General features: G+C 47.9%; 3 long non-coding RNA genes across 4 annotated transcripts; 1 reads left to right on the top strand and 2 right to left on the bottom strand.

Moving 5' to 3' along the window:
* Nucleotides 1-7,700: 7,700 nt before the first annotated feature.
* Nucleotides 7,701-13,541, bottom strand: LOC142922766 (uncharacterized). 2 transcript variants are annotated; one of them, XR_012940274.1, is made up of 3 exons: nucleotides 12,652-13,049; nucleotides 9,141-9,205; nucleotides 7,701-8,923 (listed from the first exon to the last, which is right to left on the bottom strand). It is a non-coding gene; the product is annotated as an uncharacterized LOC142922766 (long non-coding RNA). The 2 variants fall into 2 exon arrangements; XR_012940275.1 differs by lacking the exon at nucleotides 9,141-9,205 and having other exon boundaries at nucleotides 12,652-13,541.
* A 9,977-nt stretch (nucleotides 13,542-23,518) lies between these two features.
* Nucleotides 23,519-28,013, bottom strand: LOC142922763 (uncharacterized). The gene is made up of 3 exons (XR_012940273.1): nucleotides 27,935-28,013; nucleotides 25,488-25,580; nucleotides 23,519-24,574 (listed from the first exon to the last, which is right to left on the bottom strand). It is a non-coding gene; the product is annotated as an uncharacterized LOC142922763 (long non-coding RNA).
* Nucleotides 28,014-44,319: 16,306 nt separating this feature from the next.
* Nucleotides 44,320-51,247, top strand: LOC142922762 (uncharacterized). Its single transcript, XR_012940272.1, has 3 exons — nucleotides 44,320-44,404; nucleotides 47,044-47,138; nucleotides 49,200-51,247. It is a non-coding gene; the product is annotated as an uncharacterized LOC142922762 (long non-coding RNA).
* Nucleotides 51,248-68,290: the final 17,043 nt, after the last annotated feature.

The raw sequence follows: 68,290 nt of genomic DNA, 5'->3' as shown, positions 1-68,290 counted from the left end.
TGAGATCTCAATTTGGAGACCTGACATAAACACACTAATACACTCAGTAAATGTTAAAACGAGAATAATTGTATTATACCGATCGATAATACGAAGTTAAACAAGGAAGCCGAGCTGACTCTGGCATGCTCACAGCACCTGTATAACTTCATACGAAGAATTGTATTATTCCGATTGATAATCCGACCCTCGTCAGCGAGGCGGGGCCTAATCATAATAACGGATTGCAATAGCATAATCACACACACGAGCATTAATGAATATGATTATATCTCGAATTAGCATAATTTATGCGCATAATTGCATCACCTAACATAATTGCGGATAATTACGCAAATTCCATATTTAATTTAATTTTTATTATTTTCATCAAAATTTTCACAACCAACATATACAACAGTGACCTACACCACCCCGACCGCCTTTGTATCCTTAGTGGCAATGTTTACACACCGCACCAGGTCCTCATTTGAGGCTGAGTCGACGTAGAGGGAGGCCCAGGTCCGGTTCAGATAATCGTCACCGGTGTTGGTCGTGAGCGGGAATCGAACCCGGGACGCCGGGTTCATAGCGTAGCGTAGCGCTAATCACGACACTACTACTCCTCGTCTACACACCTACATACACACACAGTAACGAAAGTAAATAACGCACATACATGCGTATATTCACTAATTTGTCCATGGCGCACTCATATCACTGGATGAATTGCGCCTCATGAATGTGAATCCTTATTATATGAAGATTCCTTGCATTCATTTTCATGTAAAAAAATACTGTCACATTAAAACTGCAGACTCAAACAGGGGTGTGTAAAGTGTGTACAGCAGAGGTCTCACTCCGAATCAGTCGAGCGGAAATATCTTTTCATCGGTTGCGTAACGCTGTGTGGAAGCTACCTGGTCTGTCGCTCCGCACTAAGCTTCAGGTCTTCTCGGCCACGGTCATTCCCTCCCTTCTCTACGCTTGCGAAACGTGGACCCCCCTAATGGAACATCTTCGCCGGTTAGAAACATTTAGGCTGGCCTGCCTACGATCCATCCTGGGTTTAACCAGACTGGATTGTGTGAGGAGCTCACAAATCCTTGAAAGATCTGGGCAGGGTCCCATCGGTGAGCTCCTCCGGCAGGCAAGGCTGCGATGGCTGGGTCATGTAGCCCGCATGCCCAGCCAACGCATGCCGAAACAGCTTTTGTTTGGCCGGATTGAGGGGGCTAAGCGGGCGCGGCACGGGCTAGAGAAGAGATGGAGTGATGTGGTACAGGAGGACGTGGAGCTGAGTGGACTTGCCGATGACTGGTACCAGCGGTGTCAAGATCGGCCTCTGTGGAGGAGGCTCGTGAAGGATGCTACTGGGCAGTTGGAGGCAGTCGCCCTCCAACAACAACGGAGGGCGGAGGAGCGACGCTCACAACAGCGAGCGGAGCGCCGGGTGGCTAAAGCACAGCAGGTTGGCACAGTAGGGGGCACAGGTGGTGCATCAGCCAGTTATCTCAGTCAGTCGACCCGTGGCACCTGGGTCTGCCCCGTGACCACCTGCCAGTGGGCGTTCGACACTTCACGTGGCCTCAGGGTGCACATAGCCTGGCACAAGCGTCGTGGTGACGTCACCGCCACTTAGTGGCGAATGGCGGTTGTTGTTGTTGTTGTATATTCATATATGAGAGTGTGTATATTAGTGTACATGTGTAGTGGAGTAGGAAGGTGCATAGTGGAAACAGCGTGATTACATAACACAGACAGTACGGGTTATGTTGGGTCAGCCTGTAGCGAAGGCAAATACAGTGCAGGTTATATTAGGGCAATTAAGCTGGGTGAGCCAAGGACGGCTGTGATTGGCTGGAGCTGTTGCCAAGTCTAGAGTCGCGCCTAAAGGTCTGGAGGAGAAGCAGGTGCGAACGCCGAGGAGCGTGGTTGGGACGCGGACTAATTAATTGGGGAGTAATGAGAGCGGGGATAAATTGGGGGGTCGGCAATTGGAGCGAGGTTGTTGAAGTTGGAGAGCTTGGAGTGAACAGCGGGGAATTGAAGTTGGAGTCAACAGCAGGGAATTGAAGTGTGGAGAGCTTGGAGACAGAGAGTGGAGAGACAGAGTTTGAGAGACAGAGTTGGAGATGGAGCATGGAAACAGCATAGCGATAGCAGAGCTGAAGAAGAGAAGCAGCCAGCAGTGGAGAGAGCGTAGCGATGGCGGAGCTGAAGAAGAGAAGCAGCCAGCAGTGGAGAGAGCATAGCGATAGCGAAGCTGAACAGAGACGAAGCAGTTAGCAGTGGAGAGAGCATAGTGATGGTGATAGCGGTGAACAGAGACAAAGCAATTAGCAGTGGAGTGAGCATAGCGACGGTGATAGCGGAGAGCGGAGACAAAGAAGTTAGCGACGGAGTAAGCGAAGTAATCATGGGGAGTGGAGAGACAAAGGTGGCGAGCGAGTCGAGTGAAGCACGGTGAGCGAGCCGTGACGACATGGATACTGTAAAATATTGAGGACATGCTGAAAGTTGTAAATAAAGCGGTGTTCGAAGAAAGACAAAAGTTGTCCGAGTGAAATCGAACACTACATTTCGTGTCAGAGTGACTACGAACCATGCCGAGATGTCAAGGAAGGCGGCCAAGAAGAAGAACGTGCCGGTGGACTCATCCGACGACAGCAACGACGAGGACGTGCTTGCCCGTGTCCTGCCAAGTGGCCGATACTCCTCCGGAGGGCCTGGTTGAACGAGAGTCTAGAGAATGAGACAGCGGTTCGAGCGAGGCCGAGACCCCCGCACCATCGAGTGATTGGAGAGTCCTCATGGCCCAGTGGGAGGCCAGGATGGCGACATTGACGGAGGCGTTTAACCGCTTTGTGACATCGGACCAGATGCAACCGACGGTGTCAAGTCGACCAGCAGATGTTGCCGCGGGGTCGGAGCGATTGGAGAAATCCGACGACGATGAAGCACCACCATCGGGAACAGCACGGCGGTTCGAGGCCAAAGTTGGGGATTGGACGGCATTTACAAGACGGTTCCGAGCAGCTTATCAATCTCTGGAGTGGACTGAGGGTGCCGCTCTGCGGGCACTGCCGACGGCCCTCGATGATGATACCTTGGCGATATTTAATGGATTCCCTGCCACCGTCAGGTCAACACTGGATGGGGCATTCGCGGCAATGAGCAAGGTGTACGAGCCGCGGTCGGTCGCCAAACGTAGATTCCAGCAAAGGAAGCGGGAGGACACGGAATCCCCTCTTGCATTCCGCAGCGCGCTGTTGGCCCTCGCTCAAGTAGCATACCTGGCGATGGACCAGGAGGCCCTGGATTCCTTGCTGCAGGAGAAGCTTTTGCAGTTGGCCAAGGAGCTACGAGTCGTCCTTTCGCTTCCTGACAGCAACAACGACGATGACATGTCTCTACAGATCGCCAGGAACATCAAAGTCAACCTGGACCTCCGCGATGAGCCAGCGGTGGTGGGTGCGCAGCTGCTGTTCCTGAGCGCTGCCGCGTCCGAGAGCGCGGTGGCGGTGGGCGAGGCACCGCCGATTGCAGCGGCGGCCGGGGTGCCACCCGCGGGCATGCTGCGTCGCCCCGCGGTGTATGGATGTACTACGAGTGCGGACGGAGAGGACATGTTGCCCGCGACTGCTGGTGGCGCAGGGGCGGCCTTCCAAGGGCGCCGACCAGCTACAACCGAGGATTCTCCCAGGACCGAGGATTCCGGGTGAGTCGCGATACATTCAATACACGGCCGCTCTTTCCACATCACCAATCTGCGTCATCTCACCCATTCACATCTCATTCGTATGTTGCGCACGGTCAGGACGTGTGGGGCGCGTTGGTGCATCGTGTTTTGGGAGCTGCGCCGGGGTCGTCGGATGTGATGGCACTTATTCAAGGGGTGATGGTCAGAGTTATTGTTGACACGGGGGCTTCTGCGACCCTTATCTCGTTACAAACTTTTTGCTTATTGCCAACTTTGCCCCAGGCCCTAGAACCGGTTGATGGGCCGTGCATAGTAGCAAATGGTGGCAGTCTCGGTATTATGGGTTGTATGGTCGCGACGAATCAAATTGGCGAAGTGAGCGTTACGGGGAATATTTTGGTTTCCAAGGCCTTGGCGGTACCGTGTTTGTTGGGAACGGATTATTTGCAAAGGATGCCACTTAGAATTTCTATAGAGAAAGGGGTGTTTGGAATTGCCATCGGGAAAATGTCTAAAATTTTTGGGAACGTTTTTTAAGCTTGCGGTTGCGAATGCCGTGGTGCAGGCCGTGGTGAGCCGCACCGTTCGCGTTCCGCCTGGCACGCAGATGCTTGTGCCGCTGCGCTTTAAAAAACAGTTGCCTTTCGGCGAGCAACAGGAGGGTATATTGCTGACGCCCTCAAATGCTGTATCACGGATGCCCACTTTGGTAGGGGCTTTGACTATTGTACCGGCAAATTGTGACCCTTTAATACAAATTGTAAACGTGGGACACGAATCGGTCGTCATTCTGGAGGGTACAACGTTGGCGCATGCAACGGCAGCGCCGGGTCCGGAAGGGGAGGCGTGTTTGGCAACGGGACAGAGTGAGATGTTGCCGGGTGATGGAGATGATCCGGACTGGTTGCGAGATCTATATATGCAAAACCCTGAACTAACGCCTGTGCAGCGGTCGCGTCTCCATGGGTTTCCCTTTGAATTCAAAGATGTGTTCAGCGTGATTACATGATAACACAGACACTACGGGTTATGTTGGGTCAGCCTGTAGCGAAGGCAAATACAGTGCAGGTTATATTAGGGCAATTAAGCTGGGTGAACCAAGGACGGCTGTGATTGGCTGGAGCTGTTGCCAAGGCTAGAGTGGCACCTAAAGGTCTGGAGGAGAAACAGGTTCGAACGATGCGGAGCGTCGTTGGGACACGGACTAATTAATTGGGGAGTAATGAGAGCGGGGATAAATTGGGGGGTCGGCAATTGGAGCAAGGTTGTTGAAGTTGGAGAGCTTGGAGTGAACAGTGGGGAATTGAAGTGTGGAGAGCTTGGAGACAGAGAGTTGGAGAGACAGAGTTTGGGAGACAGAGTTGGAGACAGAGCTTGGAAACAGCGTAGCGATAGCGGAGCTGAAGAAGAGAAGCAGCCAGCAGTGGAGAGAGCGTAGCGATAGCAGAGCTGAAGAAGAGAAGCAGCCAGCAGTGGAGAGAGCGTAGCGATAGCGAAGCTGAACAGAGACGAAGCAGTTAGCAGTGGAGAGAGCATAGTGACGGTGATATAGGAGAGCAGAGATGAAGAAGTTAGCGGCTGAGTAAGCGAAGTAATCGTGGGGGAGTGGAGAGACAAAGGTGGCGAGCGAGTCGAGTGAAGCACAACGAGCGAGCCGTGGCGACATGGATACTGTAAAATATTGAGGACATGCTGAGAGTTGTAAATAAAACGGTGTTCAAAGAAAGACAAAAGTTGTCCGAGTGAAATCGAACACTACACATGTAAGGTCTAATAAATCTGAAAATCTAAATAGGCTCGAGGCTGGATGGTGCTTCTACCCAAGACTAACATGTATAACAACAGTTGTTGTAGCCTGCGGAGCTGCGTTATGGCAATGGAACAACATTCATCTCTATGCTCTACACCAACCCACACTGACAAGATTGGTGATGTCTGGTCAAATAACCCCCAAGACCTGCATGGTGTGGGAGTGCCTTATCCAGCAGTAGACTGACCAAAGGCTGTACTTGTACATGTGTAGGAGTGTGTGAGTTTATATGTACACTATGTGTACGTTTGTGTGTGTACATGTCTGTGTGTATATACGAGTGTCTTTGATTGTGTATTTATATGCGTTTAGGGGAATGGTGGGAAAGTCGTTGGCACATTACATTACAAACGAAGTGACCTGGGTTCAATATCCGTAAACAGCATCAGTGGTGAGTGATGAAAAAAATTCTGGTCCTGGAACTCCCGTAGGGTGACTCTGCCTTAAATGAGTACCTGGTGGTGTGTCAACATCAGCAATGGGGAGAGAAAGACAGCCAAGGACGGTGCTGGTCAGGGAAGTGCGATCAGCACTTGCCTCAAAAGTGTATGCAGGCTCCACGGGGAGATTGTCTTTGTGCTCTAAAGTGCAGTGTAATAGTGTGTGCTTGTTCCCTGTCACTGGCTTCACTTTCCCCACCAGTTTATATGGGCTACTTGGGGGATCATTGTCTCTTTAATGCTTTACAACTAAGATTAACACCCATTACCAATTAGCTGTCTCTGTAGTGGTGAGCACAATCACTGACCATGATCCACTGTGAACCAGGGGCTTGAATCGGACACGTGGATCAAACCGTTACCCTCACTCTCCACCGCAGTCGCAATCAGGGCTACATTTTCTCAGTATGGCCTAAGGTCACCTCACTCCCTGCATATAGTGTGAGGGCTATCATTATCGCTAATTAAATGTTGCTGAAGATGATGGAAAACTTTACAGCATCCATGAATATGCATAACTTTTTTTTCCTTTTGTACTTTAACGTACAGTGAGTGCAGCATTCACTGTGGACCCACCTACTCACTGTACATTTACTTACCCACTCACACTAATTCACTCATTCACCAACCCACTCACACACTAATTCACTCATTCACCAACCCACTTACACGCCACTCACATCCTCACTTAACTCCACATATTCACTCATCGATCCACCCACCAAGTCACCCACCAACTCAAGCAGGCACGCACTCACTCACCGAACCTCATCCCTCAGTGGATGAGTGGGAGTGGGTATGCGGCTGGAGAGTGAAGGTATGGGCAAGGGTGGGGGATGGGTTATGGAAAAAGTGAAGGCAGGTGCAGATTGGGGGTTAATGGGAGGTATCAAGGGAGGGGTGAGCGTGGCGTGCGGGGAGAGGAGTGAAGTGAGTGAGGACAATGATGGCAGTGGCAAGGGGAAGAATTTGTCAAAATTTGTGTTCATGCTTGGGCTACGCAAGACCGAGTGTTTACGTGAGAATGGAGTTACATTGTACTGTATGCACAGTTAATAAGTGAGGATTCTTATAGACAAAGATCTGCCGTATAGCCTTAACAGACTGCTGGGGAAAGTGCCGTTAGGGAGCACCTATGAAAGCCGGCATGGCATATGATGGAGTGGGTGGCCAGTATCACGCCCGGCTGCTTTTGTCTCCCGAGTAGCGATGTTTTACACACTGCACCTGGTGCTCAATTGAAACTGAGTTGATATCACGCACAATTATGCACACACAATTTGTGAAGTAGTGAATGCAAGGTGTGCCAGTCTTACACTAGATGTTTACATCTGTGCAGTCCACGCTGAAGCCTCTTCATTTCCTCGGTGCCGATGCCACAGCCGAACAGGTTGAGTGTCTCCACAGGTTCTTCTCGCTGCAGCAGGATCCAGGAGATGGCAGCGCAGTCTGGCAGGGACAGCCTTGTGAATGACAGGTCTATCTCAGTCATGGACCGAGTGACATCACTCAGGGACTTGCGGTCGTGCAGCTCGTGCACGCAGTGCAGGAGACTGTTGAGCCTGTGTTTGTCAACCATCCGATTCTTCATGCTGCGATTGAGCCACTCGATTATTTCCTTTTGATAATCTGCAGATGGAGGATCCAAGATACCCTCAAAGAACTTCCATGGAGTGCTTGATGCCAGTCCACAAAAAAACCTCTGAAACACATCAAACCTCCCATCTTTGCTGTCCTTAATAGCCTTGATGACGTCATTCACTGGCCATGTTGAATGTGACAGATGCAGAGCTATCGCTGCAAAGAATTCCTGCATTGTCAAGTGTGAAAATGAATAACAACTCCCTTGTTTAATGCCCTCACATGTGAACACTTTGTTGATGAATGTACTTCCTAGTTCAGAAGAACTAACAACAAACTCTTCTAGATCTTTTTGGCTGAACATCTGGATGATTTGCTGAACCCCCTTCAGAGCCATATTGCCAAGAGACGATACAATTTCCTTGGCACAGCAGCTGCCACGTCCATGGTGTACTATGAGCCCAAACACGTATTGTGTGAAGAGGTCGGTCATTGATTTGAGGATAATCTCAGAATGTTCAGACTTTTGTAAATGTTCCTTCAGTGTAATGGCTGCTATATGGCAGAATGAAGGGTTCTGGGACAATGTATTCACTGTTTCATTTTCCTGCAGGAGCTTGAGTGCCCTTTCTGCTAGACTCCTATCTTGGTAAAATTTGTTAAAAAATGCTATTTTATCTTTGTTGGAAAACCCAGTGATTTCAACAGCTCGATCAACATTCACTTGACTCAGTTGTTCCATGGCAATGGGTCTGGTCGTTATCAAGACCGAGGCCTTGGGCAAGAGATTTCCATTCACTAGGGCAGCAATGATGGCTTCTACTGTTGCCGTCTTACGTGGATCGGTGCACGCATTGGCATAGTCAAGGCGCTTTCCAAACTCGTCCAACCCCTCCATAACAAAATGGGTTCTCTCTTGGTTTGCGAAAACCTCATCCGCTTTGTTTCCCAAACATGAGTGCAGCTTAGAAAACAGCTCTGCCAGTGACACCTCTCCAATATCATTTATCTCCCTGAACCTTATGAGCACGATGTGCTCAAAGCGTCGTGCAAATACTTTCTCACCTGACAGCAAGCTGTGCACAATGAATTTGCTCAACATGGTTTTACCGCTGCCTGGAGTCCCCACTACAATAACCAGTCGGGGGTGTGTTTTTTTTCCAATGTGATCAAAGAGCTTCTTGTAAGTAATCCCTTCTCTCTGTGCTCTCTTCATCAGCTCCTCGTGCTGCTTGCCTCTCGCTAGTAACTCGTGCTCCTTGGTTTCTTGATGGCGGTAGTAGGGAACCAGAATTGGCTTCACCATCCTCTCCAGCAAAAACACTGCAGGTTCTCCAGGTCGTGCGTCGTAGTTTCGTGTTAATGATGTCAGCTTCAGCAATAATTCTCTGAAATCATCACCAGGCTTATCTAAATGACACAAATAATTTAACGAGCAGATCAGTTTCACTTACAATAAAAAACATATTCCTACAGCAGACAAATATGTTTAAAATAAACTATGTAAAAAAAGCGTAGCGAATTCATTCACCATGGATAATGCAGCAACATCATGTACATCATGAATTATTGTGTGGAAGTTTTCACGATGTGTATTCTCCAAATGCAATTTTTATAAACACTGTACCTTTTGTAAAAAAATATGTTTTATCATAACAAAAATGCTACCACCATGTGTCTTGTTTGTTTTGCCTGTGAAAAAGATAGTACCACATTTAGCATTACCGTGTACATCAGCATCATCACAACCTAATTTTATCAATCTGTGTGTAAAATGCACTGCTTGCCTTATCCTACAATTATCGATTTTTTTTTTGTCTAGGATGTTGATTTTTTTTTTTATATTTCACTGGTATTGGGGCTGTGTTTCCTCTCCCATCTCAAGCTGGCCTACATCACGTAGCACGGGGGCTACACTGGTGGAGTGCAGTACACCAGCCACGGTCCTAGCAGCAGAGAAGATGAAGTGCTGTCACTTCCACAAGAACAGACACATGAATCACAACACTCGTAGCATCCCACGTGATACATCGTAGGTTCACTTGAACTTCAACTAATCTGGCTACTGCATCATCAGCAAACACTGTGGCAGCCACTACATTGTGGAGAGTGTCGATTTCCAATGACAAATTTGCTCAACAACTTCCATCAGCTTTCCAAGGAAACATTGAACCCAGTCTCTCACCACTTGGGCAATGGTGACCATGAGTAGCCTGATCCCTCTGTATCTGATCTTATTTTAATTTCTCGGGAATCATATATTCGGAGTCATTATCTCCCGTGGACTTTTTTACAAATGACGAGGTCTACAAATTTGACGTTGAATCTGGAGTGAAGTATAACCAATCCAGTTTCAGTTTCATTTATTTTGTATAGCCCTGTGAGCCATTCGGCTCTTGAATCGGGTGCAACTGCAACAAACAAAACCAGGAACAAGAAACATCTTAAAGTGACTACGCGCAAACAGAAAAATCCAGGAAAAAACAGCAAAGTGTTCCGGAAAAAGCACCGTATATCAATGCTGTGTGCAAACATCCCAGTGGGATGCAAGCCAAACAATTACAACCATAAGACAATTTAGATTAAAGTTATCAGTCTAACTCTGTACTACAACAAATAAATATGGCTAAACCAAAACGTTTTAGAAATCACTAAAATAAAGCTATAAAAGCAATGTAACAGTGATCATAGGAACTAATTTAAATTTTACAATAAAAGATACACATAACATGTACTACCAAACTTTGCAGCCATAGCTTGCTGCATGAGTCACTCCATAACAGCAGGAGTATCAGTAGGAGTATCAACATTTTTCAAGAGTTAAGAGGAGAGAGTAGGTTCCGTTTCATGAGTCAATGGCATTAAAAGGCGGGGTGTCATTAGAAATAGCAGTCATTTCTAGATTTAAAGCTTTCGTGACTGCAAGGATCCATATTCTGGTTCTATTCGGTAAAGTCACGTTAGTAAAAAATAAAACAACAAAAATCACGACGTTTCGGCCACAACACAAGCGGCCTTCATCAGGTGAAGGGACCAGGCTGTCTCGAGGACAGCGCTGGAGTGAAACACAGCCACGCTCAGACCGCGACCTTTAAGCTGTGTGCAAGGGAACAAGGTGCCTTGACAAAGGAATTAGCATAAAAATTAGCATTTGATTGGCCGACTTAGCATGATGAACGGTGTAGAGGTGGTTTACATGCGGGTGCACATTCCGGTTGGTGTGGGGGGGGAGGGGGAGTTTACCTATTGATGGTGTGAAAAAGGAATTTTTAAGAGCTGCGAAAGTTTGGGGTACCACTACTTGAAAAATATACTGTACCATTGAAAATTAGTTTAATGTTTGGTTCGATTTGCAACATCTTTCCAATGGTTGCTTAATTTGAAACCATCTTCTCGGTTGAAATTGTGTCTGTGTTTGTAGATCTGAATTGCCTCGTAAACAAATTTCTGATAAAAACCCGTGGGTTTGCAAAGAACCTTGGTATCGGAGAAAATTATATCGTGATCACCCACAGCGTTGTAACAGTGATCAGCTACGGCAGAATAATTCGTTCTGCCGTGTTTCAAATCTGATTTGTGCTCGCGAATTCGGTCAGAGACATGTCGCTTTGTCTCCCCGATATAGCAAGCACCGCAGGTAAAACTCAATTTGTAAACCCCGGGGTACTGTAAGTCAGGAATGACATCCTTCACGGATGGGATCAGATCACGAATTTTGTGTACTGTATTGAACCGGACCTGGATCTTGTGTTTGTTTAGAATTTTGGAAATCTTTTTAGTAACGCCTGCTATATATGGTAGTGTGATGGTTTTCACCGGAGTATCAAGTGGTTGTTTCTGTATGGAGGGAGAAACAGCTTGGCGGATGGTACGGTCAGAGTATCCATTCCTTTTGAGGGCCAGGTGTACATGTTTTAATTCACGGGTCAGGTGGTGTTGGTCCGAAATGCAATGAGCTCTTAAAAATTCCCTTTTCACACCATCAATAGGTAAACTCCCCCTCCGCGCCAACCGGCATGTGCACCCGCATGTACACCACCTCTACGCCGTTCATCATGCTAAGTCGGCCAATCAAATGCAAATTTTTATGCTAATTCCTTTGTCAAGGCACCTTGTTTCCTCGCACACAGCTTAAAGGTCGCGGTCTGAGCGTGGCTGTGTTTCACTCCAGCGCTGTCCTCGAGACAGCCTGGTCCCTTCACCTGATGAAGGCCACTTGTGTTGTGGCCGAAACGTCGTGATTTTTGTTGTTTTATTTTTTACCTACGTGACTTTACTGAATAGAACCAAAGAGAATAGCAGTCATAGCTAGTCAATATAAAAAAATTAGGAGTAAACAATGTCCACAAAGGAGGAGACATTATACTGAGAAGAGCAGATAGCCAAGGACCGAGCCACGTGGAACACCATATAATTGGGACTTCTGAACAGAAGGCAGTCCTTGCTTGCAAAAATAGGGCTCACTTTTAGAGGGGAAGCAGAAGCAATGGGGAAGTGTGAGAGATGCCTGCGTAGCCATGCCGATTCAATAGGATGGAGTGGTGTGTGGTATCCAAAGCAGCCCAAAAGTCAAGAACTAGAAGCAGCTTCCATAATTTAAGAGAGGTGGTCATTCACCCTCAATAGGGAAACAGTTTCAACGAAATGGCCTTGGTGGAATCCAGATTGTACCAAGTCATGGAGACCAAGGCAGCTGATGGGTTTGCTGCCATGGCCAAACATATTGGGCTTGACACTTGAAAGAGAGCTTCATAGCTCATTATATTCTTCCAGCTCAAATAAAATGCCTGTGTCTGAAGAGGTGAGAGAAAATCACCATGTTTAAGTCATTTGCAAGGAAAGGGAGGTGTAGGATAGGACAGAAATTCAGGAATGTTGGGGTACAGTGTGGATGCAATGTTTTGATACTGACACACATTTCCATTATCCATCCATCCTTTCCTCCAAATTTCTGATCCCTTGTACATACCCTGCTATGGAATGGAATATGAATGTCCTCCTCCTGAGAGGGATGTTGTTATGCAAGAGTGGTGCAGTTTGCGAATATCAAATGACAGTTCATATCAGTTCAAAGCAATTCCTTCGCTTAAACTTGCCAGAGACATGCGAATGGTTACGTGAAGTTTAGCATCACTCACGAGAAGCTGCTCCAGGGATGGCTTTACCCGCAGTTGTGCTCAGATCGACACCCATCACGTTGAGCTGCTGCTCATGCTGTGATATCCACTGACCCAAGAGAGGGATCTCGGATCTCAGTGGCACCAGCACATCTTTAAGGAATCTCATGCACACTTCTTCTCCATTGTTGAGCACCAGGTCAACCAGGTCCCGTGTTCGTGCCATGGGGTTATTCTCGCTTTTGAGGGACGCATATACACTGTCCAGGACTATCCCTGTTTGATAGGAATAGTCAAGCACTTCTGAAGACTTCGCCTGGAGGTATTTCTGCAGATTCACTTTGTTGGTTTTAATGCTCTCACATGCAGAAACTTTTGATGCCATCACGATAAATGCATCGAGTCACCTGAAGAAAATGAAAACAAACCATGTGTCACCTGTAAGCATAGTCGTGTAATTTTAGACAGGTACGGGAAAGAATAATAATTATAAAAATAAAATGTTGCTACTAAAATCTGAGAGGTCTCGGTTAGGTACAATTGTGACTTTAGGTATTTGATTGTGAATACATTGAGTTATTTAAATTGTAATGAAAGCTTAAAAATTGTCATTGGAATATATAGAAATACATACAATTGCATCGAAACACTTTAGGCATCTCAAAACACTCTTCAGTGCAAGCATTTGAACATTCACATGAACACAACACTACGATAAAGAAAAGTAAAATGTAAACCTAATTCAAAACACCACACAGGTTTAGCAGATTAAGCAGCTGCGTGACACCACGTGCTCACTGCCTCGACCATCGTGATGCCACGCAGACGGCAAATTGCGTTGTAATGTGCAATGATCGGGATAGCGTCACCTCTAGTTGAGTGACGATTAGAGGGTGGGAGCCAGGTTTGATCTTGGGTAGTCCCTATGTAGTGGGCACTCCCTTGCTCTCAATGTATGGGTAGAGGGTGCTCTGAGGTTGTCTAGCAGTGGTATGACGTCACATACCGCGCTCCCAGCAGCGGCTGGCGGGGCCATTTGTGAGGGGGCCGGGGGAGCCGACGGAGGGAGCCGATGGAGCCAGGAGGCCGACGGGGCGGGGGAGCCGGGGGGGGGGGCGACGGAGCCGGGGGGAGGGGGGGGCGACAGCGCGGGCAGAGGGAGCCGACACTGACTTTCTCATACATCATACACTGACTCATTCACACCATGCACTGACTCACTCACACATCATGCACTGACTCACTCACACATCATGCACTGACTCGCTCACACATCATGCACTGACTCGCTCATCATGCGCTTACTCACTCACACATCATACACTCGAACAACCACTGACCCATTCACTCATCATACACAGGTTCACTCATCGTGTGCTGGCTCACTCGCACATCATACACTCACTCTGCCGCTGACTCGCTCACACATCATACACTGACTCACTCATCATGCGCTGGCTCACACATCATGTACTCACTCAACCTAATACTGACTCGATCATCATACGCTGACTCGCACATCATACGTTGACTCGCACATCATACACTCACTCACGCTGCTGCTGACTCACTCACACATCATACACTGGGAGTGTCGTGCTGCCAGCTATGGCTGCAGGTTTTGTCGTACATGTTATGTTTATCGTTTGTTAATTTTAAAATCACAGTTCCTATGATTACTGCTGTTACATTGTTTTTGTAGCTTTATTTTGGTCTGGTTGTGGTTCAATAGTTTTCTGCAATGTAGATTCATATTTTGTTTGTTGCGTTTGCACCCGACTTAAGAGCCGCATGGCTCACAGGGCTATACCTAATAAATTAAACTTGAATACGCTTCACAGAAATGAGTAAACATGACCTTTTGTGGAGGTAGTGTGTTTGTGTGGGGAAGCCAAAACTTAAAGTACACACATGAGGCAACGTCAATGTTACTGTAATGTTCATTATGTTAAATAAATCACTTATACAGGACAGCAGTGGTCCAGGTGTCTGTGCAACCACCTTCCTATGCCTTTGAATCTCCACTTGCACTGTCTCTTAGGAATTCTTCAAAATTAGCGGCACGTTACATCATCATCAGCAGCCATTGTCTCTCTACCGCTGGATGAACGCCTCCCTATATTTGTTTAACGTGAGAAATTGATGAAGAAAATTCTTAATTTAACATTTTTTATTAGTATCAATAATAACGAAGCATCTGGTCAGTGAGTATGCACCACGTGCATTTACAACAGCATGCAGAGCATGAGACTATAACGAGTTTTGTACATCATGTTTGTAAACCCAAGTAATCCATTCTTTAGTATGAGATATTTATACATTTAACTCTTTGTGTATTGAGCTGTGTGTATTGCATTGCTGCAAACTAAATATCTATACTGTACATATACAGGCCGGTCTGACTTAACCAGCATTCTTTCTACAAGAAGGTGCTATAACAAGCAATATTAATTTATCCCTGGGGTGTCACTATATACGTATGATTTTATGAGTAGTCAAATAGTACGAGGAGATAATGCAATAGGGAGAAGGGGGTGAGGGCGTGGGCTTAGTCGCTTTTTCTCTCATACAGCACACATCTCCACAGGAAATGAAAAAAATAACACCTGGCAAATGGACATACATTGATGTTTACGCCCAAGGCGCAACAACTCTATTGGTTTCACTATCGTGCAGCTCCACGCTACACACAGCAGACGCGTGCTCCCTACAGAGGATAAACTGTCGAGCGTCTTCTACGCCGACAGAACGAGCTTCAACACAAACATCCCCCATGTAGCTCCACAGACTGGTGGGTCAAGTGCTGTTAGTGAGCCCCTTTGAAGACCTGCACGCAAAGTGGGGTAGAAATGGCCAGCACCACACCTGGCCACGTTTGTCTCATAGGTTATACTGATTACCCATTGTACCAGGCACTCATTTAATGCAGACACAACCTAGAGGACCCAAAACCAGTGTAGATATCACGTGCTATTGATAACTGTGGCTGAGTTTGTTGTGCAGCATGGCTCGCCACAAACACACATAGGCGATGTACACAAACATACAAGATACAAATGAGAAAAATCTCCCATATCGTTTTTTACATTATTGGGATTAGTTCTGCTAGCGAGCACCTAAGAAGGCCAGTACGACACATGAAGGGGTGGATACATAAACACAATAACAATAAAAGCCATTCGCCACTCAAAATTGGTGACGTCAAAAAAGTGTTTGTGCCAGGCTAAGTGCACATTGAGGTCATGTGGACTGTCGAAGGCTCATGGGCAGTAGGTTACAGGATAGATAAAGGTGTCATGGGTTGAGTGACAGGGATGACTGGCAGATCTACCACCTGTGCTCCCTACTGTTCCACCTTGCTGCATTTTACTCATTCTGCACTCCGCTCGTTGTTGTGAGCATCACTCCTCCGCCCTCCGTTATTGCTGGAGGCGGACATCCTTCACAAAACTCCTCCAGAGACGCTGATCTTGAAACCACTGGTCGAGCTGTTGGCAAGCCCAAACAGCTCCACCATCCTTCTGTTACACTGCAGTCAAACTCTTGCCTATAGCGATAAGCCCCTTATATCTGGACAAACAGAAGCTGTTTGGGTACACAGTGACTGGGCATTTGGGCTACATGACCCAGCCAATGCTGCCTCACCTGCCTTAGTATCTCACTGATGGGCATTTGTCCAGATCATTCAAGGATCTAAGCTGCTCACATAATCTAGTTTGTTAAGCCCACGGTGGATCGTAGACAACTTGAATATGCAAAACCAGTGTGGATGTTCCTTTAAAAGGGATCCAAATTTCTCAAATGTAGAGAAGGGAGGGGATATCTGGCTGAGAAGACCCAGAGCTTTACATGGAGCGACAGGCAATGTAGCATTCACAGTGTGTTACGCAGCTGAGATAATTATGTTCAACCGATTCGGAGCATGACCTCTGCTGCCAAACTGGAGCTAGTCACATGCACCCTTTCCAGGTATGGAAAATTGTTCTGCTCTGTCCAAAACTGCCCCACTGCTCATGGGGAGTGGAGGGATGGGAGAATACGATGACAGAATACCCAGGCAGGTGCTTTGTTTTATGTGGGGATGAACGTAAACCCCATTTCTTAGCAGTACTCTCGAAGTTCAACAAAAGCTTCTCCAGCTCATACTGGATATAATTCTTATGGTGGGGATGGTTGTAATGTGGAGGTGGGCAGTGGTAATGCACGCTCCTGTCTAATGAGGAACCAACAGTTTGGGACAATTTCAAGATTATGTAAACAACGCCGCCAAGACCAGCCCAACAACCTGTTGCAATATTGGAAATGAATGGATTAGTGATTAAACGTGGTGTTTAATTGAAAAACGAACGTAAAAACTGCTACAAGGGCCTAAGAAGGCAATGCAAAACTCAGATCTGGCATGAACAGAGGGGGCCTGATGGAAAAGCTGCAGCAGTTGAATAATAACTCTCAGTCAAATAAAGGATGACTTTGCAAACTTCAGTCAGCTCAGGGGAGCCTACTTTAATATTTCCTGCGCAATTACAAATGCCAGTGGCAAGCTCCTCAGCAGTTGAAGGCGGAAACTAGCATGCTAGAAGTAATTATGCTCCCAAATGCAGAATCGCTCTTCGTCATATCCCTTTGAAGAGCTCATGCAAGCCACAGCAACCAAAGACCCTACACCTTCTGCATTGAGCCATTTGAGTATAAAGTGAGAGGTACCCTAAGAAAAATGAAAGAAATCACTAGTATCCAACACTTGCAATATCAGAGCAGAAATGCTGACACCCAGAGGCTCAACTATCATCACATGGGTGAGTAAGATCTTTTAACACACGTGGAGGGCAGGCTTGAAACCAGCTTTCAATGATGCAGCCTTTTTGGTTGGACTGCAGGCAGTCTTACTCGTGCCGTGTCAGTCATAGAAGTTGTTGGACCATACTTATATTTGCCTCAAGCAAGTCTTGACGAACAAAGTGGGGTATAATCTGCTGAGTAGTGTAGTGGAGGCTGTGAAATGAGAAATAATCAATTAGAGTGCCTTTAAAAAGAGCCTCTGTCAAGGTGATGTGCACATCAGTGAGATACAATCATCATTGGGAACAAGGAGGTGTACATTCAGCCTACATTTCTAAAGAGAGAACATAAAGTGATGATCACAGGAGAAATCTGTGGATGGTAAGTGACAGGCCCAAATAATTGCATCAAAAAAAAAGGGAATGAGTGACCTCCGAATGAGTAAAGGTTGATTAGAAGTTCCAACAGGAAGCCTTGGTTGCTGGGCGGAGAATGAGTGAAGGGGAGTAAAGCGAGATGGTAGGGACGATATAGGAGAACATTGGGAGGGGAATAAGATGATGGGAGAGGCAAGCAGGAGCGTGTCCATGGTGGAACTTGAAGACAGCAAAGGGGATATTGTGCTTGATGCAGAAATTAATCGGATACCAGTGGAGGGATCAAACACGATCACAGCTTTACCAATTAAAAACCAGGCAACAGAAACAAACATGAGTACAGTATTACCAAAGACAAGACTGTCACACTATATAAAGTCCCACTAATTTCATGGATCGTTATTAAACAAAGGTGTCGCTTTAATCGACATTGTGAACTCGGGATGTTACGGGACAATGAGTCCCATAGGCAACGCCACGGGCTGAAGGGCACAGTGAGGGCTATCACTCCCTCGACTGACTGTGCGCGAGTAACAGACTTCAGCCTCTATTGACGATCTCTGTGAACAGGGAGGTGGAAGCCAATAGAGTTCATGTCAACAACAAAAACCGTGACCTTTAAAGAGACAATGCTCCTGTTAAAGTACGATTGACAGTACATTACCATTTTTACATGCTTCAGAGTACTATACCCATTTTAGAAGCAGCGTTGCTTTGTAGATTGATTTTGTTACTGATGGAGATAGTAAAAAAAGCATGTGGCAAGATGAGACGTTCATTCGAATCCGTGTTCTCAATGTCCTAGCCCCTTGGCATAGCCCCTAGGCTCAAGCACAAGACACTGATACTATTTTACTCAACACCCACCTCTATAACCCCCCTAATCGCTCCCCCTCAATCCCGCTATCTCCCCCTCCCCCCATCGCGATGTTATTTATCTTCCAAAAAAACTTCTTCGATAACACCGCTTTGAAATGAAATGTTTATAGTAAGAGACGATTCAGGCAATGGCCCTTTTGTCACAGCACTTCAGTCTCCTCGACTTGTGACATCGGCACCACCCATGAGGAGGCCGCATTTGTTGCACTCCAAGATGGCTTGGTGAACGCCCCTCCCCTCCACTACCCCGACTTTTCCTTGCCGTTTGTCCTTGATACAGATGCTAGTAACACTGGCATTGGAGCTGTTCTGTCTCTAGTTGTCAATGGCATCGAGAGTGTTATCGCATAAGGAAGCAGAGTGCTGTCTCCGGCTGAACAGCGGTACTGTGTCACACGCTGATAACTGTTAGCTATCGTGTTTTTCTTGCAACAGTATCTTCCATATTTGTATGGGAGAGACTTTGAGGTGCGCTCGGACCACGCGGCGCTGCAGTACGCGCTGCAGGTTGACCAGCCATCTGGCGAACTTTCACGCTGGTTGGAGGTCCTCCGTGACTACTCTTTTCAGGTTACCTATCGCAAAGGCTCCCATCACACGAACGCGGACGCCCTCTCGCGATTACCCACGAACGAGAGTTGCGCAAGTTTTTCGGGCTCCGGTCGCTGTAAGCTGCGCAACGAACACTCGCCCCCTACCCTTACGGCATCGGCCGAGGTTGTAACATCTGAGGGAGCTGGGGATCCAGTGGCGCGTGATGCTGTCATTGGATTGGACCACGAATAATGGGGGCGCCTCCAGGTTGAGGACGCTTCCCTGCTTAAATTGCGATGCGGAGTCAGAGAGACTGATGGGGGCGAGGATCGATGGGGTGTCGCCTCTTTCATTCTCAGAGGTGGATTGCTCATGCATTGGGACGGAGAGATGCGATGTTCCAACATTGTTGTGCCCACCGCCCTGCGGGGTAAGGTCATTTGGGTGGTGCACGAGCGTCTGTTGCACTTGGGTGTGCATAAACTAGCATTGGCCACACGTAAGTCGGATTTCTTCTGGCCTGGCATGGCTGAGGATGCTGCTAATTTGTTGAAGGTGTGTGTGCAGTACACGCGGTAGAAGCCGCTCGTGGGAATAAATATTTTCTGGTGGGAGTCGAGTATTTCTCATGATGGCCTGTGGCCTGGCCGCTTCCCAAACAGTTGGCGGCAAAGATCACTGAGGCATTCCTCAATGGCTATGTAATTGTAGTGGCATGGTTGAACATGATCGCCACTAATCATAGCCGGCAGTACTAGCTTGTGTCAGTAGGGAGCAGAGGGGAGGCTGAACCTGCTGGATTAATGATGACGGGCCGTTGGCCAAGGCAATCCCTGGGGGAGCATCGTGACCAACGGTCGGGACCCCAGATCCCGGGAAGGGGGCTGGGGAGATGATGTCATTCTCCAGACCCTCGGAGACGGTCCTAGAAGGAAGGCGTGGCCAGGGGCGGAGTGAGCCAGGAGCCTATATATAAGTCAGGTCCCTGAGCGGTCCCAGCAGTTGTTGTCCGGCCGAAGACTGAAGAGCATCCTGGAGCCCTGAAGAGTAGAGCCCAATGGGCAGAGCCGAACCCCTGGCTAGGGTCGGCTCGAGCTTGTACCAGTGAAAGCTCCAGCTGATAACCAGTGAAGACTCAAGCGAAGACTCAAGCCCCAGCAGTATAGATGTCGTGATAGCCAGTGAGAGGCAAGCTAGTCTGGAGGGACTACCTCCATAGAGTATCGGGTGAAAGGGGCCATTACCCCATTGTGTAATAACCTGTTAATGTTATAATAAATGTGTTGCCTCAGAGTAAGCTTCCTCCAGTTTATTACCCACTACATAATGGACAAGAGTGCTCCCGAACGTCTTCTGAACAATCAGGGCAAAACATTTTCTTCAAAATTATTGCAAGAGGTGTGCGTTAGTTGTGAACCAAGAAAGTACGCATGTCACCGCACAATCCGCAGATGGATGGTATGGTTGAGGTGGCTGCACAGAACTCTGACCTCCATGTTGAGTCATCAGGTCAGCGAGAACACGACCCCCTGATTCATGTTCAGTTACAAGCCGCACCCAACAAGGCTAAATCTTAAATCTCTGACTCCGTGTGCTGTACCCTTCAAAAGCTTTCAGAAGTGCGGGAGACTTCCAGGGTAAATTCTGATTCGTGCCGATTGGCCAATGAATGGCTGAGGGGCTTCCGTACTTCAAAAACATGAATGGGCACCTGGGGACAGAGCTTGGTTGCACTGTCCACAGGTACCGGTGGGTACATCGCCCAAATTGCTCAAACCCTGGAGAGGGCTGGTTGATGTGATTCGGGTCATTCGACCGCAGTGTGTCCAGATCCTCTTGGGGCGGCGGAGTTGATTTGTACACTCCTCTTGCCCTAAGCCCTTTATTGCTCCCTGTGAGTTTGTTCCATCTCCACACTGTGGGCACCGAGGGACAGATGTGTCCGGCGAGCTGGCATGTGTGCACGTTGAGGTTGGTCCTCAGCGGAGTCGTGTGCTTCCTCCCTCAGGTGCCGCACGCCTGATGTCCCCCGAGCCGCCGCCTGCGCTGTCTTCACTTGATTCGAGAGAGGAGAACCCGTCGACCCGGCCTACTGCTCTTCGTGAGGAGCCGGATTCGACTGGACAGTTGCATATTCCCCCTGGGACCTCCAGGGAGAGTGAGCCCACCTCCACTGGAGGCCCAGCCACGAGGACTCGCTCAAAAACTCTTCGGATTTTGTGACACCCATGCACACACACTCCCACACCATCAGTTGCTTGTCACACTCAGTAGGCCATATCGGTTATTGGCTGAACCTAGCCTTTGTTGTGCTTATGGGTATTGTTACACGGTGAGGATGGGAGTTGTTGGTGATGGAGGGGATTCCGTGCATTCACGTTTTATATTTTCTCGTGTTGTTCTGTACATTTGCAGCTAGTGTATATATTGTATAGGTGGGCTTGGTTATTTATATGCTATTTGTTATTGTTATTGAGGCACACATAGCGTTTAGTCACTTTTACTCGCTTTTTTCACCTTATTCACTTAAGCAACCATTGGAAAGATGTTCTAAATCATACCAAACATTAAACTAATTTTCAATGGTATTTATCCAAATAGTGATATACCAAACTTTCATAGAAGCTTATTTCACTTCACACCTACATTTGTAAACTCCCCCCCCGCCCCGTGCCGGTCCTCTACGTTCCAATTCACACCCCCTCCCCCCCTCCGTGCCGGTCCTCTTGTGCGTTACGGTCATTTTATGCTAATTCCTTTGTCATAGCATTTTGTTTCCTCCCACACAGCTTAAAAGGACGCGACCTGGGATGGACTGTCTTCACTCCAACGCTGTCCTCATGACAGTACGGTCCCCTTCACCTGATGAAGGCCACTTGTGTTGTGGAAGAAACGTCATGATTTTTTTGTTTTATTTTTTACCTACGTGACTTTACCGAATAGAACCAAAGAGTATGGATCCTTGCAGTCACGAAAGCTTCAAATCTAGAACTTATTCACTTGGTTAGTTTTAAGGGGGAGTTGACAGCCAGGACGGCTGAATGCTACGAATGGGCGGGGGGGGGGGTAATGTAGTGACATCGGGAATGCCACTGTGTAGTGCCGGCCTGAGAGGCACGGCGTGCGATGTAATTACATCACCGACACCCCATATATGTGGGTGTAGTACCAGCCCTAGTGGGGCTTGGTGAGCGCTGAGTCATGGCGCTGAGTGGCACCACGTGTGGCGTGCAGTGCTGTTCTCTATAGGAGGGGTGTGAAAGTGTCAACCATGAATGAGGTTAATGTGGGCCATTGCACTCTGGTTGACCCTGGAAGGTACATGACGGGTAAAGTCTACACAGGGGCCCCAAGTTGGGGCTAGTGGGTAGTCACGTATCAGGGCGAGATCTTGCAATAGGAATCGAGAAGGTAGTCGTGGCCAAGGGCAGAGCCGGCCACGACTGGTGAGCATATAAACCGGGTCCCCAGAGGGACCGGGGTTCAGCTTTGCTGTTGTCTTCTGAAAGATCTACATTCAACGTCCGTGAAGAGTCACCAACACATGGGCAGGACTCAAGCTGGAGTCCTGCTCATTGTAGCTATCCCAGAGTGTTAGCGCAGATAGCCTGGTGGTCCACCACCATAGGTTGTTATCTGGTAAAAGGGAAGTTACCCCTTCGTGTTGGTATAAATAAATTTGTTGCCTCCAAAGAGTATGTTTGCGACTCAATTGAACCGACTACACAATGGTGCAAAGGTCAGTAAAGTGACCGAGGCCACCAGGGGCTGTACCAGTATACCACATCAGATTAACAAGGGGCTCAGTGGTGGCAACAAGTTATCCCCTTCGCCTGGAATGCAGGAGGTCGTGGGTTCGATTCCAACCCCGACGCCTGGATATTTGGAGTTTGCATATTCTCCCCGTGGTGGCGTGGGTTTTTCTCTGGATCCTCGAGTTTTTTTCCCTCCACATTTAGAAATATGCGTTTACAGTATTTGGCTGCTACAAATTTCCACGTGATAAGCCACTTCGTTGAGCTACGATTTGTGGCCAGGTTGCTTTTGAAAAACAGCTATATAGCTCAGTGGACCTTACTTGGTACAATAAAATAAAAATCTGCCGATTCCTGGAGTTATACTATAGGAAGGCCTGGGTACCCAAGGGACCAGGTTACAGCATCTGTCAGTTCAATGAAAAATCTAATAGCTTAGTGAACTTTGCCTGGTTCATAAAATATTTTGTTAGTGTTTAACCTCACGTGACAAACAATAAATCCAACAAACACACCCAGTGCTGAAATGCACTGAAAAACAGTAAATGTACCAGAATGAAGCAGTACACATCTTGTCAAGTTGTATTTATGCAACAAAGAAAACTAAAGAAAAATAACCAAATCCACATTAGATGTGGATGTGATCATAAAGTAAAGCACTTCTGGATAATGGGCACCCTATGCCCTGTCGGTCGTGTTGATTTTTTACCATATTTCACCATGCTGACTAGTGCGGGTTGGTGAAGCGAGGGGGGCAGAACTGATTCATTTGTCACTCGCCTCTGGATTTAGTCCATGGGTGTGTAGTGATGTGCGCTAAACACTGTGCAATTGGACGACCCCACATGCCCTGGGCACCCTTTCGCATGAGATATTCAAACTCAATCTATTTTGCAGGTGAAATATTTCTGAAATAAAAATGCAATTAAGGAAAACAGAGAAACTGCCATGACACGGTGCACAGGTGTGAATTAATATATTATAATAATCAGTCACACGACTGACCATACAAGGCAAGCACACCATGGTGGTGTTTCCCAGCGCCTATCTCGTGACTCGGTATGGGAATCGCTGCGGCGGTGTCCGCTTGTGCAGCTCCATGCGACCCACAGCAGACGCGCGCTCCCTACAGAGGATCCACGGTCGTGCGTCGTCTACACCTACAGCACGAGCTCCAACACAAACATCCCCCATGGAGCTCCACAGACTGGTGGGGCAAGTGCTGTTATTGAGCTCCTATGAAGGCTGGCATAGTACACGAAATGGTAAGTGGTCAGAACCACGCCGGACCGCCTTTGTCTCCCCAATGTGTGATGTTTACACACCGCCCCAGATACTAATTTGCGTTACACACACATTTACCTCCCTATCCCCCACTGCACACACACTCACACACTACACCGTTTTCCACACACACACATTTAAGCACCAATCAAAAATCCCCCGTGTATCCTACACAGGTGGTTTATATTCTGGACCACACCACCCACCGTCCCCCATGCACCACGAACTCCCCACACTCACCCACGCTGTGAAGTGTTGAGTCGCCCCGCGTCTCTCGCCCCTGACGCGGCCCAGTTCCCCGTGTAGCCTCCTCTCCCGTGCTCTCAGCCTCTGGCCCTGACGCAGCAGAAAGGAGAGGGGTGGAGGGGTGACGGGAGGAGTGAAAGGAGCGTTGAGGGGAGGGTTGGGGGGAGGATCGGTGGGAGGGGTGGGAGGGGTGGGGTGGGTGGGGTGGGGTGGGTGGGTGGGGTGGGGTGGGTGGGTGAGGTGATGGGTGGGGATGGGTGGGGATGGGTGGGGATGGGTGGGTGGGGTGGGTGGGGTGGGTGGGGTGCCCCTTGCTTTCTTCCGCCCCTCCCCCCACCTCTACTACTTATTTTAAGCCTCTGTCTGTTCATCCCTCCGGCCCCTTTTTTCTTGCTTCTCTGTCCGTCTTTCCTCTTCTTACCTCGTGTCCCTGTATATGTATTTCTGCTATCTTATACCTCGTATTTGTTCACTCTGTCTATGCTGGTATGTTCAACCCAGAGGATGAACACGAAATTTAGCACTCTTCTGAAATTCGTGGTCTGCCAGGCAGGTGTCTAACTGTGTCGTTGGCCGACTGGTTTTGCATCACGTAAATTTTTCTTAGGTTTTTTGAATTCTCGTCTCTCATCTTCTTGTTGTATTTACCTCCGTGCAGTTTAACGCTCTCTATGTGTTGCGCTGATGTCACCCTATGTGCTATTTGTTTTTACACCTGATGAAGATCGCTTGTGTTGCGGTCGAAACGTCGTGATTGATTTATTTTAATATAATTTTATGGTATTTCTACATACGTGACTTTACCGAAAAAACCAATGAGTTAATCAATGGTTCTCTGTGTGAGTGAGTCTATGTGTCTCCATGTGAGTGAGCCTATGGCTCTGTGTCAGTGAGACTTTGGCTCTCTGTGTGAGTGTACTCTGTGAGTGAGTCTATGGCTCTCTGTGGGAGTAAGTGGGTCTCTAAGGCCACAACCATCTTGCCCCCTGCCCAGTGCGTCCACCTGGTTGAGCTGCAGGAGTCTATTGTCCACCGCTCCAGACCGCACAGATATCCGACGTCCACCTCCAGCACAGACACCAGCAGATTCTTAAACCTGGTTGTGGAAGTAAGGACACGAGAGGGGTAATAGTCAACCACCATTACCACCATCAATACCACCATTACAACCACCAAAATCACCGCTATCGTTAACACCACCATCAATATCACCACCTCCACCACAACGATCACTATCAAAATCACAATACTCTTTGGTTCTTTAGGTAAAGTCACGTAGGTAGAAAAAAATAATAGATCACGACGTTTCGATCGCAACACAAGCAACCATCATCAGGTGAAAAAATATAGCGAGAAAGCTGCTGAAACACAAAGTTATATTGGCTTGAGATAAGCTCAGCCCAAGGGTAAGTGGGCGGGGCTAGAGGTAGAATTTGCATGTAAATACAACACCACATCGTGGAAAAGGAAAGAGAGACACAGACACCGAGAGACATCCACACACAGAGAGAGGCACACACAAAGAGACACACGAGAGACGCATATAGAGAAAAACACACCGGCAGAGAGAGACACCCACACAGACAGATGCAGAGAGAGATAGACACAGAGGGAATTACATAATTGCCCATGAATTACTATGGTGTGACAATGCCAATTACCAATGTCAAAGGGAACATCAATGAATGGTAAATGTGGGGTAATATCCCCAGAAGAGCATGTAGACTACATTAAAAAATAAAATAATCAATCAATATAATATCACATATGGGTTCAGTTTAAAGTTTACTTATGACAAATAATACTGAAATAATTGTGCTCCATAGATTATCTTAATGGTCAAGTTACATAACCATCACGGAATCACTTAAGCTGACCATTTAAAAAGACATTAATTGCAAGATGTTGAGCAAAGGAAATTGTTTGGAAGTTCATCTCACACTAAGTACATGTTACTATAAATCTAAATCTGCATAGTTCTCGATCAGAAAAGTCGCAAACATGTTTTACCACAAGCAAGGAGTTCGGTGTAAAGCTGTTAAGCAAATTAACCACTGCACACGGTTGTAAAGCTCTCTGCCTCAAAGACAGCACTCTACCAAGTGTCGCGACGCAGCTGCGGATGCCGCATGACAATAGGCGGAGTGAGTGAATCTAAGTAGACACTGACCCTGTCAAAGGGGATCCCATGTCTAGAGTATTTGTGGCTGGTGCTACACATTTCTAACGTGATTAGCCATTTAGCTGATCTATCATTTGTGGAAAGGTCGCTTCTGGAAAACAGCCACATAGCTCAGTGGGTCTCACCTGGTAAAATAAAAATAGTTTATAGAGTTCGTTCTGCCTCAACGCGTGTTTTCATAACGCCATTTGGATATGGCACGATGGATGTAATAGGGAACACGTTTTATAACGCAGATGCTAAATGGATATAACGCGATTGAGTCAACAGAACCACGTCGCGCGAGTAGGAATGTGCGGTTGTACGGATGCCTGGGCACAGCGTCACACGAGGCATTGGGATGCTGCTGGATGCTTCCTGATGCTCCCCACGCGCCTCAGTCTTTGTTCAGCCGACACACGCATCTCACGCTGTTATCACGGACTGTGCTTTACCCTGTATTAGTCATTGTAACGAGGGAGTTTACACAACGCGGTGTTATTCAGCAACGCAACTGCCGCGTTATAGAACACTGCAGTAAATATTGTCGCGGTGTGGAAGGAGCAATGAACGTCATCTTGTGGCATGGAAAGGCATCGCAGCCCTAGCGAGCAGCCAGAGACAAAGCCTGCACGCACGGCAAAGTTGTGATTGACCCGGGGACTATTAGCAAGTGACACGTATGGACTAATGGTTACTCTAAATGACGATGTTGACGATGGTTATAACGTGCTACAAATATGCAAAACGCACATCGCATTAGCTCTGACAAATAGCGGACTTTAAAGTTATCGTTTACAATGGTTAATTTGTATATCATGCCAAGTGAGTAATTTGCGTGTGGACCCTGACAGCGGCACTCAATGTCCAACTCTTGCGAATGCTCTCAGGGGATCTTTACCGTGCGCTGCGTTCACTCACTCAGCCCCAATCTCCCTGTCGTGAACTCACCACTCACTCACCTCACCCTTCAACTCACTCACCCTGCAATCCCCCCCCCCTCCATCACCCGGCACTCACCGCCTGTCCGTGACCACCTCTCCCGTGCCTACAAACACAAACACCACCACCACCTCTCCCGTGCCTACAACCACAAACACCACCACCACCTCTCCCGTGCCTACAACCACAAACACCACCACCACCTCTCCCGTGCCTACAACCACAAACACCACCACCACCTCTCCCGTGCCTACAACCACAAACACCACCACCTCTCCCGTGCCTACAACCACAAACACCACCACCACCTCTCCCGTGCCTACAACCACAAACACCACCACCACCACCTGCTACTGCTGCTGTCGCGGTCTCCGCGTGGCGCCGCGGGTCCAGGGGGAGGCCTCGCGGCCCAAGAGCGGCGCCACGGCTCCCCCCCTCCCGCTCCTGGCCCCTCCCCCTCGTCCCTCCTGGCCCCTCCCCCTCGTCCTTCCTGGCCCCTCCCCCTCGTCCCTCCTGGCCCCTCCCCCTCGTCAATCCTCCTCCCGTTCGCGACGTGGAGTGAACTCAGCCCCGCCCCCCCCGCCCCCACCGCCCCCCCCCCTGCGCGGCCCCGCTGCCCATTGCAAGAATGGCGGGAAGCGGTCGCGGGGCCTACCGCGCGCCGCCTCTCGCGTGATTGGCTCGCTTCGCGTCACGTGGGGAAGGCGGAAGAAGAGTATGGGGGAGGAGCTGCGCGGTAAGGGGCGGGGCCGTGGAGTCACGTGGTGGGCAATGATTGCCAATAAGTGGGCAGGGATGGCTGTACGTCACATCCGGTGATATAGGACACGCCCCTTCGTGACGTGCCTCACACTTCCTTCCGTCCCGCGTGCCGTCAACACGAGCTCAGCATGGCGCTGTTGACCGTTGGCGTTCCGCTCTTGGCCATGCTTGGGATGGAGATCTTCATTTATCTTCGTTTTAAGCTTTCCATCTCATACTTTTACCGCGAGACCACGACGCTGCAAACGGAGAGGATGGGCCTGCAGAATGTGGAGCTCTGTCAGAAGAACAAGACCATGGAAGTGGAGAAAGATGGTAAGCTACCATTTTCTTTGGTTCTTTCGGTAAAGTCACGTAGAATGAGAATAAAATAATAAATTGATAAAATAAAATAACACAATAATATTCTCACGACGTTTCGGCCACAATACAAGCGGCCTTCATCAGGTGAAGGGGACGAGACTGTCTGGAGGACAGCGCTGGAGTGAGAAAGCCACGCTGAGATCGCGATCTTTAAGCTGTGTGAGAAGAAACAAAGCGCCTTGACAAAGGAATTAACATATAATTTAGCATTGAAATGGCTGAGTGATTAGCTTGTGACTGGTCACAGAAAAGGCTATGTTAAAGTTAAAGCATACACATCCGCAAAGGCACCCCTTGACAAAGGAATTAGCGTAGAATTTAGCATTGAAATAGCTGAGTGATTAGCTTGTAACTGGTCACAGAAATAGCTATGTTAAAGTCAGAGCATATACATTCACCGAGTCACCTAGTACAAATCAAACAGGAGAATTTAGCATTGAAATAACTAGGCGAATTTAGCATTGATATAACTGAGTGATTAGCTTGTGACTGGTCACAGAAATGGCTATGTTGAAGTTAAGGCCTACACATCTGAGCTATTCACAGTAACTGGGTATACAATATATAATGAATACTATATACTGAACCAATAAAAAACACAAAAATTTAAATTACCTCAATGTTATCAATAAACTCTATATTCTCCAATCAGCTAAGCTACCAACAATAAGTCGTTATATATCACAATGCTATATGGCGAAAAATGGGTGGATTCTTACCCTCAACTTTAGCACCACGGATAGCTACGGGTCCCGTTCAGACGGACGAGTTCATCGATGGTCGGAACAGAGGAGGGGGAGAGAGACAGCTGCGAGGCGCTGTTATACTCCATGTTGTAAACCATACCATTAACCACGGTTAAGCTATCCGTGTTGCTAAAGTTGAGGGTAAGAATCCACCCATTTTTCGCCATATAGCATTGTGATATATAACGACTTATTGTTGGTAGCTTAGCTGATTGGAGAATATAGAGTTTATTGATAACATTGAGGTAATTTATATTTTAGTATTTTTTTTGGTTCATGATATAGTATTCATTATATATTGTATTGTATACCCAGTTACAGTGAATAGCTCGGATGTGTAGGCCTTAACTTCAACAGCCATTTCTGTGACCAGTCACAAGCTAATCACTCAGTTATTTCAATGCTAAATTCGCCTAGTTCAATGCTAAATTCTCCTGTTTGATTTGTACTAGGTGCCTCGGTGAATGTATATGCTCTGACTTTAACATAGCTATTTCTGTGACCAGTTACAAGCTAATCATTCAGCTATTTCAATGCTAAATTCTATGCTAATTCCTTTGTCAAGGAGTGCCTCTGCGGATGTGTATACTTTAACTTAGCTATTTCAATGCTAAATTCTATGCTAATTCCTTTGTCAAGGGGTGCCTTTGCGGATGTGTATGCTTTAACTTTAATATAGCCTTTTCTGTGACCAGTCACAAGCTAATCACTCAGCCATTTCAATGCTAAATTAAATGCTAATTCCTTTGTCAGGCGCTTTGTTTCTTCTCACACAGCTTAAAGGTTGTGATCTCAGCGTGGCTTTCTCACTCCAGCGCTGTCCTCCAGACAGTCTCGTCCCCTTCACCTGATGAAGGCTGCTTGTGTTGTGGCCGAAACGTCGTGAGAATATTATTGTGTTATTTTATTTTATCAATTTATTATTTTATTCTCATTCTACGTGACTTTACCGAAAGAACCAAAGAAGATGAATCCTTGCAGTCACGAAAACTTTAAATCGAAATTTAAGCTACCATTCTTAGATGTTCTGTTTGAGAGGAGACCTGATGGCTCATTGGGGCATTCTGTCTACAGCAAACCCACCCACACAGATTCCTACTTGAAACCTGATTCCCACCACCACCCAGCCCAAAAGAATTCTCTCATCAAAACTTCATACCATAGGGCTCATTGCATTTCGGACCAACACCACCTGACCAGTGAATTAAAACATGTACACCTGGCCCTCAAAAGGAATGGTTACTCTGACCGTACCATCCGCCAAGCTGTTTCTCCCTCCATACAGAAACAACCACTTGATACTCCGGCCAAAACCATCACACTACCATATATAGCAGGCGTTACTAAAAAGATTTCAAAAATTCTAAACAAACACAAGATCCAGGTCCGGTTCAATACAGTACACAAAATTCGTGATCTGATCCCATCCGTGAAGGATGGCATTCCTGACTTACAGTACCCCGAGGTTTACAAATTGAGTTGTACCTGCGGTGATTGCTATATCGGGGAGACAAAGCGACATGTCTCTGACCGAATTCGCGAGCACAAATCAGATTTGAAACACAGCAAAACTAATTCTTTGCTGATCACTGTTACAACCATGTGGGTGATCACGATATAATTTTCTCCGATACCAAGGTTCTTTGCAAACCCACGGGTTTTTATCAGAGATTTGTTCACGAGGCAATTCAGATCTACAAACACAGACACAATTTCAACCGAGAAGTTGGTTTCAAATTAAGCAACCATTGGAAAGATGTTCTAAATCGAACTAAACATAAACTCATTTCTGTGGTACAGTATATTTTTCAAGTAGTGGTACCCCAAACTTTCGCAGCTCTCAGCTCCCCCCCCCTCCCGCTCCTGGCCCCTCCCCCTCGTCCCTCCTGGCCCCTCCCCCTCGTCCCTCCTGGCCCCTCCCCCTCGTCCCTCCTCCCGACTCGCGACGTGGAGTGAACTCGCCCCCGCGCCCCGCGCCCCACCCTGAGCGGCCCCGCCGCCCATTGCAAGAATGGCGGGAAGCGGACGCGGGGCCGACCGCGCGCCGCCTCTCGCGTGATTGGCTCGCTTCGCGTCACGTGGGGAAGGCGGAAGAAGAGTATGGGGGAGGAGCTGTGTGGTTAGGGGCAGGGCCGTGGAGTCACGTAGTGGGCAATGATTGACAATAAGTGGGCAGAGATGGCTGTTACGTCATAGTGTACGTCACATCCGGTAATGACGTCACGATAAATAACACGCCCCTTCGTGACGTGTCTCACACTTGCTTATGTCCCGCGTGCCGTCAACTCGAACTGAGCATGGTGCTGCTGATCGTTGGCGTTCTGGTCTTGGCCATGCTTGGGATGGGGATCTTCATATATCTTCTTTTTACGCTTTCCATTTCAGACTTTGACCATGAGACCACGACGCTGTCTACGGAGAGGATGGGCCTGCAGAATGTGGAGCTCTGTCAGAAGAGCAAGATGCTCCGTCTGGAGCTACAGCATCAGCTGGAGGAGTTCATGGAGAACCGAGAGACTCTCCAGAGAGAGATCAGGAGCCTGGTTCAACAGCTTAAAGAGCGCCAGTTGGAGCTGGAGCCCACGAGAGTGCCTTGCAGGGAGAGCAAGTCTCTGCATGCGGATTTTCTCCGAGACTGCAATGCAGCACAGCGGCAAATGTCGCTGCGCTGTGAAAACGAAGATCTCCGGAGGTCGCTGCACGCCCACCTGAGGAAGTTGAACTTCCTGAATCCGCAGAGAGGGCAGGAACAGTTTAGGCTGCGCGGGAAGCTGGTGCGTCACGAGGACATGTGGCATGGGGAAAAGAGGCTGCAAGAAGAGAACCTGCATCTCCGTAGCCAGCTGAAAGAGCTAATATGGACCGTGTCTCAAATGTACAATGATGCCACCACCACCGACGCCACTTCCACCGCCGCTGCCACAGCTTCCACCACCGCAACCGTTTCCACCACCACTTCTGCCACCACCACCAAGCCCAAGAAGATGAAGAGATTTAGCCATTGGTTCCGAAAATTGCTGAAGCGCAAGTCGGCCATTTAAAAATATTGGGGAAATTGTGAAAATGACACCACCCTAATTAAAACATTACTCAGAAAGACAAACATACCCCATAGAACATCAACAAAGTCATATATAAGACAAAATATCGTACATTTGCATGCAACACTCTAATAAATACTGTATTGTGAGCAAAACATAAAGTTACTTAAATGGAAAAAAAATCTGTTATTGTCACTTACCTTTAGTCCGGATGCCGGTCTGCTTGTCAGGAGGGGGCGTAATGAGTCCCTGCACACACGGGGGCGGTGGGAGGGGGGTGAACGTCCATACACACACACAACAGCGACAATCATCCGCTGTATAGCCTTACCAGAATGTTGGGGCAAGCGCCTATGAAGCTCTGAATGGCACACGGGGTGAATGGCCAGCACCCTGCCCGGCTGCCTCTCTTTATCTCTCCATACACGAGACTCACAGGCGTACATGCGTCCGTGCACACACGCACAACAACAACGCAACAACCGTCGTTCACCCCTAAGTGGCGGTGACATCACCACAGCACTTGTGCCATGCTCGGTGCATTTTGAGGCCACGTGAAGTGTCGAAGGCTGGCTGGCAGGAGGTCATGTAATAGACGCAGGTGCCATGGATTGACTTAGGAAGATGATGGGCAGATGCAACAGCCGTGCTCCCCACTGTGCCAACTTTATTTGTGTCAGTTGTTTGGCGCTCTGCTCGTTGTTTTGAGCCTCGCTCCTCTGCCCTATGCTGTTGCTGGAGGGCAACTGCCTCCACTTCCCCAGCAGCACCTTTCATGAACCTCCTCCACAGAAGCCGATCATGACACTGCTGATACCAGTCATCAATAAGTCCAATCAGCTCCACATCCTTCTGCACCACATCAGTCCATCTCTTCTCTACCCCGTACCACGCCCATTTAGCACCATCTATCCAGCCAAATTGAAGCTGCTTGGGGATGCCGTGACTGCATACGGACTGCATGACACAATCAACGCAGCCTCGCTTGCTGGAGGAGCCCACAGATGGGCATTTGTCCAGATATTCTAGGAATCTGTGAGCTTACAAAGTCCAGTCTGGTTAAACCCTGAATAGATCGTGGGCAAGCTAACCTTAATGTTCCTTTCGAGAGAGATAAGGAAGGGTATAACTGTGGCCGAGAAGACATGAAGATTTTTATGGAGTGACATGCCAGGTAGCTTCCACACTGTTGAGCAGTTGATGAAAATATAATGCTCGAATTATTTTAAATGAGACCTCGGCTCCCAAAACGGACTTGATCATCAGCACACTGCCCACTCCACTCTCTCCTCAGGTGCCCCAAATACATGAGGAATTGAGGAAGGGAGCATTTTTATGATGTAAAATACCCAGGGAGGTGATTTGTTTTCGTGGGGCTGATGGTAACGGCCCATATTTTAGTAGCATGCTTCATGTTTAGCTGTAGTGTCTCCAACTTCTCCTTAGAGTGGGCAGTAATCACCAGATCATCCGCATTCATAATATGGTTTAACAATAGAGAGCCATACCATGACCGGCTCAGGCATCGATCAGCCTCCCATTATATCTATACCAGATCAATTCTACTGGTACATCCATGGAAATCGTCTCAAACTACGTAGTCAAAGAAAATGTTCAGTCGTGTAGGGGGCAGAGGACATCCATGTCGCACATTACTCACACATTCTATCATCCCTTAGCTCCATTACGTCGATTTTTCATGAGACAGCAGTTGTCTTTCTATTGTTTATATATGCTTTATCGAAAGAAGAAAATAGTATGTTTGCTTTAATTACTGTAACTCTGTGTTTTATTTAGCTTTGGTAATTTGGGTGATCCAGGTCTCTCTTGCAAATGAGACTCATCCTGGTCGCTTTAGTTCTCGCCTTGTTCAACTCAATAAACTGGTACTCACTCCATTATGAACTCACCCACTTCCTTAAATCTATGACTCACGTAAATACTCCCTCTCTCTCCTCATGAGTCATATATTTACCTGATCACACAATCACCCGATCATTTACTGTGTCAACCTCACTCACGCACTTTTTCATGCTCTCAAGAATGACCCACCCATTCTATCACTACATAAATCATCATCCCCTTCCCTCATTGACCCACTGGTAAAATTAAAATACTCGACAGCACCAACACGTGAGATTGTACTCAGGCTTACACTCACATGTGTAAAGAAGCTCCTTTGCAGGTTCCATTTGATAGATGATTTATTTCACGATAACGTATTTACAACGCAAGAGTATGACTCACACGAACCTTCCCCCGTACAGTAACCTGTACCTGTTTCAACCCATCTCCACTGCCCCCACTATAAACTTTGCCATCCAAGAGAAGTGAAGTAGAAGACAATAGAGTCTGCTGAGAGAATCTACCGGGGAAAACTGCTGGAAGTTACCAGGGCGTGGCCGTGCGGGTATATGGGGTGATGCCTTGGGGACTGAAGAACAACTGCAGGTGGACGACATCGGGGCCGACTGTTGGAAATCAACATGGTGGAAACCATCAAGAAGGACTGTTCGAGATTAATCTACTCTATTAGAAACCACCGGGACTGCAGATAGTCATAGCCTTGTGCAACGTGTGAGTCGTACTCTCACCTTGTAAATATGTTATCGTCGGGAATAAATCATCTAGAAAATGAAACCTGCGAAGGAGCTTCTTTACACATGTAAGAATGCAGGACATGCTTTATCAGCAGGCCGTTGTTTTTGTCTACAACAGACCTATGCACACGATCTTGAAAATGGCATTTGATTAGGATTGTGATCTGCAACCCATTCTGAAATCGTCCAACTACCAAAACCCTTGTCTGCATTATACCTAAGACTTTTGACTTGTACATCTCGTAATTTTCAGACGACGGGTTGACCAACCTGGCAATGTTAATTTCTCATTTTATTGACAGTAAACAAAAAACATGGCATAGTTTTTTTTTATTTCCTGTTAACTTGTACATACGAGTGGAACGGTGTCACAATGGTTTGTGCATTGCACTATGAATCAGTCCACTTGAGTTTGATTCTCGGTTATAGTTAACATCAAACAAACTGACCATGAGCCTTTTCGTTATCAACCCACGTTGAGAAGCATGATGGCGTATGGTGAAACAATCTCCATGACTGATCCAGTATGGGAAGACTTCACCCATGACAATGGTTATACATTTATTATTGTTTTTGTTGTATATTACCACCAAAGGAGTAACTTCATACCTGTTAGCCAGCCTATATATACTCATAGATAAACTTTCGCCTAAACACCACCATGGGGATGAAGCTGACTTGGTATCTTCCATACTCTTTGGTTCTTTCGGTAACGTCACGTAGGTATAAAATAAAATAAATCACGACGTTTTGGGTGCAACACAAGCGTCCGTCATGAGATGGCAAAGCATGATCTGCTGTTGAGGCAGAATGTTTGAAAGAGTTTGAAATGGGTGTAGCCCAAGGGCCATAAATAAGTGGGCGGGGCCAGTGATGTTAATGTGAGAAATTAGCATGTAAATGTAAGAACGGAGAGCGGCCTCCTCGTAGAGGGCATCAAAGTGGCCATGTTAATGTGAGAGATTAGCATGTTAAAGTAATATCGAAGAGTGGTGGAATCCAAAGGCATGAGAGTGCAATCCAAAGGACATGTAAGCATGAGAGAGCTAAGAGAGAGGCATAGAGAGAGACATAAAGAGTCGGAAATAACAGCTGACATAGGCAGGTAGGATGGAAATATCAGAATCATAAAGAAGGTACACCACTCTGTGCTATCGTCTCCACCAAAGAGTATGAATCCCTGCATTCATGAAAGCTTTAATTTAAGATTATTCCAGCAAACTTTACCGTCTTCTACCTCGAACCTTCCCTCGTACGGTACCATGCACCTGTTTCCACCCATCTCCACTGACACCACTATAACTTTTGCCATGTACAGTACCCTACATCACCCTCTTCTGCCCATAAAAATACCTGTCCCGGCTAAAACTCTAATTTAACAGGTCCCTGCAGGGTGGGCTGGTAGGAACATTGGAATTTTGCGCAATTTTATTTTTACACCCCAATAGCACGAGATTTCACTTCGTTAAAGTATTGAAAGGGGACGGACGGACGCATTAATCTATTGCAAGCTGGTACACTCATCTATTGCAGGCTGGTACACTCAGTTTACAACTTCGTTCCTACCAGTAATAGGGAACTCTATGTGGGAATCAATGGGATCGCACACGGGATTCAGTGATGTGGGCATGGAGTACAACACATTTAACCTCTGGGTTAATGCTTAACATAGGCGCTTGAATCAAGGGGGGGAAGGCATTACAACCCAACTTGACCATTCAGTATCATCACCAAACTCTTACGTGGGCTGCCCTATTGAAGGTGTACATTCTTAGGCAAACAATACGCAACATCATTAGCCCTACATTTACAACAAGCCATCAATATGTACTGTAGGTGTGGTCAAGCAGCACATTCGACCCGGTGACACTCCTTCTCGGCACCTCTCTAAATTAGTCCGTCGGCCTCCCTCATCGTGGCCATCTTCATTCCGGTCGATCCTGAGAGGAGAGTGCGGGGGCAGTATTTCTGTGAGGAGGATGCTCCCCTCCCTGGCATTCATCACGACGCCCCTGGACACGGCTTTGTGAGCCTGAACGATCCCTTGTGACGTCAGTTCTCTATATGGTTTAGGGCGACTCGGATTAACCACCCATCTCTGGCGTCCCATTTGGATGCGAACACTTTGCGGGCAGAGGATTTTAACAATTCCACTGGGCTTTGCCAAGGATGGTGTAGTTTGGCGGATTTTCTAACCCGGACCTCAGGACAGTGTAACCAGGCCCGATCACCCTGTTCAAAGGGTACAGGCGTCTCCGTTCTTTTCGGCAACCGTTTGTTTGCTATTTGCGATCTGCCTGACTCTGCTATCGCGGCTTCACGAGCTTCACAGAGCTTTTTTAGTGGCAGTCTGAGGGAGGCTGGTGACGACACAACTTTAGCAGGGAAAGCCACCAGTCGGTCCTCAATAGGTGGCTCAGGGTCTCTCCCATACATCAAAAAGAAGGGGAAGAGCCTGGCCGATGCATGTGGCACTCTACAATATGCCCCTAGGACCCCTGGGATGTGCAAGTCCCAGTCCATCTGATCACCATTTACAACATGGCACAACATTGCGGACAGCGTGCGGTTAAGCCTATCTACTTGTCCATCACACTGCAGGTGGTATGGTGGCGTTCGAATTTTTCTTAGTGCCCACGATATTACGAACCTCTCGCAACAGGTTAGTAGAAAAATTCTGACCCTGGCCTGCTAGACGTTTCTCAGTGGGGCCCTTGTCCAATACATAGCCATGGAGAAAGGCTTCTGCTATTATTGCAGCCGTTTGGTCATGTATCGGCCATGCAACGAGCCAGTGTGTGCAATACTCCATCCCCTCGAGCAAATATTTATTTTATCCTTGCTGTTTTAGGAAATGCACCCAGGATATCCAACGCTACTAGTTCGTTTACCCTCACCACTGCGATCGACTGCAGTGGAGGCTGTATAGGATGGGGAGCAGGTTTCCTTTTTGCACACTCCTGACAATGATTACCCGCTCGCGTACATCTTTTCACATCACTGGCCAAAAATATCGAGCCTGCAGTGTGAGCAATGTGTTTCGGTGGCCCAAGTGGATTTGTTGTTTGGCGTGCACTTCTAGTAGCAACTGTTTTTGCAAGGGTTTTTGCACCACTAGGCAACAACGCTGCATCTTCATGTCCCACCTCATCAGGAGTCCTCGCCATGGGATGAATGGCTCCCCATTTTGACCAGTTTGAGCACATTCAGCTGCCTGTGCAGCCAATGACTGTATAATTTCATCCTGTTTTTGCAATCGGATTCATTCGGTCCTTATCAGCCCAAGATCATGATCTGTGGGTGGTACATCATTTTCTATCGTTGCTGTGTTTATTGACATCACCTGTCTCGGCGAGTCAGGGAGGGTCGGTTTACACCATGCTGCTCCTGTCGCTGCTGCTACGACCGATCTCACTAACTTTTTCCACTTAGCCCGAGATGTTGGCCGAATTTTCCCTGTTGTTTCACTCCAGGTCGATGTGATCGAGTGGTGTGCTAGTGATGTTGGTGATGAGGGTTTTGGAAATGAGGTGCACGTGTGATCTGGCTGGGTGTACAGGCGACACGCCTGGGTGTTTCTTGGTTGTCTCGGGATGACTTCCCCTCGGCAACCTCTCGCGATGTGGCCCGACCTCCCGCAGTGGTAGCAGTACATCACCGCATGGTCCTGAATTCCTCCGTGGTTGTGCCATGGTCGCTGATGCTGTAGTTGACACCTTGAATCGTTGAACCCCTGGATGGCCACAGCCATCTCTTCCAAGGTCGCCTGCAGATCACCCTCCATGCTGGGCATTGCGGCGGTCCCTGTTGTTGCTGTCCCTGTTGGCTCCATTGGTCCTCCTGCTCCTCCATTCTCCATCACCCTTGTCACATGGGCTGCTACTTCACATGGTGCCCTGGGATCTGTGTGTGCCCAGAGGCATTTAGCAAACTACATTGAAGTTTGCTCACTCTCTGGCAAAATCGGCAATGTAATGCCACTTTGATAGAGGAGAGTTTGTAGCCGCTCCGCCACTAGCACGTCTCAGGTTGTCATGTCCATCCTTGGAAATGCCACATCTGCAACCGCATGCAAGGTACTTCTATAAGCCATCAGTGGCTCGCTATCTCCTCTTCTCCAGGATGAAAATTGCTGCCTTGCGCTGGACGCAGGACAGAAAACATCGGCCATCCCTTGACAACCTTGTTGGGTTGTGGCAGGTTGATTTTCCGGGATCATAAAGAAGGCCAATAGTGCTCTGTCATCCAACACCGTAGGCAGCAGTCGTAGCACTTCATCGTCAATCAATCGGCTTACTCTGACAGCTGCTTCAAATCTTTTGATGAATGCAATACAATCGCCTCCCGTATTTTTATGCATGGTGGTCAAGGTCTGTTGAACAGCTTCTAGTTGTGGTTGAGTCATTTGATTGGTTCCCGCCTGCTGCTCGACGGGGGGAAGCGATGGCTGCTGCCCTATGGCGCTTTCTCCTCGCCATTGCGGTCCATGGTGGAGATGGATCTGGCTTCAGCCGCGCACTACCAGTTCCTTCCTCTTCTCTTTTCTTCATCATCGAAATTATCAGTCGATCCACCACTGAGGTAAGGTGGTCCAACCTGTCCAACAGCTGCCGCCAATTTTCTTTGTTCGGCGATGCTGGTTCTTGGGTCTTTGGCGGAGCATCCACTTCCATCGGGAACTTGGCTGCCAACGGGGTCCGGCTCTCACTCCCGCCATTTGCCGAGTCTGAAAAACCTGGAGCGCTTAGGGTTGATAACTCGTTCTCTGCAGGAGCTCTTCGGCGGGTCTTCCTTCTTGAACTTTTAGACTGTATCCCACCACTGCCACCAGAAGCTTCTTTGCAGGTTCCATTTTTGAGAAGAGAGTGCAACTCACACGCTTCACAAGGGTATGACTATCTGCAGCCCCAGTGTTTTCCACTACATTCATCTCGAACAATCTTTCTTAATGGTTTCCACCATGTACAACAGTCGGCCCCGATGTCATCCACCTGCAGTCGTCCTTCAGTCTCCGAGCTAGCGCCCCAATTGCGGGCCTCGCTCTCCCTTTTCTACCCACTCAGCCTCGCCCTGGCAGCTTCCAGCAGTTTCCTTGGTACATTCTTCCAGCAGACTCAACCGTCTCTACTTCCTTTCTCTTAGATGGCAAATGATATAGTGGTGTCAGTGTTGATGGGTGGAAACAGATGCAGGGTACTGTACGAGGGAAGGTTCATGTGAGTCGTACGTTTGCGTTGTAAATACGTTATCGTGAAATAAATCATCTAGACAATCTAACCTGCGAAGGAGCTTCTTTAAACACGTGAGTGTTAGACTGCGTATTTCCATTTTACCAGTGGGTCAATGAGGGAAGCGGATGGTGAGTAAGGTAGTGAGTGATGGGATGAGTAGGTCATTGGTGAGATTGTGAAATAGTGCGTGAGTGATGTTGGCACAGTGAATGATCAGGTGGTTGCCTGGGTTATCAGGTCAATATATGACTCATGAGGAAGGAGAGGACGTATTTATGTGAGTCATAAAGTAAGGGAAGTGAGTGAGTTCATAATGGAGTAAGTAGTAATTTATTTAGTTAAAACAGGCGAGAACTAAAGAGACTAGGATGATTCTCATTTGCAAGAGAGACCTGGATCACCAAAATAACAAAAGCTAAATAAAAACACAGAGTTACAGTAATGAAAAGCATATATAAACAATAGAAAAACAACTGCTGTGTCTCATGGGAAATCGATATAATGGAGTTAAGGGATGATAGAATATGTGAGTAATGTGCGACATGGATGTCCTCTGGCCCCTACACGACTTAACATTTTCTTTGACTACTTAGTAATGAGACGATTTCCATGGATGTACCAGTAGAATTTATATCTGGTATAGATATAATGGGAGGCTGATCGATGCACGAGTCCGGTCATGGTATGGCTCTCTATAGTTAAACCATATTATGAATGCGGATGATCTGGTGATTACTGCCCACTCTAAGGAGGAGTTGGAGACACTCCATCTAAACACGGAACATGCTACTAAAATATGGGCCGTTACCATCAGCCCCACAAAATCAAATCACCTCCCTGGGTATTTTACATCATCAAAATGCTCCCCTCCCTCAATTCCCCAGGTATTTTGAGGCAGTTGTGGAGAGAGTGGAGATATTTCCGTACTTGGGCAGTGTGCTCATGACCAACTCTGTTTTGGGAGCCGAGGTCTCACTTCGATTCCTTCGAGCGGCATTATATTTTCATCAGGTGTGTAACATTGTATGGAAGCTACCTGATCTGTTACTCCATACAAACCTTCATGTCTTCTGGACCACAGTTATGCCTTCCCTTATTTCTCTCTATAGGATTATCTGCAATGGTTTGAAACATTTGGTCTAGCCTGCCTACGATCTATCCAGGGTTTAACCAGACTGGACTTTGTGAGGAGGCCAAAATTTCCTGAAATATCTGGACAAAGGCTCATCAGTGGGCTCTTCCGGCAAGTCAGGCTCCATTGGCTGGGTCATGAAGTCTATATGCACTGTCACCGCATCCCCAAGCAGCTTCAATTTGGGCGGATAGATCATGCTAAACAGGCGCGGCATGGGCTACAGTAGAGATGGACTGATGTGGTACAGAAGGATGTGGAGCTGATTGAACTTGCTGATGACTGGTAGCAGCAGTGTCGCGATAGGCCTATGTGGAGGAGGTTCATGAAAGACTCTACTGGGGAGGTAGAGGCAGTTGCCCTCCAGCAATAACGTAGGGCAGCGGAGCGACACTCATAACAATGAGCAGAGTGCTATACGACTGAAACACTGAAATTTGGCACAGTGGGGAGCACGGCTTTTGCATCTGCCCGTCATCACCTTAAGTCAACCCATGGTACCTGTGTCTATTCATGACTTCCTGCCAGCCATCCTTCGACACTTCAAGTGACCTCAAAATGCACCAAGCACCGCACAAAAGCGCTGTGGTGATGTCACTGCCACTTAGGGGCAAACGGCGATTATTGTCTTCTTGTTGTGCGTGTGTGCACGGACGAATATACCCCTGTGAGTGTGTGTGTGGGGAGAGATAGTGCAATGGTGAACACTGTCTACCATCCCACCGATCCCAGTTCGATTCCCACTCACGACCAACACCTTTAACGATTATATTAATGGTTGCTGGGCTTTCCGTCGATCGACTCAGCCTCAAATAAGTGCCTGGTGTGGTGTGTAAATATCACCACTGGCGAGACAAAGGCAGCCGGGCGTGGTGCTGTCCACGCACCCCCTCGTGCGACATTCCAGCCTTCATAGGCGCTGCTGGCTAACAGCACTTGCCCCAACATTCTGGTTAGGCTATTCGGGGGATGACTGTCGCTGTTGTGTGTGTGTGCTTGCGGGCGTTCACCCCCAACCCTCCCGTGTGCAGTTATGGGGAGTCATTATGCCCCCTCCCGACAAACGGTCCCACATCCAGACTCAAGGTAAGTGACATTAAAAACATATTTTTTGTCCTATTTACGTAACTTTATTTTTTGTTTACCATACAGTATTTATTACAGTATTATTTGCAAATGTATAATATTCCGTGTTATGACTTTAACAATGCTTCAAAATTTTTGTTAAACCGTAATACATTTTACAACACTTCCAGTATGTGAATTTAAATACAGTACACTATTTTATTCAGACTTATGAATTGTTCGACTCACTAACGATTCTCTGTAATGGAATCCAAAAGTTGTACTATTCATTAACAACATCTCCCATTGGTATGGTTGACTACATGTGATGCAAAATAAGTTAAACATAGATAAATATATATTGTACAACACTTTCCCCAACAGTGTGTTGAGGCTACATGGGGGACCTTTGTGTTTGTGCTTGTGATTGTATTGTGGAGGCCTTCTTAGGTGCTGCTCCTTGCTAATAGCACTTGCCCCAATAGTCTCTTGAATCTATACGGGGAACGTTTGTCTTTGTGAATAATGTTTTAATTGGGGCGGTGTCATTTTCTAAATTGCCCCAATGTTTTTAAATGGTCGACTTGCGTTTCAGCCATTTTCGGACCCAATTAATACATCTCTTCATTTCTTGGGCTTGGTGGCGGTGGTGGCAGCTGTGGCAGCGGCGGTGGCAGTGGCGTTGGTGGTGGTGGCATCTTTGTAAATTTGAGAAATGGCGCATTTCAGCTCTTTCAGCTGTCTACTGAGATGCCGGCACTCTTTGCGCATCTGCACTTCGCCGTGCCACTTTTCCTCGTGACGCGCCAGCTTCCCGCGCAGCCTAAACTGCTCCTGCCCTCTCTGTGGATTCAGGAAGTTCAACTCCCTCAGGTGGATGCGCAGCGACCTACGGAGACCTTCCTTTTTACAGTGCAGCGACATTTGCCACTGTGCTGCATTGCAGTCTCGGAGAAAATCCGCACGGAGAGACGCACGCTCGCAGCCAGGCACTCTCGTGGACTCCAGCTCTAACTGGCGCTCTTTAAGCTGTTGAACCAGGCCCCTGTTCTCTCTCTGGAGAGTCTCTCGGTTATCCATCAACTCCTCCTGCTGATACTGTAGCTTCAGATGGGGCGTCTTGTTCCTCTGACAGAGCTCTACATTCTGCTGGCCCATCCTCTCCGTTTGCAGCGTCGTGGTCTCGCGGTGAAAGTCTGAGATGGAAAGCGTAAACCGAAGATAAATGAAGATCTCCATCCCAAGCAGGGCCAAGAGCAGAACGCCAACGATCAGCAGCGCCATGCTCAGCTCGTGTTGACGGCACGCGGGACAGAAGCAAGTGTGAGGCACGTCACGAAGGGGCGTTATTTATATAACTTCTTTACCGGATGTGACGTACGCTTTGACGTAACAGCCATCCCTGCCCACTTATTGTCAATCATTGCCAACCACGTGACTCCACGGCCCCGCCCCTAACCGCGCAGCTCCTCCCCCATACTCCTCTTCCGCCTTCCCCACGTGACGCGAAGCGAGCCAATCACGCGAGAGGCGGCGCGCGGTCGGCCCCTGCGACCGCTTCCCGCTATTCTTGCAATGGGCGGTGGGGGGGCGAGATCACTCCACGTCGCGAGCGGGAGGAGGAGGGACGAGGGGGAGGGGCCAGCAGGGACGAGGGGGAGGGGCCAAGTGGAACGAGGGGGAGGGGCCAGGAGGGATGAGGGGGAGGGGCCAGGAGAGACGAGGGGGAGGGGCCAGGAGGGACGAGGGGGAGGGGCCAGGAGGGACGAGGGGGAGGGGCCAGGAGCGGGAGGGGGGGAGCCGTGGCGCCGCTCTTGGGCCGCGAGGCCTCCCCCTGGGCCCGCGGCGCCACGCGGAGACCGCGACAGCAGCAGGAGGTGGTGGTGGTGGTGTTTGTGGTTGTAGGCACGGGAGAGGTGGTGGTGTTTGTGTTTGTGGTTGTAGGCACGGGAGAGGTGGTGGTGGTGTTTGTGGTTGTAGGCACGGGAGAGGTGGTGGTGGTGTTTGTGTTTGTAGGCACGGGAGAGGTGGTGGTGGTGTTTGTGGTTGTAGGCACGGGAGAGGTGGTGGTGGTGTTTGTGTTTGTAGGCACGGGAGAGGTGGTGGTGGTGTTTGTGGTTGTAGGCACGGGAGAGGTGGTGGTGGTGTTTGTGGTTGTAGGCACGGGAGAGGTGGTGGTGGTGTTTGTGTTTGTAGGCACGGGAGAGGTGGTGGTGGTGTTTGTGGTTGTAGGCACGGGAGAGGTGGTGGTGGTGTTTGTGGTTGTAGGCACGGGAGAGGTGGTGGTGGTGTTTGTGGTTGTAGGCACGGGAGAGGTGGTGGTGGTGTTTGTGGTTGTAGGCACGGGAGAGGTGGTCACGGACAGGCGGTGAGTGCCGGGTGATGGAGGGGGGTGAGGGAGTGGATTGCAGGGTGAGTGAGTTAATGAGGAGAATTAATAGGTGAGGAGGGTGAGTGAGTTGAAGGGTGAGGTGAGTGAGTGGGTGAGTGGTGAGTTCACGACAGGGAGATTGGGGCTGAGTGAGTGAACGCAGCGCACGGTAAAGATCCCCTGAGAGCATTCGCAAGAGTTGGACATTGAGTGCCGCTGTCAGGGTCCACACGCAAATTACTCACTTGGCATGATATACAAATTAACCATTGTAAACGATAACTTTAAAAAAAGTCCGCTATTTGTCAGAGCTAATGCGATGTGCGTTTACCATATTTGTAGCACGTTATAACCAACGTCAACATCGTCATTTAGAGTAACCATTAGTCCATACGTGTCACTTGCTAATAGTCCCCGGGTCAATCACAACTTTGCCGTGCGTGCAGGCTTTGTCTCTGGCTGCTCGCTAGGGCTGCGATGCCTTTCCATGCCACAAGATGACGTTCATTGCTCCTTCCACACCGCGACAATATTTACTGCAGTGTTCTATAACGCGGTAGTTGCGTTGCTGAATAACACCGCGTTGTGTAAACTCCCTCGTTACAATGACTAATACAGGGTAAAGCACAGTCCGTGATAACAGCGTGAGATGCGTGTGTCGGCTGAACAAAGACTGAGGCGCGTGGGGAGCATCAGGAAGCATCCAGCAGCATCCCAATGCCTCGTGTGACGCTGTGCCCAGGCATCCGTACAACCGCACATTCCTACTCGCGCGACGTGGTTCTGTTGACTCAATCGCGTTATATCCACTTAGCATCCTTGTCATAAAACGTGTTCCCTAATACATTCATCGTGCTATATCCAAATGGCGTTATGAAAACACGCGTTAAGGCAGAACGAACTCTATAAACTATTTTTATTTTACCAGGTGAGACCCACTGAGCTATGTGGCTGTTTTCCAGAAGCGACCTTTCCACAAATGATAGATCAGCTAAATGGCTAATCACGTTAGAAATGTGTAGCACCAGCCACAAATACTCTAGACATGGGATCCCCTTTGACAGGGTCAGTGTCTCCTTAGATTCACTCACTCCGCCTATTGTCATGCGGCGTGCGCAGCTGCGTCGTGACACTTGGTAGAGTGCTGTCTTTGAGGCAGAGAACTTTAAAACCGTGTGCAGTGGTTAATTTGCTTAACAGCTTTACACCGAACTCCTTGCTTGTGGTAAGACATGTTTGCCACTTTGCTGATCGAGAACTATGCGGATTTAGATTTATAGTAACATGTACTTGGTGTGAGATGAACTTCCAAACAATTTCCTTTGCTCAACATCTTGGAATTAATGTCTTTTTAAATGGTCAGCTTAAGTGATTCCGTGATGTTTATGTAACTTGACCATTAAGATTATCTATGGTGCATAATTATTTCAGGATTATTTTTCATGAGTAAACTTTAAACTGAACCCATATGTGATATTATATAGCCTGATTATTTTAATTTTTAATGTAGTCTACATGCTCTTCTGGGGATATTACCCCACATTTACCATTCATTGATGTTCCCTTTGACATTGGTAATTGGCATTGCCACACCATAGTAATTCATGGGCAATTATGTAATTCTCTCTGTGTCTATCTCTCTCTGCATCTACCTGTGTGGGTGTCTCTCTCTGCCGGTGTGTTTTTCTCTATATGCGTCTCTCGTGTGTCTCTTTGTGTGTGCCTCTCTCTGTGTGTGGATGTCTCTCGGTGTCTGTCTCTCTCTTTCCTTTTCCACGATGTGGTGTTGTATTTACATGCAAATTCTACCTCTAGCCCCACCCACTTACCCTTGGGCTGAGCTTATCTCAAGCCAATATAACTTCGTGTTTCAGCAGCTTTCTCGCTATATTTTTTCACCTGATGATGGTTGCTTGTGTTGCGATCGAAACGTCGTGATCTATTATTTTTTTCTACCTACGTGACTTTACCGAAAGAACCAAAGAGTATTGTGATTGTGATTTTGATAGTGATCGTTGTGGTGGAGGTGGTGATATTGATGGTGGTGTTAACGATAGCAGTGATTTTGGTGGTTGTAATGGTGGTATTGATGGTGGTAATGGTGGTTGACTATTACCCCTCTCATGTCCTTACTTCCACCACCAGGTTTAAGAAATCTGCCGGTGTCTGTGCTGGAGGTGGACGTCTGGATATCTGCGCGGTCTGGAGCGGTGGACAATAGACTCCTGCAGCTCAACCAGGTGGACGCACTGGGCAGGGAGCAAGATGGTGGTGGCCTTAGAGACCCACTTACTCCCACAGAGAGCCATAGACTCACTCAGAGAGAGCACTCACACAGAGAGCCAAAGTCTCACTGACACAGAGCCATAGACTCACTCACATGGAGACACATAGACTCACTCAAACAGAGAACCATTGATTAACCCACACAGAGAACCACAGAGTCACTCGCACAGACTCACACAGAGAGACATAGACTCACTGACGTAGAGGACTATATGCAGTACATCCTCGTCTTTTATGTAATGTGTTTCGCTTAGCGCACACCACACCCACTATAACTCGAGTAGCACATGACGGACTGCTCTTATGAGTGGTGTGGGTGTTGGCAGCGTTGTTCTGTATTGCTGGGAGCTGTTGCTGTACCGGTGCGCACTGTGTTACGTGGCGTGTCATCCTCTTCCTCAGCCTTTGTTCCAACATCTGTGTGTAGTGTCATCTCACTCACTCCCTTATAGTTTTCACTCATCATATCTCCATTTCATGTCCTTTGTATGTATATTGATGAATGTAACATTTTTTTATTATTATTTGGCTGCTATAAATTGCCACGTCATAAGCTACTTCATTCATCTATAATTTGTGGCCAGTTCGCTTCTGAAATAGAAGCTAATAGCTTAGAGGGCTTTACTAGGTAAGATAAAAATAGTTTATTTTCATTTTTTTGTGATTTGCTTACCTTTCCTATACTTTTCACTTCGATTGTGTTTTTGCATCGTTTGTTCTTGTAACTTTCTGTACCACCCCAACTGGAAATCTGTGAAAAAGGGCTTTTTAGATTCCTCCAGTATAAATAAAGATTATAATATAGATCTTCTACATATACACAACACATTTAAAATAAACATAGAAAACAGTGTACTGTACTCTCAATTAAAAATAATAATAAAAGTTATATTGTGCTAAAACGGAGCCTCCCCCTTTACCGTTTTTCCTTGTAGAAAAGTTTTCTGCTTGACGTAAAATAGCTTTAAGCAGCAATTTTCGACAACGCAACCCCCGCGTTAAGCAAGGATATGTTGTACTCACTTACACAGAGAGACATAGACTCAAACTTGATTTGGCACTTTCGTGACTGCAGGAATTACTCTTTGGTTATTTCGGTAAAGTCACGTAGACATAGACTCGCACAGAAAGCCATAAACTCACTCGAACAGAGAGACTTGGAGTCAATCACACAGAGCCATCGACTCATTCAAACACAGATGATGATAACAGATACCCATGAACTCACATTGAGACCCATGGACTCACACAGAGACCAGTAAACTTACCAGACCCGTAGACTCACAGAGACACATAGACTTACAGAGAGGTATAGACTTACACAGAGACCCATAGACTTACAGAGAGGTAAAGACTTACACAGAGACCCATAGACTGGTGAGCGAGATTTGAACTCGGATCACCAGATTTGTAGCACAGCACATTCGCCGATACACTACCGTTCACCTTACACACTCACACACGCACTCACATGCTCACTCATTCACGCAACCAGACGCTCACTTACACATTCAATCAATCACTCAATCACTCACACATTCGCGTTTTATTACATGTAGCAATATCTTCAGGAGCTAAATGTCAATTATTGAGGTCTGTTAAGATAAGCGAGTGTGTGGGTGTGTGGATGACATAGCAATAGTGGGTGAGTAGGTGAGTGAAGAGGTGAGCTCAGTAGCATGTTGCAGGTCTTCCCCAGGACAAGGCGGGTCATATTTAGGGTGTGTAACATGTTGATTGACTGGGTTGAGTGTTGTGTGTTTGTGAGCGAGTAGGTGAGCTCACTCGAATGTCGCAGGTCTCGCCCAGCGTTTTCCAATCAAAGATTAAACAGATGAATGAGTGGTGGGATTTTTGTTATTGTTTTCAGGTGAGCAGCACCACCTTAACACAAATATCTGTATTACACCTTCATCCATGTAATAGCTGTGTCCGTCTTACACCTCCATTTTCTTAGAAGCCTCTGGATTTGACATAGGGCATCATTTCTGTGTGTGTGTGTCTGTGTGACCCAGTCCTGGACCTTCCCTCGGTCGACTCACCCTCTAAAGAGTACCTGGTGCAGTGTCTATAATAAACATCAGCAATTGGGAGAGACAAAGGTGGCCGCGTGCATGGTGTTGGCCACATCACATCCCCACAGCGGATTTTGGTGAACCATCAAACAAAGACGGTCGCTGCATCGCGCTTTCAGAAGAGCTTCTGCGGCCGTCTCGAACGCTCTTCCTTCTGATATCAGGAAGCCACTGGAGCTGTGCACCTTTACATCTTGATTGAAAACTAATTTCTTTAGAACTACTTTTTGTGCTGAGTTTGATGTCCTTCCCCTGCACCTCCGATTAGCACAGTTGGCTACGTTCCGTGCCAAAGAAGTTCAGCATACAAAATACATACCACCCCCTCGTGTGTTCCACAGCACAAGGATCCACAACTTGCCTTAACACGTCTATTGAGGCTACTTTGGTGACCTGTGTGGGTGCATAATTCTCATTATTTAATGAAATGGCCTTCATCAACAAAGGACACGAGTCCATTGAGGGACGGGGACAGCGTGGGGCCCTTCGTGGAGCTGATTCTCACAACGGCGGAGGAAGAGTTGGAGGGATGCAGCAGAGGAGGGGGTGGCACCGCACGATGTTCATGCTGAGAGTGAACGTGGCACTAGGAGAGGCTCCGGAGTTGGGCCTCCTCAGGGCGACTGGCGATAGAGTGGAGAAGTCGAGGTGAGAGTGACTCGGGGAATGGGGGTGAGGTGAGTCGAGGGGTGACTCGGGGAGTGAGATTAGTGGAGGGGTGACTAGGGGAGTGGGCGTGCACCTGATTATGCACGAATGTGAGTGGACTACCCATGCATTCATCATCATTATCTGCATCATCACCAGTGGTAAATCCACCTTCTGTGGCCAGACCACCAAGATTATATGGCCTTCCAAATATACATAAAGAAGATACACCCTTCGTCCCATCGTCTCCCCTATCAACTCCCCCACCTACAAACTGGCTCGTTTTCTGTCTGATATCCTGCGACCTTTTACTGGAAAAACCACCTCTGCAGTACTAAACTCTACTCACCTGGTATCGACAATCAAGGGTATTTCCCTATCCCCAGACGACCTGCTTGCCAGTTTTGATGTGGCTTCCTTATTCACCAAAGTTCCTGTACTTGACACCATCACAATCATTGAAGACTTGGTTCATCAAGGACTGTATACTGATGTACCACCCCTGGTGAGACACTGCTTAACCAACACATACTTCACCTGGAATGGAACTTTCTACAAACAAACTGAGGGCACCCCAATGGGCTCCCCCCTATCTCCGGTTGTAGCCAACGTGTTCATGGAAAAAATTGAAACTGACGCCATCCAGACTGCCACTCTACGCCCGACCTTATGGAAGAGGTACGTGGATGACACTTTTGTCATCTGCCCACATGGCCTGCCTGCTCTAGGCCAATTCCTCGACCACATCAATTCCATACACCCAGCCATCAGATTTACCATGGAAGTCGAAAAAGAAGGCAAGCTACCCTTTTTGGATGTCCTAATTAAAAGGAGACCTGATGGTTCAATGAGCCACTCTGTCTACAGGAAACCTACCCATGCGGATGCTACCTTAAAACCGGATTCCCACCACCATCCATCCTAGAAGAACTCCCTCATCAAGACTCTATACCATAGAGCCCAATGCATTTCCGACCAGGAACACATTGCCAGTGAACTCAAGCACGTACACCAAGCTCTCAAAGGTAATGGTTACTCCGACTACACAATCCGCAAAGTCATCACTCCAGTCATGAAGAAGGATCCGCTTGAGGAGCCATTCAAAACCATCACCTTACCTTACATTGCGGGGGTCACAAAAAAGATCTCCAAAATCCTGAATAAAAACAAGATCCAGGTCCGATTCAACACAGTACATAAAATCCGTGATCTGGTTCCTTCTGTAAAAGATGCGATTCCAGACATACAGTACCCGGGTGTTTACAAACTAAGTTGCCTCTCAGTTTAACACGTAGGCTTTCGCGACCAATATTATTCATAATAAAGGTTTTTGGGTTAGATCGCGTTATTTTTAAATGTGTCGTAACCCTCCACCACCCGACATGGCCAATCAGCAAAAAAAGTGTCACATTGACAAAAGACAAATAATTCACTACTTTAGCCCACCGGTGTGTTGAAGAGTGAATCCACAACATTTACAGTTTGGGTACTACGTTTCGCTGGTAATTATGGTTTTTAAAATTTTATTCAGTATCTCAGCGGAGACAACAAAAACAAAACAAAGCAAAAACCGAAGGGCCGCCCCTTCGCTCGCACCATAAAGGCCCCGCTCGGCCACCGACCCATCCTCTGGACCGGAGTCAACCCTGCCCCCCCCCCCCCGACCGCCCTAGCCCACCCTGGGTAGCGGCCACTTCCATCGTTCCCTTGCGGCATCGCGCCCCATTTTCACCCGGTCCACCTCCACCACCCTTTCCAACAATCTCCTCGCAACATAACATGTCTCCAACGGGGACATCGGGGACCCCTCCAGCTCCTTCTTTCGCGCGTTCCACAGTGCCTCCTTCGTCGCTCCTATTACAGCCCACACCTGGTCCCTGTCCTCCCTCCCCACCCCCCGCAGCTCTCCCCACATGACGTCCCATGCCGTCACCCTCGACAGCGCGAAACGGGCCAGCAACGGCTTACTCCTCCTCCAGACCTCCTGGGCAAAAGGGCACGCCACCATCACATGCGCTGCAGTTTCGTCCACGTTGCAGCCCCTCAGGCACTTGGGGGTATGCGCCATTTGGCGGCTGTACAAGTTACCCCGCGTCTCCAACCTGTCCCGGACAGCCAGCCATGACAGGTCCCTCTGCTCCTTCGTGAGCGCTGCCGACAACACATTCCTCCAAATCTTCCCGTGCATCTCCCTCCTCGCACCGGCCACCTCGTCACAGGCCTCCTCCTTCTCCGCCGCAGCCCGCACCTCCCTGGGAGCCCACCGGCCCCCCCACCAGTTCAGGCCGTGCTGCCCGACGTAGCTCCCCACCACGTCGCTGACCCAGCGCCCCCGCCAGTCCAAAGGAGTGCTCCTTCCTATCCCAGTCATCCCGAGCCCCCGCAACCCGTAATTCAGTCGATACCTCATATAACACGCTGCCTTGCCCCGCGGCTCCGTAGAGAAGAACAGCCGCAGCGCATTGCAGACAAAAGTCGATTGCAGGGTATACCCCACATTTGGGGCACCCCTCCCCCCATTCCGGACCTGCAGACACACCACGGCCCTCCTCACCCTCTCCATCCCTCCCCCCCAGATAAACCTGAAAATCGCCGAGGTCAAGGCCTTAGCCTCCCTCCCACCTGGCGGGAAAACCTGCGCCAAGTAGTTTAGGGATGGTAATATATCTGTCTTTACCACCATAATCCTACCGGCCATCGTGAGCCGCCTCCCAGCCCACTTACCGAGACAGAATCTGCTGGTGTGTGTGCTGGAGGTGGACGTCGGATATCTGTGCGGTCTGGAGCGGTGGACAATAGACTTCTGCAGCTCAACCAGGTGGACGCACTGGGCAGGGGGCAAGATGGTGGTGGCCTTAGAGACCCAATTAATCCGACAGAGAGCCATAGACTCACTCACAGAGTACACTCACACAGAGAGCCAAAGTCTCAACGTTTCGACCGCAACACAAGCGATCTTGCAACACAAGATCTTGCAAGACAAGATCGCTTGTGTTGCGGTAGAAACGTCGTGATCGATTTATTTTAATATAATTTTATGGTATTTCTACATACGTGACTTTACCGAAAAAAACAATGAGTAATTTATGCAGTCACGAAAGCTTTAATTCTTTATTAACACACTTATACGGACCAGTTACCTTTACAATTCTGTACTAAACTAATTGCGCCCCCTTACATTTTCCTGCCCCTCCCTCTTCTGCTGCTGCCGTGCCCCTTGCTTTCTTCGGCCCCTCCCCCTCCCCCCACCTCTGCTACTTATTTTAAGCCTCTGTCTGTTCATCCCTCTGGCCCCTTTTTTCTTGCTTCTCTGTCCGTCTTTCCTCTTCTTACCTCTTGTGTCCCTGTATATGTATTTCTGCTATCTTGTACCTCGTATTTGTTCACTCTGTCTATGCTGGTATGTTCAACCCAGAGGATGAACACGAAATTTAGCACTCTTCTGAAATTCGTGGTCTGCCAGGCAAGTGTCTAACTGTGTCGTTGGCCGACTGGTATTGCATCACGTAAATTTTTCTTAGGTTTGTTGAATTCTCGTCTCTCATCTTGTTGTATTTACCTCCGTGCAGTTTAACGCTCTCTATGTGTTGCGTTGATGTCACCCTATGTGCTATTTGTTTTTACACCTGATGAAGATTGATTTATTGATTTCTTTTAATATTTTATGGTATTTCTACATACGTGACTTTACCGAAAAAAACAATGAGTTAATCAATGGTTCTCTGTGTGAGTGAGTCTATGTGTCTCCATGTGAGTGAGCCTATGGCTCTGTGTCAGTGAGACTTTGGCTCTCTGTGTGAGTGTACTCTGTGAGTGAGTCTATGGCTCTCTGTGGGAGTAAGTGGGTCTCTAAGGCCACCACCATCTTGCCGCCTGCCCAGTGCGTCCACCTGGTTGAGCTGCAGAAGTCTATTGTCCACCGCTCCAGACCGCACAGATATCCGACGTCCACCTCCAGCACAGACACCAGCAGATTCTTAAACCTGGTGGTGGAAGTAAGGACACGAGAGGGGTAATAGTCAACCACCATTACAACCACCAAAATCACCGCTATCGTTAACACCACCATCAATATCACCACCTCCACCACAACGATCACTATCAAAATTACAATCACAATACTCTTTGGTTCTTTCGGTAAAGTCACGTAGGTAGAAAAAAATAATAGATCACGACGTTTCTATCGCAACACAAGCAACCATCATCAGGTGAAAAAATATAGCGAGAAAGCTGCTGAAACACGAAGTTATATTGGCTTGAGATAAGCTCAGCCCAAGGGTAAGTGGGCGGGGCTAGAGGTAGAATTTGCATGTAAATACAACACCACATCGTGGAAAAGGAAAGAGAGACACAGACACCGAGAGGCATCCACACACAGAGAGAGGCACACACAAAGAGACACACGAGAGATGCATATAGAGAAGAACACACCGGCAGAGAGATACCCACACAGACAGATGCAGAGAGAGATATACACAGAGAGAATTACATAATTGCCCATGAATTACTATGGTGTGACAATGCCAATTACCAATGTCAAAGGGAACATCAATGAATGGTAAATGTGGGGTAATATCCCCAGAAGAGCATGTAGACTACATTAAAAAAAAAAATCAGGCAATATAATATCACATATGGGTTCAGTTTAAAGTTTACTTATGACAAATAATACTGAAATAATTGTGCTCCATAGATATTCTTAATGGCCAAGTTACATAAACATCACGGAATCACTTAAGCTGACCATTTAAAAATACATTAATTCCAAGATGTTGAGCAAAGGAAATTGTTTGGAAGTTCATCTCACACCAAGTACATGTTACTATAAATCTAAATCTGCATAGTTCTCGACCAGCAAAGTCGCAAACATGTTTTAACACAAGCAAGGAGTTCGGTGTAAAGCTGTTAAGCAAATTAACCACTGCACACGGTTGTAAAGCTCTCTGGCTCAAAGACAGCACTCTACCAAGAGTCACGACGCAGCTGCGCACGCCGCGTGACAATAGGCAGAGTGAGTGAATCTAAGGAGACACTGACCCTGTCAAAGGGGATCCCATGTCTAGAGTATTTGTGGCTGGTGCTACACATTTCTAACGTGATTAGCCATTTAGCTGATCTATCATTTGTGGAAAGGTCGCTTCTGGAAAACAGCCACATAGCTCAGTGGGTCTCACCTGGTAAAATAAAAATAGTTTATAGAGTTCGTTCTGCCTCAACGCGTGTTTTCATAACGCCATTTGGATATGGCACGATGGATGTATTAGGGAACACGTTTTATAACGCGGATGCTAAGTGGATATAACGCGATTGAGTTAACAGAACCACGTCGCGCGAGTAGGAATGTGCGGTTGTACGGCTGCCTGGGCACAGCGTCACATGAGGCATTGGGATGCTGCTGGATGCTTCCTGATGCTCCCCACGCGCCTCAGTCTTTGTTCAGCCGACACACGCATCTCACGCTGTTATCACGGACTGTGCTTTACCCTGTATTAGTCATTGTAACGAGGGAATTTACACAACGCGGTGTTATTCAGCAACGCAACTACCGCGTTATAGAACACTGCAGTAAATATTGTCGCGGTGTGGAAGGAGCAATGAACGTCATCTTGTGGCATGGAAAGGCATCGCAGCCCTAGCGAGCAGCCAGAGACAAAGCCTGCACGCACGGCAAAGTTGTGATTGACCCGGGGACTATTAGCAAGTGACACGTATGGACTAATGGTTACTCTAAATGACGATGTTGACGTTGGTTATAACGTGCTACAAATATGGTAAACGCACATCGCATTAGCTCTGACAAATAGCGGACTTTTTTTAAAGTTATCGTTTACAATGGTTAATTTGTATATCATGCCAAGTGAGTAATTTGCGTGTGGACCCTGACAGCGGCACTCAATGTCCAACTCTTGCGAATGCTCTCAGGGGATCTTTACCGTGCGCTGCGTTCACTCACTCAGCCCCAATCTCCCTGTCGTGAACTCACCACTCACCCACTCACTCACCTCACCCTTCAACTCACTCACCCTCCTCACCTATTAATTCTCCTCATTAACTCACTCACCCTGCAATCCACTCCCTCACCCCCCTCCATCACCCGGCACTCACCGCCTGTCCGTGACCACCTCTCCCGTGCCTACAACCACAAACACCACCACCACCTCTCCCGTGCCTACAACCACAAACACCACCACCACCTCTCCCGTGCCTACAACCACAAACACCACCACCACCTCTCCCGTGCCTACAACCACAAACACCACCACCACCTCTCCCGTGCCTACAACCACAAACACCACCACCACCTCTCCCGTGCCTACAACCACAAACACCACCACCACCTCTCCCGTGCCTACAAACACAAACACCACCACCACCTCTCCCGTGCCTACAACCACAAACACCACCACCACCTCTCCCGTGCCTACAACCACAAACACCACCACCACCTCTCCCGTGCCTACAACCACAAACACCACCACCACCACCTCCTGCTGCTGTCGCGGTCTCCGCGTGGCGCCGCGGGCCCAGGGGGAGGCCTCGCGGCCCAAGAGCGGCGCCACGGCTCCCCCCCTCCCGCTCCTGGCCCCTCCCCCTCGTCCCTCCTGGCCCCTCCCCCTCGTCCCTCCTGGCCCCTCCCCCTCGTCCCTCCTGGCCCCTCCCCCTCGTCTCTCCTGGCCCCTCCCCCTCGTCCCTCCTGGCCCCTCCCCCTCGTCCCTCCTGGCCCCTCCCCTTCGTCTCTCCTCCCGCTCGCGACGTGGAGTGAACTCGGCCCCGCCCCCACCGCCCCCCCCCACCCTGCGCGCCCCCGCCGCCCATTGCAAGAATGGCGGGAAGCGGTCGCGGGGCCGACCGCGCGCCGCCTCTCGCGTGATTGGCTCGCTTCGCGTCACGTGGGGCAGGCGGAAGAAGAGTATGGGGGAGGAGCTGCGCGATTAGGGGCGGGGCCGTGGAGTCACGTGGTTGGCAATGATTGACAATAAGTGGGCAGGGATGACTGTTACGTCAAAGTGTACGTCACATCCGGTAATTACGTTAATATAAATAACGCTCCTTCGTCACGTGTCTCACACTTGCTTCTGTCCCGCGTGCCGTCAACACTAGCTGAGCATGGCGCTGCTGATCGTTGGCGTTCTGCTCTTGGCCCTGCTTGGGATGGGGATCTTCATTTATCTTCGTTTTACGCTTTCCATCTCAGACTTTCACCGCGAGACCACGACGCTGCAAAGGGAGATGATGGGCCAGCAGAATGTGGAGCTCTGTCAGAAGAACAAGACGCCCCATCTGAAGCTACAGCAGCAGCAGGAGGAGTTGATGGATAACCGAGAGACTCTCCAGAGAGAGAACAGGGGCCTGGTTCAACAGCTTAAAGAGCACCAGTTGGAGCTGGAGTCCACGAGAGTGCCTTGCTGCGAGCGTGCGTCTCTCCGTGCGGATTTTCTCCGAGACTGCAATGCAGCACAGCGGCAAATGTCGCTGCGCTGTAAAAAGGAAGGTCTCCGTAGGTCGCTGCGCATCCACCTGAGGGAGTTGAACTTCCTGAATCCACAGAGAGGGCAGAAGCAGTTTAGGCTGCGCGGGAAGCTGGCGCGTCACGAGGAAAAGTGGCACGGCGAAGAGAAGATGCGCAAAGAGTGCCGGCATCTCAGTAGACAGCTGAAAGAGCTGAAATGCGCCAGTTCTCAAATTTATAAAGATGCCACCACCAACGCCACTGCCACCGCCGCTGCCACAGCTGCCACCACCGCCACCAAGCTCAAGAAATGAAGAGATGTATTAATTGGGTCCGAAAATGGCTGAAACGCAAGTCGACCATTTAAAAACATTGGGGCAATTTAGAAAATGACACCGCCCCAATTAAAACATTATTCACAAAGACAAACGTTCCCCGTATAGAATCAAGAGACTATTGGGGCAAGTGCTATTAGCAAGGAGCAGCACCTAAGAAGGCCTCCACAATACAATCACAAGCACAAACACAAAGGTCCCCCATGTAGCCTCAACACACTGTTGGGGAAAGTTGTACAATATATATTTATCTATGTTTAACTTATTTTGCATCACATGTAGTCAACCATACCAATGGGAGGTGTTGTTAATGAATAGTACAACTTTTGGATTCCATTACAGAGAATCGTTAGTAAGTCGAACAGTTCATAAGTCTGAATAAAATAGTGTACTGTATTTAAATTCACATACTGGAAGTGTTGTAAAATGTATTACGGTTTAACAAAAAATTGGAAGCATTGTTAAAGTCATAACACGGAATATTATACATTTGCAAATAATACTGTAATAAATACTGTATGGTAAACAAAAAATAAAGTTACGTAAATAGAAAAAAATATGTTTTTTTGTCACTTACCTTGAGTCTGGATGTGGGCCCGTTTGTCGAGAGGGGGCATAATGAGTCCCCATAACGGCACACGGGGGGGTTGGGGGTGAACGCCCGCAAGCACACACACACACAACAGCGGCAGTCATCCCCCGAATAGCCTAACCAGAATATTGGGGCAAGTGCTGTTAGTCAGCAGCGCCTATGAAGGCTGGAATGTCGCACGAGGGGGTGCGTGGACAGCACCACGCCCGGCTGCCTTTGTCTCCCCAGTGGTGATATTTACACACCACACCAGGCACTTATTTGAGGCTGAGTTGATCGACGGAAAGCCCAGCAACCATTAATATAATCGTTAAAGGTGTTGGTCGTGAGTGGGAATCGAACTGGGATCGGTGGGATGGTAGACAGTGTTCACCATTGCACTATCTCTCTCCACACACACACTCACAGGGGTATATGCGTCCGTGCACACACGCACAACAAAAAGACAATAATCGCCGTTTGCCCCTAAGTGGCAGTAACATCACCACAGCGCTTGTGCGGTGCTTGGTGCATTTTGAGGTCACTTGAAGTGTCGAAGGCTTGCTGGCAGGAAGTCATGAATAGACACAGGTACCATGGGTTGACTTAAGGTGATGACGGGCAGATGCCAAAGCCGTGCTCCCCACTGTGCCAACTTTCAGTGTTTCAGTCGTATAACGCTCTGCTCATTGTTATGAGTGTCGCTCCGCTGCCCTACGCTATTGCTGGAGGGCAACTGCCTCCACCTCCCCAGTAGAGTCTTTCATGAACCTCCTCCACATAGGCCTATCGCGACACTGCTGCTACCAGTCATCAGCAAGTTCAATCAGCTCCACATCCTTCTGTACCACATCAGTCCATCTCTTCTGTAGCCCATGCCGCGCCTGTTTAGCATGATCTATCTGCCCAAATTGAAGCTGCTTGGGGATGCGGTGACAGTGCATATAGACTTCATGACCCAGCCAATGGAGCCTGACTTGTCGGAAGGGCCCGCTGATGAGCCTTTGTCCAGATATTTCAGGATATTTTGGCCTCCTCACACAGTCCAGTCTGGTTAAACCCTGGATAGATCGTAGGCAGGCTAGACCGAATGTTTCAAACCATTGCAGATAATCCTATAGAGAGAAATAAGGGAAGGCATAACTGTGGTCCAGAAGACATGAAGGTTTGTATGGAGTAACAGATCAGGTAGCTTCCATACAATGTTACGCAGCTGATGAAAATATAATGCCGCTCGAATTAATCGAAGTGAGACCTCGGCTCCCAAAACAGAGTTGGTCATCAGCACACTGCCAAAGTATGGAAATATCTCCACTGTCTCCACAACTCCCTCAAAATACATGGGGAATTGAGGGAGGGGAACATTTTGATGATGTAAATACCCAGGGAGGTGATTTGTTTTGGTGGGGCTTATGGTAACGGCCCATATTTTAGTAGCATGTTCCGTGTTTAGATGGAGTGTCTCCAACTCCTCCTTAGAGTGGGCAGTAATCACCAGATCATCCGCATTCATAATATGGTTTAACAATAGAGAGCCATACCATGACCGGACTCGTGCATCGATCAGCCTCCCATTATATCTATACCAGATATAAATTCTCCTGGTACATCCATGGAAATCGTCTCATTACTAAGTAGTCAAAGAAATATGTTAAGTCGTGTTGGGGCCAGAGGACATCCATGTCGCACATTACTCACATATTCTATCATCCCTTAACTCCATTATATCGATTTCCCATGAGACACAGCAGTTGTTTTTCTATTGTTTATATATGCTTTTCATTACAGTAACTCTGTGTTTTTATTTAGCTTTTGTTATTTTGGTGATCCAGGTCTCTCTTGCAAATGAGAATCATCCTAGTCTCTTTAGTTTTCGCCTGTTTTAACTAAATAAATTACTACTTACTCACTCCATTATGAACTCACCCACTTCCCTTACTTTATGACTCACATAAATACGTCCTCTCCTTCCTCACGAGTCATATATTGACCTGATAACCCAGGCAATCACCTGATCATTCACTGTGCCAACATCACTCATGCACTATTTCACAATCTCACCAATGACCTACTCATCCCATCACTCACTACCTTACTCACCATCCGCTTTCCTCATTGACCCACTGGTAAAATGGAAATATGCAGTCTAACACTCACGTGTTTAAAGAAGCTCCTTCGCAGGTTAGATTTTCTAGATGATTTATTTGACGATAACGTATTTACAACGCAAAAGTACGACTCACATGAACCTTCCCTCGTACAGTACCCTGCACCTGTTTCCACCCATCAACACTGACACCACTATAACCTTTGCCATCTAAGAGAAAGGAAGTAGAAGACAGTTGAGTCTGCTGGAAGAATGTACCAGGGAAAACTGCTGGAAGCTGCCAGGGCGAGGCTGAGTAGGTAGAAAATGGGGAGCGAGGCCCACAATTGGGGCGCTAGCTCGGAGAATGAAGGACGACTGCAGGTGGCTGACATCGGGGCTGACTGTTGGATATCTACATGGTGGAAACCATTAAGAAAGACTGTTCGAGATGAATGTAGTGGAAAACACTGGGGCTGCAGATAGCCATACCCTTGTGAAGCGTGTGAGTTGCACTCTCTTCTCAAAAATGGAACCTGCAAAGAAGCTTCTGGTTGCAGTGGTGGGATACAGTCTACAAGTTCAAGAAGGAAGACCCGCCGAAGAGCTCCTGCAGAGAACGAGTTATCAACCCTAAGCGCTCCAGGTTTTTCAAACTCGGCAAATGGCGGGAGTGAGAGCCGGACCCCGTTGGCAGCCAAGTTCCCGATGGAAGTGGATGCTCCGCCAAAGACCCAAGAACCAGCATCGCCGAACAAAGAAAATTGGCGGCAGCTGTTGGACAGGTTGGACCACCTTACCTCAGTGGTGGATCGACTGATAATTTCGATGATGAAGAAAAGAGAAAAGGAAGGAACAGGTAGTGCACGGCTTAAGCCAGATCCATCTCCACCATGGACCGCAATGGCGAGGAGAAAGCGCCATAGGGCAGCAGCCATCGCTTCCCCCCGTCGAGCAGCAGGCGGGAACCAATCAAATGACTCAACCACAACTAGAAGCTGTTCAACAGACCTTAACCACCATGCAGAAAAATACGGGAGGCGATTGGATTGCATTCATCAAAAGATTTGAAGCAGCTGTCAGAGTCAGCCGATTGATTGACGACTAAGTGCTACGATTGCTGCCTACGGTGTTGGATGACAGAGCACTATTGGCCTTCTTTATGATCCCGGAAAATCAACCTGCCACAACCCAACACGGTTGTCAAGGGATGGCCGATGTTTTCTGTCCTGCGTCCAGCACAAGGCAGCAATGTTCGGCCTGGAGAAGAGGAGAGAGCGAGCCACTGATGGCTTATAGAAGTACCTTGCAAGCGGTTGCAGATGTGGCATTTTCAACGATGGACATGACGACCTGAAACGTGCTAGTGGTGGAGCGGCTACAAACTCTTCTCTATCAAAGTGGCATTACATTGCCGATTGTGCCAGAGAGGGAGCAAACTTCAATGTAGTTTGCTAAATGCCTCTGGGCACACACAGATCCCAGGGCACCATGTGAAGTAGCAGCCCATGTGACAAGGGTGATGGAGAATGGAGGAGCAGGAGGACCAACGGAGCCAACAGGGACAGCAACAACAGGGACCGCCGCAATACCCAGCACGGAGGGTGATCTGCAGGCGACCTTGGAAGAGATGGCTGTTGCCATCCAGGGGTTCAACGATTCAAGGTGTCAACTACAGCATCAGCGACCATGGCACAACCACGGAGGAATCCAGGACCATGCGGTGATATACTGCTACCACTGCGGGAGGCCGGGCCACATCGCGAGAGGTTGCCGAGGGGAAGTCATCCCGAGACAACCAAGAAACACCCAGGCGTGTCGCCTGTACACCCAGCCAGATCACACGTGCACCTCATTTCCAAAACCCTCATCACCAACATCACTAGCACACCACTCGATCACATCGACCTGGAGTGAAACAACAGGGAAAATTGGGCCAACATCTCGGGCTAAGTGGAAAAAGTTAGTGAGATCGGTCGTAGCAGCAGCGACAGGAACAGCATGGTGTAAACCGACCCTCCCTGACTCGCCGAGACAGGTGATGTAAATAAACACAGCAACGATAGAAAATGATGTATCACCCGCAGATCATGATCTTGGGCTGATAAGGACCGAATGAATCCGATTGCAAAAATAGGATGAAATTCTAGTCATTGGCTGCACAGGCAGCTGAATGTGCTCAAACTGGTCAAAAGGGGGAGCCATTCATCCCATGGTGAGGACTCCTGATGAGGTGGGACATGAAGATGCAGCGTTGTTGCCTTTTGGTGCAAAAACCCTTGCAAAAACAGTTGCTACTAGAAGTGCACGCCAAACAACAAATGCACTTGGGCCACCGAAACACATTGCTCACACTGCAGGCTCGATATTTTTGGCCAGTGATGTCAAAAGATGTACGCGAGCGGGTAATCATTGTCAGGAGTGTGCAAAAAGGAAACCTGCTCCCCATCCTATACAGCCTCCACTGCAGTCGATCGCAGTGGTGAGGGTAAACGAACTAGTAACGTTGGATATCCTGGGTGCATTTCCTAAAACAGCAAGGATAAAAAATATTTGCTCGAGGGGATAGAGTATTGCACACACTGGCTCGTTGCATGGCCAATACATGACCAAACGGCTGCAATAATAGCAGAAGCCTTTCTCCATGGCTATGTATTGGACAAGGGCCCCACTGAGAAACGTCTAACAGGCCAGGGTCAGAATTTTTCTACTAATCTGTTGCGAGAGGTTTGTAATATCGTGGGTACTAAGAAAATTCGAACGCCACCGTACCACCTGCAGTGTGATGGACAAGTAGATAGGCTTAACCGCACGCTGTCCGCAATGTTGTGCCATGTTGTAAATGGTGATCAGATGGACTGAGACTTGCACATCCCAGGGGTCCTAGGGGCATATTGTAGAGTGCCACATTCATCGGCCGGTCTCTTCCCCTTCTTTTTGATTTATGGGAGAGACCCTGAGCCACCTATTGAGGACCAATTGGTGGCTTTCCCTGCTAAAGTTGTGTCGTCGCCAACCTCCCTCAGACTGCCACTAAAAAAGCTCTGTGAAGCTCGTGAAGCCGCGATAGCAGAGTCAGGCAGATCGCAAATAGCAAACAAACGGTTGCGGAAAAGAACGGAGACGCCTGTACCCTTTGAACAGGTTGATCGGGCCTGGTTACACTGTCCTGAGGTCCGGGTTAGAAAATCCGCCAAACTACACCATCCTTTGCAAAGCCCAGTGGAATTGTTAAAATCCTCTGCCCGCAAAGTGTTCGCATCCAAATGGGACGCCAGAGATGGGTGGTTAATCCGAGTCGGCCTAAACCATATAGAGAACTGACGTCACAAGGGATCGTTCAGGCTCAAAAAGGCCGTGTCCAGGGGCGTCGTGACGAATGCCAGGGAGGGGAGCATCCTCCTCACAGAAATACTGCCCCCGCACTCTCCTCTCAGGATCGACCGGAATGAAGATGGCCACGATGAGGGAGGCCGACGGACTAATTTCGAGAGGTGCCGAGAAGGAGTGTCACCGGGTCGAATGTGCTGCTCGACCACACCTACAGTACATATTGATGGCTTGTTGTAAATGTAGGGCTAATGATGTTGCGTATTGTTTGCCTAAGAATGTACACCTTCAATAGGGCAGCCCACGTAAGAGTTTGGTGATGATACTGAATGGTCAAGTTGGGTTGTAATGTCTTCCCCCCCTTGATTCAAGCGGCTATGTTAAGCATTAACCCAGAGGTTAAATGTTTTGTACTCCATGCCCACATCATTGAATCCCGTGTGCGATCCCATTGATGTCCACATAGAGTTCCCTATTACTGGTAGGAACGAAGTTGTAAACTGAGTGTACCAGCCTGCAATAGATGAGTGTACCAGCTTGCAATAGATTAATGCGTCCGTCCGTCCGTCCCCTTTCAATACTTTAACGAAGTGAAATCTCGTGCTATTGGGGTGTAAAAATAAAATTGCGCAAAAGTCCAATGTTCCTACCAGCCCACCCTGCAGGGACCTGTTAAATTAGAGTTTTAGCCGGGACAGATATTTTTATGGGCAGAAGAGGGTGATGTAGGGTACTGTACATGGCAAAAGTTATAGTGGTGTCAGTGGAGATGGGTGGAAACAGGTGCATGGTACCGTACGAGGGAAGGTTCGAGGTACAAGACGGTAAAGTCTGCTAGAATAATCTTAAATTAAAGCTTTCATGAATGCAGGGATTCATACTCTTTGGTGGAGGCGATAGCACAGAGTGGTGTACCTTCTTTATGATTCTGATATTTCCATCCTACCTGCCTATATCAGCTGTTATTTCCGACTCTTTGTGTCTCTCTCTATGCCTCTCTCTTAGATCTCTCATGCTCACATGTCCTTTGGATTGCACTCTCATGCCTTTGGATTCCACCACTCTTCGATATTACTTTAACATGCTAATCTCTCACATTAACATAGCCACTTTGATGCCCTCTACGAGGAGGCCGCTCTCCGTTCTTACATTTACATGCTAATTTCTCACATTAACATCACTGGCCCCGCCCACTTATTTATGGCCCTTTGGCTACACCCATTTCAAACTCTTTTAAACATTCTGCCTCAACAGCAGATCATGCTTTGCCATCTCATGACGGACGCTTGTGTTGCACCCGAAACGTCGTGATTTATTTTATTTTATACCTACGTGACTTTACCAAAAGAACCAAAGAGTATGGAAGATACCAAGTCAGCTTCATCCCAATGGTGGTGTTTAGGCGAAAGTTTATCTATGAGTATATATAGGCTGGCTAACAGGTATGAAGTTACTCCTTTGGTGGTAATATACAACAAAAACAATAATAAATGTATAACCATTGTCATGGGTGAAGTCTTCCCATACTGGATCAGTCATGGAGATTGTTTCACCATACGCCATCATGCTTCTCAACGTGGGTTGATAACGAAAAGGCTCATGGCCAGTTTGTTTGATGTTAACTATAACCGAGAATCAAACTCAAGTGGCCTGATTCATAGTGCAATGCACAAACCATTGTGCCACCGTTCCACTCGTATGTACAAGTTAACAGGGAAATTAAAAACTATGCCATGTTTTTTGTTTACTGTCAATAAAATGAGAAAATAACATTGCCACGTTGGTCAAGTTTTAGGTATAATGCAGACAAGGGTTTTGGTAGTTGGACGATTTCAGAATGGGTTGAAGGTGACAATCCTAATCAAATGCCATTTTCAAGATCGTGTGCATAGGTCTGTTGTAGACAAAAACAACAGCCTGCTGATAAAGCATGTCCTGCATTCTTACTTGTGTAAAGAAGCTCCTTCGCAGGTTTAATTTTCTAGATTATTTATTCCCGACGATAACATATTTACAAGGTGAGAGTACGACTCATACGTTGCACAAGGCTATGACTATCTGCAGTCCCGGTGGTTTCTAATAGAGTAGATTAATCTCGAACAGTCTTTCTTGATGGTTTCCACCATGTTGATTTCCAACAGTCGGCCCCGATGTCGTCCACCTGCAGTTGTTCTTCAGTCCCCAAGGCATCACCCCATTTGTGGGCCACGCTCCCCCTTATATACCCGCACGGCCACGCCCTGGTAACTTCCAGCAGTTTTCCCCGGTAGATTCTCTCAGCAGACTCTATTGTCTTCTACTTCACTTCTCTTGGATGGCAAAGTTTATAGTGGGGGCAGTGGAGATGGGTTGAAACAGGTACAGGTTACTGTACGGGGGAAGGTTCGTGTGAGTCGTACTCTTGCGTTGTAAATACGTTATCGTGAAATAAATCATCTATCAAATGGAACCTGCAAAGGAGCTTCTTTACACATGTGAGTGTAAGCCTGAGTACAATCTCACGTGTTGTTGCTGTCGAGTATTTTAATTTTACCAGTGGGTCAATGAGGGAAGGGGATGGTGATTAATGTAGTGATAGAATGGGTGGGTCATTCTTGAGAGCATGAAAAAGTGCGTGAGGTTGACACAGTGAATGATCGGGTGATTGTGTGATCAGGTAAATATATGACTCATGAGGAGAGAGAGGGAGTATTTACGTGAGTCATAGATTTAAGGAAGTGGGTGAGTTCATAATGGAGTGAGTGAGTACCAGTTTATTGAGTTGAGCAAGGCGAGAACTAAAGCGACCATGATGAGTCTCATTTGCAAGAGAGACCTGGATCACCCAAATTACCAAAGCTAAATAAAACACAGAGTTACAGTAATTAAAGCAAATATACTATTTTCTTCTTTCGATAAAGCATATATAAACAATATAAAGACAACTGCTGTTTCATGGGAAATCGACGTAATGGAGCTAAGGGATGATAGAATGTGTGAGTAATGTGTGACATGGATGTCCTCTGGCCCCTACACGACTGAACATTTTCTTTGACTACGTTGTTTGAGACGATTTCCATGGATGTACCAGTAGAATTTATCTGGTATAGATATAATGGGAGGCTGATCGATGCCTGAGCCGGTCATGGTATGGCTCTCTATTGTTAAACCATATTATGAATGCGGATGATCTGGTGATTACTGCCCACTCTGAGGAGAAGTTGGAGACACTACAGCTAAACATGAAGCATGCTACTAAAATATGGGCCGTTACCATCAGCCCCACGAAAACAAATCACCTCCCTGGGTATTTGACATCATAAAAATGCTCCCCTTCCTCAATTCCTCATGTATTTGGGGCACCTGAGGAGAGAGTGGAGTGGGCAGTGTGCTGATGATCAACTCCGTTTTGGGAGCCGAGGTCTCATTTAAAATAATTCGAGCAGCATTATATTTTCATCAGCTGCTCAACACAGTGTGGAAGCTACCTGGCATGTCACTCCATAAAAATCTTCATGTCTTCTCGGCCACAGTTATACTCTCCTTTATCTCTCTCGAAAGGAACATTAAGGTTAGCTTGCCCACGATCTATTCAGGGTTTAACCAGACTGGACTTTGTAAGCTCACAGATTCCTAGAATATCTGGACAAATGCCCATCTGTGGGCTCCTCCAGCAAGCGAGGCTGCGTTGTGTCATGCAGTCCGTATGCAGTCACGGCATCCCCAAGCAGCTTCAATTTGGCTGGATAGATGGTGCTAAATGGGCGTGGTACAGAATAGAGAAGAGATGGACTGATGTGGTGCAGAAGGATGTGGAGCTGATTGGACTTATTGATGACTGGTATCAGCAGTGTCATGATCGGCTTCTGTGGAGGAGGTTCATGAAAGGTGCTGCTGGGGAAGTGGAGGCAGTTGCCCTCCAGCAACAGCATAGGGCAGAGGAGCGAGGCTCAAAACAACGAGCAGAGCGCCAAACAACTGACACAAATAAAGTTGGCACAGTGGGGAGCACGGCTGTTGCATCTGCCCATCATCTTCCTAAGTCAATCCATGGCACCTGCGTCTATTACATGACCTCCTGCCAGCCAGCCTTCGACACTTCACGTGGCCTCAAAATGCACCGAGCATGGCACAAGTGCTGTGGTGATGTCACCGCCACTTAGGGGTGAACGACGGTTGTTGCGTTGTTGTTGTGCGTGTGTGCACGGACGCATGCACGCCTGTGAGTCTCGTGTATGGAGAGATAAAGAGAGGCAGCCGGGCAGGGTGCTGGCCATTCACCCCGTGTGCCATTCAGAGCTTCATAGGCGCTTGCCCCAACATTCTGGTAAGGCTATACAGCGGATGATTGTCGCTGTTGTGTGTGTATGGACGTTCACCCCCCTCCCACCGCCCCCGTGTGTGCAGGGACTCATTACGCCCCCTCCCGACAAGCAGACCGGCATCCGGACTAAAGGTAAGTGACAATAACAGATTTTTTTTCCATTTAAGTAACTTTATGTTTTGCTCACAATACAGTATTTATTAGAGTGTTGCATGCAAATGTACGATATTTTGTCTTATATATGACTTTGTTGATGTTCTATGGGGTATGTTTGTCTTTCTGAGTAATGTTTTAATTAGGGTGGTGTC

This window comes from Petromyzon marinus, unplaced genomic scaffold (assembly GCF_048934315.1).
Source record: "Petromyzon marinus isolate PM22_M1 ecotype Great Lakes invasive population unplaced genomic scaffold, UKy_Petmar_22M1.pri1.0 PM_Scaffold_163, whole genome shotgun sequence".
Classification (NCBI taxonomy): domain Eukaryota; kingdom Metazoa; phylum Chordata; class Hyperoartia; order Petromyzontiformes; family Petromyzontidae; genus Petromyzon; species Petromyzon marinus.
This window is presented reverse-complemented; position numbering and strand designations above follow the sequence as displayed.